At 40.1% G+C, this 72,089-nt stretch overlaps 2 protein-coding genes across 2 annotated transcripts; both read left to right on the forward strand.

The window, feature by feature from the left end:
• Positions 1-18,576: 18,576 nt before the first annotated feature.
• Positions 18,577-18,984, forward strand: LOC138875807 (uncharacterized). The gene has a single exon (XM_070154677.1). The coding sequence runs from the start codon at positions 18,577-18,579 to the stop codon at positions 18,982-18,984; it is 408 nt and encodes a 135-aa protein (XP_070010778.1).
• Positions 18,985-37,355: 18,371 nt separating this feature from the next.
• Positions 37,356-37,952, forward strand: LOC104215178 (uncharacterized). The gene has a single exon (XM_009764930.2). It carries the CDS (start codon positions 37,356-37,358, stop codon positions 37,950-37,952), a length of 597 nt encoding a protein of 198 aa, XP_009763232.2.
• The last annotated feature ends 34,137 nt before the right edge of the window (positions 37,953-72,089 follow it).

The following is a 72,089-nucleotide window of genomic DNA, read 5'->3' on the forward strand; positions in this document are numbered from 1 at the left end:
AATGAAGACAAAGACTGGGGCTGGATGAGCCGCTTCATCAGAGTAAGGACTTCGGACGTCATTCCTCGGGACAATATGTCATTACCTGAGAGATGGAATTTTAACTGTAAGTTGAGTTTCTTAACAAATACCTCTTCATATTCTGCTTGTGTGTTCCATATTATTTTTATCTTTTCCTGTTATTGCTTGGACACCACATGTTGTCCTAAACCTCGAGGACTGGGTTCGAAAGTTGGCTGTGACCTCCTCGTATGATGAGCGCAAATGGTATGATTTATCGAGGGGCAAATGGGAGGCCAAGCATCAGGGAAAGTGCTTTTCCCAAGTTTCAGATTTTTTCATTTATTGGTGGCTTCAACTCATTCATATTTACTTGTGCAGGCATTAGAGACGTCTTCCAAATGAGGACAACCCCGCCCGGGGAGTAGACTGCATCCCCGATCCCGAAATTGGGGAAGGACAACAAAAGAAAGAGGGCTTGAAAGCCTGAAGATTTTCAGGACGAGGGGACCCCTACTCGAAAGCCGAGGAGGAAACTTGTAAACGTGGATTTGGATTACGCCACTCAATATTTAGGAGATGAATAGAATGAGGGTGAAGAAAAAGTGTTGGTGCCCCGAACTAGAAAACCAATCAAGGCCACCAAGCCTTCCGAACCTGAGACAACCTCTTATGGTGGAGGAACTCTGAAAAAGGACTTGGGCAAAGCCCTCGGGTCCCTGGAGATTGAGATCATTCCCCCTCCTTCAATAAGTATGCTTGAGGGGATAAATGCGGAGAAGGTTGCAGCTAATCAGAGTGCCCCGAGTGAGGAGCTCGGGGCCATGACAATGGGTCATTCACCTCCTGTACCAGCTTACTCCGAGGAGATAATAAAGGATGCTCTATGCGAAAACTCGGCCGGAGCAAGGTCCCCGAAGAAGACCCTTTTCGGGACTATTTTACCAGGGCTGACAATGTTGTTGACCTTAACGATGCATCCACCCTCTTTGAAGAGTCTTAAAGTCTCCTCTCTCGGGTAAATACTAACTTTCATTGTTGTAATTTTTTCTTTTCTTCCCTTCCTTTGACTGACATATCTTCATTTCACGTATAGGCCATCGTCAAGTTTAGAGCTGAGCTGAGCTAATGTGAGGCCGAGCTTAGGAAGGTTTCGGGTGAAGAGAAGGCCCTAAGGCTCCTCTGTAGCCAAAAGGAGGAGGAACTTAAGGACCTTCGGGCTGAATTGGCAAAATCTCGAAGAAATGAGACCGGGCTGGATGAGCAGGTAACTATGATTTTAATAGAGTATGGTCTCCTTGGACTTACTTCGGAGGCTAACACTTTGATGTCTCAACTGCAGCAGAAGTTGGAGATGATTGGGTAGGTTTGGGGCGAGGTTGATCAAGTTAAGGCTGACTGCCATTGATGGAAAGAAAACATTGATCAGCTCGCTGCCGATAAGGAAGTTTTTACAACCCAACTATCCTTGCTGAAACTCAACTCCATGGCATTAAAGTGAATGGTCTGGCCCAGGACAAGAATATTGAGGATTTAGAGGCAGAGCTTGCTAAGGCCCCTATCGATGCTGCACAGGCCAAGGCAGAAGTTGAGAAGACGAAGGCTACGGCAGATAAGATCATCACCGTATACTTAAGGAATGCCGAGGTTGTTCAAGTAGAGCTAAGGGAGGCCTTCGATCGGGAAAACAGAGTAATGATTTGGCCAACTGTTAAGTCTGGAGGGAGACTCTCGAAGAAATCCAAGCCCGAGGATATGACCTTACTAAAGAAATAGTCGAAGCAAAGGCGCGGGAAACCGATGCCAGGTTCCTTGTTTCTTCTAATGATAAGGATGATGTGAGTGGCTCCGGGGACGGGGAAGGTGAAGTAGGTGTCCCCGAGGAAGAGGTGGTTCTCGAAGACAAAACTACGAGGGTGCAGTTCCTGAGGATGTGACCCCGAAATAGATTAGGTTCTATTTTTCTTTTTTTGTGTAAGGGCCCCTCATGGGCGTTGTAAATATATATAAATCATCTCCTGTGAATATAAGGAACCTTTTTGCTTTGTCTCCAATTTGTGTTGAATTTCGTTTTGTCTTCACCTGTGAGAAATTTTATTGTATAACTCTAATCATTAGTCCAAATACTGGACTCAGAACATAATAAACCTGATGACGTCCAAATCCACTACTAAAAAGTAAATGAACACGGTCTCATGCAATATAATATACCCAACTATAGGTCGGGGTCGAATCCCACAGAGAACAATATGTAAGCGATTAGGAATGTAAGAGAATTATCACTTGTTATACAATGCCAAATACTTAGAATTTGTTTGAGAAAATATTTATATCTAAATGCAGAAATTTAAACTATCCTAGAAAGCAAGTAAAATTATCAATGGCTACAAGGATGGATGCATCGGGAATTATACTCAAGTAATGATCCAATGTATTTCACGATTTTACAAATATGAGCGAGTTTATGTTAATTAGCCACGGGTAATAATTCTATATTAGCTTCTTCCAAAGACTAACAAGACTTCTTCATTGAATTATCCCTAAAACAATTAAAAGATTAAGCACACCTAGATATGGCTACAAGTAGTTCAATCCTATCCCTAGGTAGAATCTATAAAATGAGGGTTAAAGCCTCAAGTCCTTATTAATTAATCTTTCCAACCCCAAATAATCTTTTCCAAAATTAATTCGGAGTTAATGGGTGAGTCCTACGGTTAGCTAATCCATTTGGAAACATTAAAGAACAAGAATAATAAAAGTAACAATAACTCAATTCATAAAGGAATAAAAATCATTCAATACATAAGCACAACAAGGTATTTAATCCACACTTTAAATATGAATATCTCATAAACAAGATTTAAGTGTTGGATAAAATACTACACACTTAGATATACAATACAAAACAAGGCAATGAAGACATAAACATAAATGGGTAAGAAATTTTCAACCACAAGCATCAAATCTTCAAGACCAAAGTGTGTGTGCAAAATCCTAGCTTCCACCTTGTTCTCTATATTCTTTAGAACTCAAAATATGCCAAAATGATCTTTTGGCAAATGAGCTGGTTTGGGTATTAAATGGTTTGGAGACAAAAAATGTGAAACTCCAAAAGTGCCCAGAACTGAAGCACGATTTTCTCAATTGCGAACAAAAGTTCGCAATTGCGGACTATGGTTATACTGTTTGACTTTGCATTTGCGATAAGAACTTTGCATTTGCGAAGGTTGACTGCCTACTTGACTTCCGCATTTGCGAGGTATTCTTCACATTTGCGAAGACTGCCTGATTGCCTTTTCTTCGCAATTGCGAGAAACTTCTCGCAATTTCTATCACTGATAAGTTCGCAATTCCCAGGTATATGTCGCATTTGCGACAACTGAGGCCCCTTCCCAGATTTTCTTCTTTTTAGCTTCTTTTTAACTCGTTTCACTTGGTTTTTTCAAGATTACTTCTAAATCACATAAAACCTATAATATAGAAGTAAATGGCATTAAACACATGATTTTATCACTCAAACATAGCAAATATATAGGCTTAAAGACAAGGTAAGTTGGTAAAATACCAACTTATCAAACCCCCAAACATAAACTATTGCTTGTCCTCAATCAATGAAAGCGACAAAATCTCCTCCCAAGTGTTTAACTCAACATTGCATCCTTATCATGCCGCCAAAAAGGTCTACTATAAGCACAAACGCATGACTTCGATTGGTACCAACAATTAATCCAAAGCATATGAATTGCCGAACACTTTTCATGAACTTCATTACATTTCAAGTGCTCAATCACTTATGCAAATCAAAGTAGCAAATCAAGTCATGACACCAAAGCTTCAAAAATTGTCTCTCTATCACAATTATCTTTCTTTGGTCATTCCTTCCAATTGAAAATGAGATTAAATTCACAACTGAAATCTCATGTTCCCTCACAAATAAGAGAGAATCCCCACACTCATAAATCTTAATTCAAAACAAAAATGGGATATCAAATGGAAAGAATTAACTCTCTCTCTCTCTCTCTCACACACACACACACACAAAGATGTTCAAATGCATACAAGTAGAACCATAGGCTTACCTTTCATGTATTTCTTCACTAATGTAGACAACTTGATTCAACATCAATTAGGAATTAAAGGGTTGTAGTTTAGGCTTTTGGTTAAGGCAGGGCACAATTTTGGTTAGAGTGACTCAAAACCTCCCTAAGCACTACAAAATTTACAATCAAAGTCCACTTCCTTCAAAAACATTCTCCATCCTTTCTTCACTTTTCATTCCATACCTAGTCTTGCCTTTATTCACAACTTCTTATTATTTTATTTTAATTTTTTTTTCTTCCTTCCTTTTCAAAATCAAGGAAGGTTTCACTTTTTATCATTCATTTTTTTTCTACCTTCCAACTTTTAAACAACTTCAAAGTAGGTAGGGTCCCAAAAGATAGATCAATAAATAATAAAGGATTAAAGCTTGTAACATGGTTGCCAAAGAACAAGGTTAAAGGCTCAAAATAAGTTGACTAGGGAAAAAATTAAAGGGTAGGAAATTTAAGACACAATGGCGGTCCAAGGAAGGCCTAAGATCATTTTTCAAACTAAGTTATTCTATGATTTCGCCTTGAAGCACATTCCGGGCAAGTTCTAGACTACGAGTAATGCAAAAGAACTCACAATAAATCTCACCACACATGGCACATGAACACTCAAGTGGAATACAAATCCAAAATCCAATTGAAATCAATGACTCAAAGAGGTTACCTATAGCATAGGGAGCTATTTAGTGAATCAAAGAGCCAAAATTTGAGTCTAAAAGTCATGACATATTTACTTCAATTATTTTTCTTTTTGAACAACCAAAAGTTTATAAGCCAAATTTTAAATCATGTTGGTACCAAGCAAGCCACAACTTGGTCAATGGGTACAAACCTCAACTCAAACCATTTATTCTTCCTAAATTAACATAAGCTATATAAACTACAAGACTAATTCCCTTAAGAAAGTTGCCTATCAATTCATCAGGCAAAGTCAACAAAAATTTACTAATAATTACCCGGTTCAAGAAGAAATTTGGCATCCTTGGAAAAAGAACCATGGTACAAAGAAGACCAAGGATATCACCACTAACATAAAACATACTATATATATATATATATATAAAATTTAAGAAGCTAATAACCAAAATTGAAAAGCAAATAAACATCAAGTAACTAAAACATAATATATATATATAAAAACAAGAAGTTAAGAAGGTAATAAACATAATAATATCACACATCACATGAAAATACAATAACAAAAAAATGAAAACAAACACAGTACCAATCTGCCATACTCACAGTTATCCACAATTATACAAGAACAACAATTATACAAGGAGTCACCCCCAACTAAAGATGTTGCAATGTCCCCAATGCAACTAAACATGATAGAGTAAAATAGTGAAAAGTGCTCCCTGAATACTGCATCAGGTGCTCTCCTCGCTATTTGACTCAGAGGCATCCTCCTCTACTTCTTCCTCGGACCAAGCAACAGAAGCATCATCATCATCTACCGGCCTGGTTGATGGCATTGGGTCTTGAGACTTTAAGACTTTCCATAGCCCCTTCACACTCTTCCATATGCGAGTAAAGAATTTGTCTCTTTTCTTCATTTGGGTGTGTGCATTTGCTAGAGTGCCATGGGAACTTCTCAACTCACCATGCGCCTTGGCCAGCTCAGTGTATGCCTTCTCCAGCATCTTAAGGTGATCCCCCTGCTTCCTCTGATCATCAAGGTATGTTTGAAAATCTTTCTTTGAAATGTAAGAGGGTCCCTCAGATGTCTCCCCAGGTCCCTGTGGAATTCCTGCTACTAGCTCACGAATTACCCACATCTCTTCACTAAGCACAGCAAATGGTCCTCCTGCAGAAGATGATGGCTGACTACTTTGATCAACCTGAAAAGAAGAAACCATCTTTCTCTTTTTGCTATTCACAGTGCCACCCTCTCCTCTTTTCTTCAATGGATTTAGAGGCTTTCCCGGCTCTATCCAATTGTCTCCCGGAGCTTCTTCCACCACAGCAAGTTGGCATAGCTCAGTGATAAGCGATGGGAATATCAAGGATGGACTGTTTTGGATTCGATACTCCCTCAGTTCATTGATGAAGATTTCACCAACATTTACCTGAATACCATCAATGATGTAGGCTATCATTTAAGCTCTTGTAACCGGTACATTCTATATTGATAGACTTTAAATAATCTTGCCCTATGTTTTGATGATCTAACAAACTTCCTGTCAAGAACCAGATAGGGAACCTGAACTACTTGGAGTGATGCAAGCTTTAATGGATTCCAGATAAAGGTGAACTGCTATAGCTTCAGGAGCTAGGAACCCACACAAGGACCTGATGCTCTTATGGTTTCCTCACAGCAGTACAAAGTTAATTGGACACAGCTAGAAATGAAGTGACTGACGGTACTGTTTCTGCCGCACTTCACTACACTATCTGCCACCTCATTCTCTAACCAAACAAAGTACTCACATCATTTCAAGTGATATGATCAAGATGTACCAAATGAGCTTTATACAAAAACATCACTGGAAGGGTTCTGTTTCTCATTCAAGCCTCTTGCAATAACAGAGAAACCAATCCTCACAAGCTTGAAGAACAAGGTTGAACACTACTACGGACCAGTTCCTAAAAGATAGACTGTTGTTGTCCTAGTTGAGTTGTAACCTTGTTATTGTACTTACTGTATCTCCTAAACTGCTTACCTACAAGCATTTTGATTAGGAATCCTCTTGTAAATTCGTAAACTCTTTGAGTTTATGTTGTGACTAGTTTTAGTTATAAGGAAAATTCTTTGTAATCGTAGAGGTACAAAGTGGCTTGCGGTGATAGCATCACAAGTTAGAAAAAGCCTTTATAACTAGGATAGTCACAAAGTGGCTTATGGTAAAGGTACCGCAAGTTAGTTGAGTAAATCCTTTGCTATAAGAATAATTGTAAAGTAGGTTGTAATAGGTAGATTATAAGTTAGTGAAGTTAAAAGCCTACAGGTGTAGGTCGTAGGTGTTTGATCCCCATGTGTGGGATTTTTCCACGTAAAAATCCTCTGCCTCCTTTACATACTATTTTATTAAGTGCTCTCAGTAGAACCTTGTACAGGACCAGGTACTCTATGATTTGGTGGACCCATACAAACTAACAATTGGTATCAGAGCGGGTTCCTCCTATCAGGCTAACACCTAGGAAGGATCCTCATGGCGGCTCCAGTAAGTTTTGAAGAAGGTCAATCCATATACCGACCCCCCAAGTTTGATGGAAAATGCTATTGGTGGTGGAAAGCTTGAATGCACGATTTCATCATGGCTGAGGATTGTGAGCTATGGGATATCATTTGCGATGGTACTTATGTTCCAATCAAGGTACTAGATGAATTTCCATTTGCAATGAAAAAAACTAGCAAAGAATACACTGAAGCAGACAAGAAAGCTGCGGAGAAGAATTTGCGTGTCAAGAAAATTCTGGTATGTGGAATGGGACCTAAAGAGTACGCTATAATCTCTACCTACGACACTGCAAAGGAAATATGGGAGGCCTTGCAAACAGCTCATGAGGGAACTACAGAAGTAAAACAGTTTAAAGATAAACCAAATACTGGCGATAGTTCCATGATGGTAGTTGAAGGCGATGAGACTGGATATGACTCAACTTTTTCTTTGATGGTTTAATAAGATGACGATGAAAACAATGACAACAAAGAGGTAAACTTCAGGGATGTCTAGAGAAATCTAAAATCCTATTCTCCAAAAAACTCATGTGTTTAGCTGATGTTTTAATCACTGTCTTTTGTAGTCTTGCGGAGGAAAGGGATTCCTTGATCTTACAACTAGAAGAATCTGAACATACTAGAGAAGACTTGGTGGCTGCAGTTACTGACCATAAGAAAACCATTGAAATCCTTAGAAAAGAAAAGAGTGGTTTGTTGGCAGAAATTGCAGACCAAAGGGTAACAATAGTAAAAGCATGGACCAAGTCAAAACCTGAAAGTTATGAAAGAGGAAAAGAGATAGCAAGTGAGGAATACCTTAGGCTTGAAGATGAGGTGAAAGCTATGAGATGTAGGATGTGTGCTGAAATTGAGAAAAATGAGCTCCTCCAAACCAATATAGAAAGAATAATGAATGATCTTGAAAGGTCTTTAAAGTGGACCTGGTTATCAGAAGCTACCACTGCCTTACTTACTAATGATAGTGAAAAAAGGCAAGGATCAGGGTTCCAAAGGGAGAAAACTCCTCACAACCCTCAAAGTATGTGTGTCACTATCTCTAATAACTGGCCTCGTACCCAATATGGGAACACTGGGTGCTTCAAGGAAGGTGTTCAGGCCAAGAATCAATTAGTTCAGAAAGACAAAATGGCTGCTGAAATCGTGACCACAAAAGAGGGACCAGGTTCCAGTCACAAAAAATGCACATTACCTGCATGGACTAAGAGAGATCTTATTCATCCTTTTGCTTACTACAAGGGACCCAAACTTGTTTGGGTTCCTAAAACTAACTCCTAATCTCTTGTGCAGGGAATAGTGAAAGGAATCGGTCAACAATGGTTCATGGATAGTGGATGTTCGAAACACATGACTGGTAACACCACAGACTTTCTTTCACTAAAAGCCCTGCAAGGAGGGAGTGTATCCTTTGGCAATGGCAAAAAGGGGTACATTCTTTGAGTTGGAAAAGTTGGGAAGTCACTCACTCATTCTATTGAAAATGTGTACTGTGTCAATGGGATTAAGTACAGTCTCCTTAGCATTTCTCAAATCTGTGATAAAGGAAACAAGGTGGAATTCTTGTCCAAAATATGTACAGTCACTGACCTTGTGACCAGTGAAATAGTATTAGTGGCCAAAAGATAAAAAAACATCTATGTTGTTGATTTCGAATCTTTGCAGAGTGGTGATTTGAGTTGTCTGAAATTGGTTGACGATGATGCTGAACTATGGAACAGAAGACTAGGCCATGAAGGCTTTTCCCTTTTGAACAAACTAATTCAGAAGAACCTGGTCCATGGTCTACCTATGTCACAATTCAAGATTCAAAAAGTGTGTGAAGCCTGTGCTAGAGGAAAGCATGTGAAGTCCTCCTTTAAATCTAAAAGAGATATGAGCACCTCAAAGGCACTTGAGCTCCTGCGTATGGATTTGTGTGGACCTTTGAGGGTGCAAAGTAGAGGAGGAAAAAGATACATTTTCGTAATTGTGGATGACTATTCCAGATTCACATGGACTCTGTTTCAGAGAACAAATGATGAAACTGTTGAAGTATTTGTAGCCTTCATGAAGAAAATCCAGGTGAAGATGGAGTCTATAGTTGTATGCATTAGATCAGATCATGGGACAGAATTTGACATTGTCAAATTTGATGAATTCTGTAATGAAAATGGCATCAATCACAACTTCTCAGCTCCCAGAACTCCCCAGTAAAATGGAGTAGTAGAAAGGAAGAACATAACTTTGGAAGAAATGGCAAGAACAATGCTGATTGACAGTGGAATTGCAAAGAATTTTTGGGCTAAAGTTGTCAACAATGCCTGCTACTTAGTGAACAGGTGCATGATCAAATCACTTCTGAATAAGACCCCGTATGAATTGTTGAATGGGATAAAACCCAAGCCGACTCATCTAAGAACATTTGGATGGAAATGCTATGTTGTCAACAATGGAAAGGATCAGCTTGGTAAATTCGAGTCAAAGAGTGACGAAGGAATATTTCTTGGGTACTCCTCTCAAATCAAGGCTTACAAGATATATAAAAAACGGACTCAATGTGTTGAGGAGAGTGTCCATGTTATCTTTGATGAATCTTATCCATCAGTTGAGAAGAGTGCTGAAGAAGATCAAGATGGAGAACCCTTACTCGTTCCTGGTGAAGTCATTAACATGACAAACGGAAAGGTAGATATGATGAGTCAAGTAAAGGAGACAAATGAAAAGAATTCTGCCTCATCATCAACAGAACCAATAACCTCAATTACAACCACGGAAGCTGAAGAAAGGGTGGTTGATGCAGTTCAGAGAACTCCACTAGCACCTGAAAAAAGGATTGAGGAAAATCAGCCAAACATACCTTCCTCCTCTTAGAATGAACCTCAGGCATCCAACTGGAGACACCAAAGCTCTCACCCTATAGAAAACATCATCACTCATCTTAAAAGATGCAGATTGGATTGGAGCCATGCAAGACGAGCTGCATCAGTTTGAGAGAAACAATGTGTGGCACCTGTTACCTAGACCCCCAGATCGAACCATTATAGGAACCAGGTGGGTATTCAGAAATAAGTTCACTGAACATGGAATTACCACAAGGAACAAGGCTAGGCTAGTGGTCCAAGGATACAATCAAGAGGAAGGGATTGACTACGATGAAACGTTTTCTCCAGTAGCTCGCATGGAAGCTATTAGAATTCTACTCATTTTTGCATCTCATATCGAATTTACCCTATTCCAGATGGATGTCAAGAGTGCATTTTTGAATGGACTCCATAAGGAAGAAGTCTATGTGAAGCAACCCCCAGGATTTGAATGTCATGAGCACCCTGAATATGTGTTCAAACTGGACAAAGCTCTGTATGGGCTAAAGCAGGCTCCTTGAGATTGGTATGAAAGACTATCAAAGTTCCTCTTAGGAAATGGTTTTAAAAGAGAAAAAATTGACAACACCCTTTTCTTAAAGAAACGAGGAAAGAACTCGCTCATTGTTCAAATTTATGTTGATGATATCATTTTTGGATAAACAACTGACTCTCTGTGTGAAGAATTTGCAAAACTTATGAGAAGTGAATTTGAAATAAGCATGATGGGAGAATTAAACTTCTTCTCGGGTCTTCAAGTAAAACAGTCCCCAAAGGGTACTTCTATTTATTAGCAAAAATACATCAGGGAGCTCTTGAAGAGGTTTGACATGGAAGCATCAAAGGTGATAGACACTCTCATTGCACCTGCCACTCGACTGGAAATGGATGAAACTGGATCTCCAATTAATCAAACAATGTATAGAGGCATCATTAACTCTCTCCTCTATCTCACTGCCAGTCAACCTTATATTGTTTTTAGCGTGGGGCTGTGTGCGAGGTATCAATCCAGTCCCAAGGAATCTCACTTGAAGGCTGCCAAAAAAATACTAAGATTTCTCAAAGGAACGCAGGACCTGGTGCTGTATTACACTTCAGGTAACAGTTTTAATCTGATTGGGTATGTTGATGCATACTATTCAAGTTATCTTGTGGACAGAAAAAAGCACTTCTGGAATGGCCCACTTCTTAGGTTCATGTCTTAACTCTTGGGTACAACGAAGCAGAATTCAGTGGCTCTTTCAACAGCTGAAGCTGAATAAGTAGCTACAGCATCCTGCTGTGCTCGACTTCTATGGATCAAGCAGCAACTGGAGGACTTTGGGGTACTCACTGAGAGTGTGCCCCTTCTATGTGACAACACTAGTGCACTCAACATGGCCATGAATCCAGTTCAACATAAAAGGAAAAACATATTGATGTGAGGCATCATTTTATGATAGACAATGTGGAGAAAGGGTTGATATGTATGAAATTCTGCAGCATAGAAGATCAAATTGCAGACATTTTTACCAAGTCACTAAGTAGGGAACAGTTTGAAAGAAACAGAGTAAAGCTGGGACTATTGAAGCCAAATTAAGAACCTGATTCCTCTTTGGCTGGCTCTTACCCCTAAGAAATAACTGGCTCAAAGTGTTTTCTGGCCATGCCTAACTCACTTCAATATTGTTGCAGGTAAACACGCATCATGAGCATAGAGGCGATAGATGCAGTGCAAGAATGATAAAAGAGGATTGATTCTTTTCAAAACAAAAAAAAAAGGAGAAAACAAAAGAAAACTCAAGAACCAGGTTCTTGTACTAAAGGTTAGTAGTTCTGTGCATCATTTTAATACACGTCTTAAAAAGGGTACAAAATACAACTGCCATGTCATCAACTTTTTAGATCCTGCTATCACGTCACTTCAATTCAAAACGTTCCATCTCCCTCTGAAACATTGCAATTCTTCATGCCCAACCGCTATTTCAGAACCAGTGCCTATTCATTTCTCCATTCATTATTATCCTCTCCTTTTAAAAAAAATCCTCTCTTCTGCTCTTCTTAACCATAAGTCCTACTCTAGAATCACCCAAAAAAGGAAGGATTGTCACACCGCTCCTTTCAATGGCTAAGAAAACTTCCGATCTCTCTGCCACTTACCCATCTATGGAACCTTTCGTTTTCACTGAGCCTTCGTCACCCTCTATCACTCCTGCTACTACAGTCACACCTTCCCCAGTTTCACAATCTCTTCCCAACTCATAAACCCTTGAACTATTGCTCTATTCTCCCTATCGTCTGTTGTTCCCACTGGTAAAAACCTAAGTGGAGAACAAGGTCAAAAGACTGAGTTCACAAAGGGTTCTGCCATCGCTGCCACCGATTCCATGGTTGTGGAAGCACCAGTTGAGGAAGAGAATAGTGTCGTAACTGTGTTTGTAGTATCCGCTGATAGGATATTACATGAAATTATTTCCCAGAAAAATGAGTCACACGGTGTGGAGGAAGAAGGGGCCATTATGGCTGTTGAAGGGGATGCAGTAGCAGATACTACTGGGGCATCACATGAGGAATCTGATCCCTCTCGATGTTGTTCCCCTGGAAATTCAAGCACCTAAAATGCGATCTAGTGATGAAGAAAACCTGGACAACATGGCCCTTGATGCGTTCATAAGTAAGCGAAGGGTTGTCTCCACCCCTGAGTCTGAAATAAAATGCCCTACTACCAGGCTTCAACTCAAAGTGGCCTACGACTCTGCTCTCCAAAAGAGTAAGAAGGGTAGTAAGAGGAAAAGGAGAAAGTTGGTGAAGGATGGTGTACCTGTAAGTGATGAGGCTATCCCTGTAGTCAAGGTGGAAGAGGGAACCCCTGAGGAACCTGGTTCCCTTGTTCGGCGGTCCTTGAAAAAGGCAAAACCTGTTTCAATAGAGAAAGGGTCAACATCTAAGTCTAAGATGAAGGAGGTATTGAGTGAATTTTCCCTGTCTGATGAGGATGTACTAGTCAAGTCCAAAGGAAAAGGCAAAGTCAGTGGAGAGAAGTTTGGGAAATGCAAGTTCGAATCTGTGAAGAAAATGAGAAGTGAAGTCAGCCTTGGCTCTAAGTGTCTGAGGCATCAAAAGGTCCTGCTGGGTCCTACGTTTGACCCAGCAATCTCTGAGATGGCCGGAATGTGCCAAATTCTGGAAATGGTCGAGTTTCAACAATAGGTGCATCTATTTCACATTGATGCACCTAAAGTGTTTGAGGAGGAGGTACAAAGTTTCTTCGCTAATCTCTTTCCAGTTGATACTGACCATGTTTGTGCTTTGGTCAATGGGGTAGACATCATCTTTGATGTGACATTACTTGGAGAGATTTTGAAAGTTCCTACAGTTGGGGTGTCGAGTGTACGAGATGTTTGTCAGTATAACTTCAGAAATGCAGTGGTGAAAGACAATACTAATCTGAAAGGGGACCAGATCCACAAGAAATCACTACTCCCTATCTACCAGCTGCTGTTTGAGTTGGTTAACAATGTCTTGTTGCCTCGAGTAGAAAGGAGGTCCGTGACTTCCAAAGTCTGACCTATTCCTAATGGAGCAACTGGATGGTTTCAATCCTCTAAGTTTGCCTGCCATAATGATTGAACAGATGAAGAAGGTAGCCACTTTCAAGGATGGTAATCAGGGGCTTCCCTATGGATTCTTGCTTACTCCAGTGTTCAAATTCTTTAAGGTTCCACTGGGAATAAGTAAAGTGGGGACTCGAAAGCAGACATTCTCATAGACAACCTTGGAAGAGTGCGAGTGTGTGGAAAAGTATGGGGGGTAGGAAGTACATCAACTTTTTCTCAACTCATCAATGCCCAGAACAGTGCAGCTAAGGAAATTTGTTGGTTGAAGGCTAGGAATGTTGTACTGGAAGGTTAGCAAGCCCGAGGGGTTCCCTTGTCGAATGAAGAAGTGGTTTGTTTGACATAGGAAAATGCTGATCTCAGGGTTCAAGTTGAGAACCTGAAGGCTAAACTGCTCAATGAGTAACAGTCGGGAAATGTCCGAATAGACCTCGTTCTCAGATACTTGCTGTAGCTACCAAGCATTTTCCTCCTAGTGCCCCTAAGTACCCTTCAGTGACTAGTTTTCTGGATATGTTTCTTATGTTTTGTTTCTTTGTTGATGGTTTGGCGGATGTTTTTTTTTTGTTTCCTTTTTTTGATGATTGAGATGAACTACTACTGCTCCTGTTAATAAGTCCAATGTTGCCTCTTCCTTTTTCAAAAGGGAGAGTCATATTAAATCTTTATTAATATAAATCCTCTTTTTATTATGTCAGTACTCTCTTTTTGTGTTCTATTCTCTATCATAGTTGTGTGCACATATGTGACATGAGTTAGCTTAGTTGGAATTCTTTGTGCTGATGTTCTATTTAATGATGCCAAAAGGGGGAAACTAAGGACTCAGGGAGAACACATGGGAGAACTGGTTCTTATGAGGGAACGCTCTATTACTCTGACCATGTAAGATATGGCATAGTCTTAGGAGGAACTCTGTGTTCCCTGGGACTTTGAAACTTTTTACTTCCCAAATTCCTACTTATAAATGTTAAGTTTGTCATCATCAAAAGGGGGAAATTAATAGAATTTAATAAACTTGCCCTATGTTTTGATGATCTAACAAACTTTCTGTCAAGAACCAAATAGGGAACCTGACCTACTTGGAGTGATGCAAGCTTTAACGGATTAAAGCTAAAGGTGAACTGCTACGGCTTCAGGAGCTAGGAACCCACACAAGGACCTGATGCTCTTATGGTTTCCTTATAGCAGTGCAAAGTCAAGTGGACGTAGTTGGAAATGAAGTGACTGACGGCACTGTTTCTTCCGCACTGCACTACACTATCCGCCCACTCATTCTCTAACCAAACAAAGTACTCACATCATTTCAAGTGATGTGATCAAGATGTACCAAATGAGCTTTATACAAAAACATCACTGGAAGGGTTCTATTTTTTATTCAAGCCTCTTGCAAAAACAGAGAATCCAATCCTCACAAGCTTGAAGAACAAGGTTGAACACTACTACGGACCAGTTCCTAAAAGATAGACTGTTGCTGTCCTAATTGAGTTGTAACCTTGTTATTGTACTTACTGTATCTCCTAAACTGCTTACCTAGAAGCATTTTGATTAGAAATCCTCTTGTAAATTCATAAACTCCTTGAGTTTATGTTGTGACTAGTTTTAGTCATAAGGAAAAATCTTTGTAATCGTAGAGTTACAAAGAGGCTTGTGGTGATAGCATCACAAGTTAGAAAAAGCCTTTGTAACTAGGATAGTCACAATGTGGCTTGTGGTAAAGGTACCCCAAGTTAGTTGAGTAAATCCTTTGCAATAGGAATTATTGTAAAGTGGCTTGTAATAGGTAGATTATAAGTTAGTGAAGTTAAAAGCCTATAGGTATAGGTCATGGTTTTTTGATCCCCTTGTATGGGATTTTTCCACGTAAAAATCCTCTGCCTCATTTACATACTGTTTTATTAAGTGCTCACTAGAACCTTGTAGAGGACCAGGTACTCTATGATTTGGTGGACCTATACAAACTAACACATATGTTCGGCATAGGGGAGATACGACTGCATATGATGGCCAACCATATCTTTGCTTTGGCAGTGAACTCTTTGGATGTGATCCCTCTTTTCTTAGCTGCCCATGGAACAACTGCACCCGGGCATAACTTGGACACTATCCACTCACCTGAGGCACAGTCTTTTACATGGAATGGGGTCATGTCGTGGTCCGATAGGTGATACACTTGATTCTCAGCTTCAGCTCCAAAGTGCACCATTTAGCCGTGAATTCTCACCTTGGGCTTCCTTAGCATGATAGCTGGGGGATTTGCATAAAATTCCCTCACCCATTGCTTATTGTCTCGGCAAGGTTGAGGGGCAAAACAGTTCCATCCCATGGTTATCAGCCTTTGATAGAACTCGAGAAGACGTTCCTAGACATTGTCTAGCAGTATACCTCTATCCAGGAGCACCTTTTTCGAGATCAGGTCAGCAAAGTATCGTTCTTAGCATTCCAATTACAAGAACAGATGTTAGTGATAGTTCTTCTCAGCTTCCAAGGGGTTGTCATTTGCGGATCCTTCAGAGTTAGAGCACATTTTCAATTATTGTACCTGTTAACAAATGATAGGAGTGAAAACATGGTATGGCCATCAAGAATAGTGCAAAATGAATCAAATATGCCAAAGGAATGCTCGGACAGTCGAAACTTAGCCTTAGAAAAAATTTCAGGATTTTGAAATTTTCAGGTGACTGCTCTCTGATGTTGCAAATTCCAAGAAATCTTCGCAACTGCGAAGTTATCAGAAGCTACAATTGCAAAAAGTTTCTCGCAAATGCGAAAAAACATACTTTTGATAAGTTCGCAATTGTGATTAAAATTTTGCAATTGCGAAGGTTGCTGGATTTGGGATTTTTCACAATTGCGACCACCTCTTAGTAAATGTGAAGTCGCAAATGCGAAGAGGCCACCACAATTGCGATATCGTCATCACTAGCCTCACCTTTTTCAGAGAACAATTATAAGCCCTAAAATTTTGGAATCCAAGCCATTCTTATTGAACCCAATAATCTATTAAACACAAATCATGCACTAGACTTCATAGACAACCATGAATCAACAAAAATATTGATGTTTCGGCCAAGAATCTCATTCGGGCCTTTCATCGATCACATAATAAGCACAAAAAATACACTTCTATTTGACAAGCCTTGGGTACTCAGACTTCCCCAAATTTTTATCAAAGAGCAAAACACACACTCTCAACCAACTTTACCCAGAAATCAACTTATGATTTGAACAATTTTTAAACAATTTCGGGCAAAGGAAATGTGACCCATTTGAAAACCTATGGTTTAAGAAGAAGAAGAAGAAGAAGAAGCCTTCATACCCGGTTTCCTGCAATTTGGAGTGAGAGATAATGGATTTTTACAGTGGTGAGAGTGAGGGAGACAAAGGGTTGAGAGTCTTAGAACTTTTTCTTCACCTTTGTTCAAAATGAATGAAGGACCCATCTTCGCAATTGTGTAGGTTAATGAACCCTGTAGTGTTCGCAATTGCGAAAAAAGTCTAGGAAATGTGATGGACCGGGTTCGCAAATGCGAATCACTTTTTGCAAATGCGAAGCTTGCCCCTGCAATTTTCATCAGCTACAATTTTTCATGCTCACTGTCGCCCCGAACTACTCAAATCAACTCCAAAAATTATGAAACTTGGCAGATTGGTTAGAAACAATATAATAAGCTATTTAAAGAAAAGAAAATTTCAAAAATGACTAAAAGAACTTTGAAAAATGATGGGTTGCCTCCCACCAAGCGCCGCATTTAATGGCGTGGCACGACGCAAAACAACTTTACCACTTTTCTCGCAACTTGGACGATATGAATTGGTCACCTAACTTGGAATCAAGCTTGTGACCACGAGCGGTAGGGGTGGTAAGTTGATGATCAAGCCAAACCTCAATTTCTTCATTTTGTATTTCTTGGCTTTCATATGAGGAATGTCATTTTGCCTTCTTGCTCCCTCAAATTGTAAAATGTATGGCTTTGTCTTTCCTCCTCGCAATCCCTCATTGACTCATATAGTTCAATTCCCATTTCACCACATAATTCCAATGTTGAAAAATGCTTGGAATGTGACATCAACCCTCCAAATTGCAATTCTTCCTGGATTTTGATATCCTCTTTTTCCCTCAAACTAGAGTCAATATCAACCATATTTTCCATTACACCGGTTGACTCTAATACCATATTTTTCTTGGCATTAATAACACTCTTGGATTCAGTTGGCGAAAGATCAATTCTTGATTCATCAAGGTTGAGCTCACTTTCTCCCTGGAAATCAGACTCTTCTTGACTTCCTTCCAGGTAGAGTGACAAAGTGGCTTTTGGTGAGAGCATCAGAAGTTAGTAAAAGTCTTTGTAACTAGTAAGTCACAATTTTGCTTCTAGTAAGAGTACCACAAGTTAGTTGAGTAAATTCTTTGTAGTGGAGTCATTACAAAGTGGTTTGTAATAGGTTTTTACAAGTTAGTGAAGTTGAAAGCCTACAGCTGTAGGTCATGGTTTTTTGATCCCCTTGTGCGAGATTTTTCCACATAAAAATCCTCTACCTTATTTACATACTTTTTATTAGCATTCTCAGTAGAATCTCGTAGAGAACCAGGTACTCTACTGTTTGGTGGACTTACACAATCTAACAATTGGTATCTGAGCGGGTTCCTGCTATCAGGCTAACACCTAGGAAGGATCTTCATGGATGTTCCACCAAATTTTGAAGAAGTTCAATTTACATACCGACCACTTAGGCTCCATGGACAATATTATGGGTGGTGGAAAACAAGAATGCATAATTTTATCATGGTTGAGTATTCTGAGTAATGGGATATCATATGCGATGGTCCTTATGTTCCAACCAAGGTACTGGAAGTACTTCCATTTTCAATGGCAAAAACCTATAAAGAGTACACTGAAGCAGACAAGAAGCCTGTGGAGAAGAATTTTCGTGCTAAGAAAATTCTAGAATGTGGAATAGGACCTGAAGAGTACAATAGAATCTCCACCTACGATACTGCCAAAGAGATATGGGAAGCTTTGAAAATAGCTCATGAGGGAACCACACAAGTAAAACAATATAAGATTGTTATGCTCACTATCGAGTATGAACTCTTCAAAATGAGTGATGATGAATCCATTCAATATATGCACACAAGATTCGCTTCCATCATAAATAAGTTACACTCACTTGGTGAAACTATTCCTAGAAACAAGCTAGTAAGGAAAATTCTCAGCATTCTGCCAAGATACTGGGAAAGCAAAGTGAATGTTATTACTGAATCAAAGGACATATAGGAGCTGACCATAGAAGAGTTGATCGGAAATTTGAGGACCTACGAGTTGAAGAGGAAGATAGACAGTGAAAGAAGAGAACCAAAGAAGGAAAAGAACATGGTACTTAAAGCTGATAACAATCATTCAAGTGAGGAAGACAGTGACATGGCTCACTTAGCCAAAAGATTTCAGAAGATGGTCAGAAGAAATGGAGAAATGCTAAAAAGGAACAGCTCTAACAGACCAAAGAACTATGATCTTTGTTACAAGTGTGGAAAGCCTGGACAATTCATGAAAGACTGTCCTCTTTTGAAGCAAGAATTCTCCAAGAACTACCATGAGAAAATAGCTAAGACGAACCCGGTTCCTTTCAAGGACTTCAATAGAAAAAGATCCGCTAACAATATGTTGAGACAGGCTCTTGCAGCATGGGGGGATTCCTCTAGTAAGTCTGAAGATGAACCTGATACTGGTGATAGTTCCATGATAGCAGTTGAAGGCGAGGAGATTGAATATGACTCAACTTTTGCTTTGATGGCTCAATTAGATAATGATGAAGATGATGGCAACAAAGAGGGAACAGTGAACGGAAGCGGTCAACAATGGTTCATGGATAGTGGGTGTTCAAAGTACATGACTGGGAACACCATGGACTTTCTTTCACTAAAAGCCCTGCAAGGAAGGAGTGTATCCTTTGGCAATGGAAAAAAGGGGTACATTCTTGGAGTTGGAAAAGTCGGGAAGTCACTCACTCATTCTATTGAAAATGTGTACAATGCCAATGGCCTTAAGTACAATCTCTTGAGTGTCTTTCAAATCTATGATAAAGGAAACAAGGTGGAATTCTTGTCCAGAATATGTACAGTCATTGATCTTGTGACTGGTAAAGTAGTACTTGTGGCCAAAAGATACAAGAACATCTTTGTTGCTGATTTTGAGTCCTTACAAAGTGGTGATCTGAGTTGTCTGAAAGCTGGTGATGATGATGCTGAACTATGGCAAAGAATACTGGGCCACGCAAGTTTTTCTCTTCTGAACAAACTAATTTAGAAGGACCTAGTCCATGATCTACCTATGTCAAAATTCAAGATGCAAAAGGTCTGTGATGCCTATGCTAGAGGAAAACATATGAAGTCCTCCTTTAAGTCTAAAAGAGATGTGAGCATCTCAAAGCCATATGGATCTATGTGGACCTATGAGAGTGCAAAGCAAAGGAGGAAAAAGATACATTTTTGTGATAGTGGATGACTACTCCAGATTCACATGGACTCTGTTACTCAGAACCAAAGATGAAACTGTTGAGGTGCTCATGGCTTTTGTGAAGAAAATCTAGGTGAAGATGGAGTCCAGAGTCGCATACATTAGATCATATCATGGGACAGAATTTGACAATGCCAAATTTGATGAATTCTGCAATGAAAATGGCATCACTCACAACTTCTCAGCTCCCAGAACTCCCCAGCAAAATGGAGTAATAGAAAGGAAGAACAAAACTCTAGATGAAATGGCAAGAACAATGCTAATCGACAGTGGAATTGCGAAGAACTTCTGGGCTGAAGCTGTCAACACTGCCTGCTACTTAGTGAACAGGTGCATGATCAGATCACTTCTGAACAAAACCCCCTATGAACTATTGAATGAAAGGAAACCCAAGTTGACTCACCTAAGAACATTCGGGTACAAATGCTATCTTCTCAACAATGGAAAGGATCAACTTGGAAAATTTGATGCCAAGAGTGATGAAGGAATATTTTTGGGCTACTCTTCTCAAAGCAAGGCTTATAAGATATATAATAAGTGAACTCAATGTGTTGAGGAAAGTGTTCATGTTATTTTTGTGATTGTACTTATCCATCCTGTGAGAAGAGTGTTTAGGAAGATCAAGATGGAGAACCCCTACCGGTCCCTGGTGAAGTCATTTACATGAAAACTGAAAGGCAGATATGATGAGCTAAGTAAAGGAGACGAATGAAGACAATACTGCCTTATCTTCAATAGAACCAAGCACTTCAATTACAACCACTGAAGTTAAAGAAATAGTGGTTGATGTAGTTCAGGAAACTCCACTAGCACTTGAGAGAAGAACAGAGGAAAACCAGCCAAACATACCCTCTTCCTCTCAGAATGAACCTCAGACATCTAACTGGAGACACCAAAGCTCTCATCTGATGAACAACGTTATTACCCCTCTAGACTACGGAGTACAAACCAGGTCAAGAGCCAGAAATTCACTTGCCTTCTCAGCTTTTCTCTTCCAAATAGAACCCAAGAATATCAAGGAAGCCTTGAAAGATGTAGATTGGATTACAACCAAGCAAGATGAGCTATATCAGTTTGAGAGAAACAATGTGTGCCACATGGTACCTAGACCCTCATATCGAACCATTATAGGAACCAGGTGGGTATTCAGAAACAAACTCGATGAACAAGGAATTACCACAAGGAATAAGGCTAGGCTAGTGGTCCAAGGCTACAATCAGGAAGAGGTGATTGACTATGATAAAACGTTTGCTCCAGTGGCTCCCATGGAAACTAATAGAATTCTTATCGCTTTTACATCTCATACGGAATTCACCTTGTTCCAAAAGGATGTCAAGAGTGCATTTTTGAATGGACTCCTTAAGGAAGAAGTCTATGTGAAGCAACCTCTAGGGTTTGAATATCATGAGCACTCTAAATATGTTTTTAAACTCGACAAAGCTTTGTACGGACTAAAGCAGGCTCCTCGAGCTTGATATGAAAGGCTGTCAAAGTTCCTCTTGGAAAATGGCTTTAAAAGAGGGAAAATTGACAACACTTTTTTCTTAAAGAAACAGGGAAGGAATCTGCTCATTGTTCAGGTCTATGTTGATGATATTAGTTTTGGAGCAACAATTGATTCTCTGTGTGAAGAATTTGCCAAACTCATGGAAAGTGAATTTTAAATGAGCCTGATGGGGGAACTGAACTTCTTCTTGGGTCTTCAAGTAAAACAATCCCCAAAGGGTATATCCAATTGTCAGCAAAAATACATCAGGAAGATTTTGAAGAGGTTTGACATGGAAGCATTAAAGGTGATAGACGCTCCCATTACTACTGCCATTCGACTGGACATGGATGAAACTGGATCTCTTGTGAATCAAACCATGTATAGAGGCATTATTGGGTCTCTCCTCTATATCACTGCCAACAGATGTGATATTATTTTAGTGTGGGTTTATGTGTAAGGTTTCAATAAAATCCCAAGGAATCTCACTTGAAGGCTGCCAAAAGAATACTGAGATATCTCAAAGGAACACAGGACCTGGTTCTATATTATCCCTCAAGTGACAGTTTTAATCTCATTGGTTAAGGTGATGCAGACTATGCAGGTTACCTTGTGGATAGGAAAAACACTTCTAGAATGGCTCACTTCTAGGGTTCATGTCTTATCTCTTGATGCACAAGGAAGCAAAATTCAGTGGCTCTTTCAACAGATGAAGCAGAATATGTAGCCACAGCATCTTGTTGTGCTCTACTTTTATTTATCAAGCAACAACTAGAGGACTTTGGGGCACTCACTAAGACTGTTCCCCTTTTATGTGACAACACTATTACACTCAACATGGCCAAGAATCTAGTTTAACACAAAAGGACGAAATATATTGATGTGAGGCATCACTTTCTAAGGGTCAATGTGGAGAAAGGGCTGATATGTATGAAGTTCTGTAGCACTGAAGACCAAATTGCAGATATTTCACCAAGGCATTAAGTAAGGAACAATTTGAAAGAAACAGAGTGAAGTTGGGGCTTTTAAAGCCCAATTTATAACCTGATTCCTCTTTATCTGGCTATGAAAATCACCTTCAAGAAATAACTAGCTAAAAGTGTTTTCTGGCCACGTCTAACTAACCTAAATACTGTTGCAGGTAAACACACATGATGAGTATAGAAGCTGTAGATGCATTGCATGAATGATAAAAGAGGATTTTTTCCTTCAAATAAAAGGTCAAGAACCTTGTTTTTGTACCAAAGGTTGGTAGTTGTGTGCATCCTTTAATACACGTCCTAAAAAGGGTACAAAACACAACTGCCATATCATTCGACTTTTTGAGATATTGCTGTCACATCTCTTCACTTCAAATCATTCCATCTCCCTCTAAAACGTTGCACTTCTCCATGCCCAACTATCGTTTCAGAACCAGTGCATATTGCTCTCTCTTCATAATTATCCAATTCGCATAAAAACCCTTTTCTGTTTTCCCTAACCATAAGTCCTCTATTAGAATTTCTCAAAAACATCTTCACATCCGTGTTCCAATGCCTGAGATAAACTCCGACCTCCCTGCCTCAGTCGTACCTACTACTGATAAACCTATGGAGATTTCTGTTCCTACTGAGCCTTTCTTACCCGCTCTTACCCTTCCCGCTAAAATCACATCTCACCCAGATTCCCCGTCTCTCTTTATTTTAGAAATCCCTAAAATTGTTGCTCTGTCCTCTCCATCTTCTGAGTTTCTCACTAGTCAAATGTTACAACCCATATCCACATGTGTTAGTTCATGCTATATATTAGTTAACATAAATCCAAGAATGAATTATCTTTGAGATGATAAGAAGTCAATCCTATTGGTCTTAAGTGATACAAGAGTGTATAAGGGTGATTAACCAGTATTAGAAGTTAAACGAATCAAGGATGTTGTAACTCGTATTTTCAGGTAATCTAGCGGTGCTTAATACACTCAAGAGGTCATTTATTAAGGTATTTTAATCATATAATATCCGTATCATAAGTCTTGAAGTCAAACGAGTTATGAAACAAAAGTCGACAAAAGTTGTCGCAACTTAGGTTCATAATTTTACTTAAACATTAGGTCAAATGTTTCTAATCTTTTCTCATAATTTACAAGGAATTACGGGGTGATCTACCAACCAAATTAAAGATCTATGAGTCTAGTTTCCAACGCATTAAACCGTTCATCGATACGATCTCGGAGTAGAGAGATATTCGCATTTTCGCGAGACTGCGCCAAGCACCTCTCTATGGGGCCCACTAAGTCGGTTTAAGATATTTGGACCTATATAGGATGCCTCCAACCCGTTTTAAGTCATTTCTTTTCACTATTTTCAGACCTTAGAACCCTAGGAACATCCTCTCAAGGTTCTCTCAAGATTCAAGACCCAAAAAAGGGCAAACAACACAAATCAAGTGTCGGGAATTCCGTGGCGCTAGTAAGTCTCTTGTTCTTCTTGTTGTTGCTCATTTTTGTGTCGTTTCAGCTCGTGTGGGAGGTTGTTTTAAAGGGTTTATGTTCTGTAAATACTCCCTCATGTTCTTAATATCAATCCTAGGTGATTTCAAGCCTTCTAAAGTGATTCTAGTGCCGAAAAACACTAATTGATCGCTAGTTTCATTTTTTTGTTGTTGTGGCAGCATTGGAGGGATATTTCTTGGAAATTTAAGGTCAAATTGGAGTTGTTCTTTCTGTATAAAGGTAAGGAACCTCTTACTCTATATGTATTTAAGATTATCCAAGTTGCGGCTAAGCCATTGAAGCTAGAACTTGTGAGATATATATCGAAAGGCTTGGTAGTAATGTTATTGTTTTGTGGACTGTTTTGCGTTGTTGTTGGGCTGCGTATTTTACTACTATCTTATGGAGTTTTGGAGGAGGAAGGGTGTGGAGAAACACCATATATATATAGGGTTATGGGCTGATAGTTATTCGTAACATTTCCAGGTTGTTTGACACGACTACGGTGGTCGTCGTATGTATGGAGTGATTAGGCTATGTGTGGACTATTTTGGGAGGCTCAATATGTTTATTATTGATGTTGTTTGGGCTGTTTGGTGACTGTTTTGAATGGTGTGAGGTCATATATATAGGGGAGGTGCTGTCCGTTTCATCGTAAAATAGGTTGTGGTCGATACATAATAGTTATGACGCTTAAATGATAACGATAATATCGTTTCTCTTATTGTAGACGAAGGAGTTTTGACAATTGCATAGCTTGAGATTGGGGTAGTATATACAAGGTATGTGAGGCTATCCCTTTCCTTCTTTTGCACGACTCCGATTGTACATAATGTAATGAACGAGCTTCCAAGATACTCTACTCTTAGAAGCTAGCAGTACTTACATTGTTTTCCCTCTTATGGAACGATTGATGTTAATGTTACTTCTCTTATTCTTATGTTATCAATGTTGTTCGTACTTCCTAAATCTTATAAGGTTCATAGTGAAGAGTTAGTCCTAATAACGTGTATAGAGGATACCGACCTTACGTCACTCCGAAAGGTTTAGAATGTGATTCCATGAGTCGAGCATGCATTATATATATGTATCTATTTTACTCTACCGAGCCACGCTATAGTTGGCCGGGTACGGCACCTATTGTGCAACCACTGATCAGTTGGGTTTTACCGAGCTCCACGTGGCCGGGTACGATTCTACCGAGCCTATTATGGCCGGGTACGATATGATGATGATGATGCCCACAGAGGCGAATGCTTTAAAGGTTTATGTATTTATACATATGTATCATGCATTTCATGTAAGTAGCCCTCAGAGGTACTAAGATGTTACAGGTTGTATATTCTCTATCCTTGCTTACATTACTGATCGTATTTATGGTTCCTTGCCTTACATACTCAGTACTTTATTCGTACTGACGTCCTTTTATTTGTGGACGTTGCATGTCGTGCTGCAGGTCCTGATAGACAGGCAGGTGCAGCTCCCCCACCACAGTAGACTGTCCAGTTCAGCGGTGATTGGCGAGATCCCTTCTCCGGACTTGCCTTGGTCTTGGTATGCAATTTTTGTTATAGACATTATGGGTATGTCGGGGCCCTGTTCCGGCTATGTTGCAACACTTATGTTCTTTTAGAGGCTCATAGACAAGTGTCGGCTCATGTATAGTTTGGTATGCCTTGTCGGCTAGTTTTTGTTGTATAGTCTTTCATAGTAGCGTGGTAGCTCATACCTTATATGTAGTTTCTTGATTGTCTGGTCATCCCCTGCTATGTATGTTCATGTCGTCATATTTTATTGCTGGTTGTCCATGATCTAGGTCTACCATTTATATTGATCTCTTTAGCCTTAAAAGATAATAATGAAGGTTAGATGAAATGTACGTTGGTGCTCGGCAAGTGTGGTCGGGTGCTAGTCATGGCCCTCCAGTTTGGGTCGTGACAAACTTGGTATCAGAGCAAGTCTGTCCTAGGGGTTGTCTATGAGCCGTGTCTAGTAGAGTCTTGATTATGGATGTGTAGCGCGCCACATTTAGATCGTGCGTACAGTTGAGTCGTAAGTGTTTGTCTCTAATATTCACCTTGTTTTTTTCAGTGATGCCTTCGACTAGGAAGCAAACGATTAGTAGACGGCTTGATACAGCAGCGGGAGAGGGTACCAGTCAGGTGCCCCAAGTCAGAGCAGGACAAAGTGAGGCTCAAAGTGAGATGCCCTCTCATACCTCATCTACTCCATCTCCTCCAGAGGATATTAGAAGGCACCCAGCGCCTCCAGTTCCTCCGTCTGGCACTCCAGACCAGGATATGCGGAGTGCTTTGCAGTTATTGACTAGCTTGGTAGCTGCTCAGGCTCAGAGGCAGAATACAGGTGCTGCTGAGAAACCAGTTAGTACAAGAGTTCGTGATTTTATTAATTTAGACCCTCCAGTGTTTACCGGATCAGACCCCAAGGAGGACCCACAGACTTTTATTGACCAGGTTCATCGTACACTTCGGGTTATGCATGTTAGTGATACAGAGGCAGTAGAGTTGGCTTCTTATCGGCTACGGGATTTAGCGGTTCTCTGGTATGATAGTTGGGAGAGATCCAGGGGTCCGAACCCTCCTCCAGCTGTGTGGAAGGAATTTTCTGAGGCCTTTCTTCGTCACTACTTGCCAGTTGAGATACGACGAGCTAGAGCTGATAAGTTCTTGAACCTTAGACAAGGTAATATGAGTGTGCGAGAGTACAGTATGCAGTTTGATTCTTTGGCAAGGTATGCTCCCCATATGGTGGCCGAGATGAGTGATAGGGTGCATATGTTCGTGAATGGGTTGGGACCACATCTAATAAATGAGTGTACGACAGCCTCCTTGGTGGAGGGCATGGATATTTCCCGTATTCAAGCTTATGCCCAGACCCTAGAGGATCGTAAGCGCCAGCAGAGGGCAGTTAGGGAGCAGGATAGAGGCCAGCATAAGAGGGCGAGATTTGCAGGGTATTCTGATGACTTCAGAGGCCGCATCAGGCCACAGTTTTCGAGGAGTTCGGCGCCACCTGTAGCTAGTGCTCCTCCACAGTTTCAGAGGCCTCGATATGATCGATCCTATTCTGGTCCAAGTCAGAGTTCGCGGGCATCTGGCTCGCAACATCACAGGGATACTAGTCAGATGAGACCCCCAACACCACATTGTGATCAGTGCGGCAAGGCCCACTTTGGACTGTGTCGTCGAGGTTCTGATGCATGCTATTCGTGCGGGCAGCCTGGCCATATGATGCGGGATTGTCCTAATAGAGGAGGTGATGGTATGGCTCAGCCGACTGGATCTGTGTCTGGTTCTTCCTCATCAGTTCGACCTCCAGCACGGGGTTTTCAGCAGTCGACAGGTCGTGGTAGGGGTAGAGGTGCAGTGCCGAGTTCGAGTGGTGCTCAAAATCGAACCTATGCTCTAGTAGGTCGACAGGATCTCGAGTCGTCTCCAGATGTTGTTACAGGTATTATATCTGTATTTTCTTATGATGTATATGCGCTGATTGATCCGGGATCTACATTATCATATGTTACACCCTTTGTGGCTAATAAGTTTGGCATTGAACCTGAATTGATAAGTAAACCCCTCGCGGTATCTACTCCGATAGGAGATTCTGTGATTGCTAGAAGGGTATATAGAGGTTGCACTGTGATGATTTGTAGTCGTCAAACCTCGGCAAATTTATTTGAGTTAGAAATGGTTGATTTTGATGTGATAATGGGAATGGACTGGTTGGCCTCATGCTATGCAAATGTTGACTGTCGTACGAAGATGGTTAGGTTCCAATTTCCGGGTGAACCCGTCATTGAATGGAAAGGGAACATTGCTACACCGAAAGGTAGGTTTATTTCCTATCTTAAGGCAAGGAAAATGATCTCAAAAGGTTACATTTATCATCTCGTTCGCGTTAGGGATGTGGAGGCGAAACCGCCTACTTTACAATCAATCCCTGTGGTCAACGAATTCCCAGATGTTTTCCCAGATGAACTCCCAGGCCTTCCTCCTGAAAGGGAGATTGAGTTTAGCATTGATGTGTTGCCTGACACTCAACCGATCTCTATTCCTCCATACAGAATGGCCCCGGCAGAGTTGCGAGAGTTGAAGGTGCAGTTGAAGGACTTGCTGGATAAGGGCTTTATTAGGCCTAGCACTTCACCTTGGGGTGCACCAGTCCTATTCGTGCGGAAGAAAGACGGGTCGTTACGGATGTGTATCGACTATCGACAGTTGAATAAGTCTACTATAAAGAACAAGTATCCACTTCCAAGAATTGATGACCTGTTTGACCAACTCCAGGGTGCCAAGTATTTCTCTAAGATTGATTTACGTTCAGGGTATCATCAGGTGAGGGTTAGGGAGAAGGATATTCCAAAGACGGCCTTCCGGACAAGATATGGGCACTTTGAGTTCTTGGTGATGTCGTTCGGGCTAACAAATGCCCCAGCAGCTTTTATGGATCTCATGAATACTATATTCAGGCCCTATCTTGATGTGTTCGTGATTGTATTCATTGATGACATTCTAGTGTATTCTCGTTCGGAGGCGGAACATGCGGGCCACTTGCGGATAGTATTACAGACGCTTCAGGATCGTAAGTTATATGCTAAGCTCTCCAAATGTGAATTCTGGCTGAACTCAGTAGCATTCCTTGGCCATGTGATATCTGATGAGGGTATTAGTGTCGACACTCAGAAGATCGATGCAGTAAAGAATTGGCCGAGACCTACAACACCATCAGAAGTCCGCAGCTTCCTAGGGCTAGCAGGATATTATAGGCGGTTTGTAGAAGGATTTTCCTCTATATCATCACCATTGACTAAGTTAACACAAAAAGCTACCAAATTCCAGTGGTCTGACACTTGTGAACGTAGTTTTCAGGAGTTGAAGAATCGATTGACATCTGCACCAGTGCTCACTCTTCCTGAAGGAACAGAAGGTTATGTGGTATATTGTGATGCCTCAGGTATAGGTTTGGGGTGCGTATTGATGCAGCGTGGGAATGTGATTGCTTATGCATCAAGACAATTGAAGAAGCATGAAAAGAATTATCCAACCCATGATTTGGAATTGGCTGCAGTAATATATGCTTTGAAGATATGGCGGCACTACTTATACGGCATCCATGTTGACATCTACACAGATCACAAGAGTTTACAATACATCTTCAAGCAGAAAGAGTTGAATTTGAGGCAGCGTAGGTGGCTTGAATTATTGAAAGACTACGACGTCGAGATATTGTATCATCCCGGTAAAGCCAATGTTGTGGCAGACGCTCTCAGCCGTAAATCAATGGGAAGCTTAGTACATATTGAGGCAGGTAGATGGGGGTTGATTAAAGAGCTTCATCAGCTAGCCAATATGAGAATCAGATTGTTAGACTCTGATGACGGAGGTGTTACTGTACAGAATACATCAGAATCATCTTTGGTAGCCGAGGTAAAAGCACGACAATATGAAGATCCTATCTTAGTACGATTAAGAGAAAGCATTCAACAGTGTAAAAGTATGGCTTTTGGGATCGGAAAAGATGGGGCACTGAGATACCAGAGCCGATTGTGTGTGCCTAATGTGGCAGGGTTGCGAGAGAAGATTATGAATGAGATTCATCAATCCCGATATTCCATCCATCCCGGCTCGACAAAGATGTATCATGATGTCAAGGAGCAGTATTGGTGGGATAATATGAAGAAGTCTATTGCAGAATTTGTAGCCCAGTGTCCCAATTGTCAACAAGTAAAGATAGAACATCAGAAACCCGGTGGATTGCTTCAAAATATAGAGATTCCGACCTGGAAGTGGGAGGTGATTAATATGGACTTCATTATTGGATTACCTCGCTCTTATCATAAGTTTGACTCCATCTGGGTGATAATTGATCGACTTACAAAATGTGCCCATTTTCTGCCAGTGAAGACAACTTACACGGCTGAAGATTATGCGAAGTTGTATATCAAGGAGATTGTTAGGCTTCATGGTGTGCCCATATCTATTATATCAGACCGAGGAGCTCAATTTACGGCTAACTTTTGGAGGTCTTTCCAGAAGGGTTTAGGCACACAAGTAAATCTCAGCACTGCATTTCATCCGCAGACTGACGGACAGGCTGAACGTACCATTCAGACACTGGAAGATATGCTACGAGCATGTGTTCTAGATTTTAAGGGGAATTGGGATGATCATCTTCCACTCATAGAATTCGCCTATAACAATAGCTACCATTCCAGTATTAAAATGGCCCCATACGAGGCACTATACGGGAGGAGATGTAGATCACCAGTTGGATGGTTCGAAGTCGGTGAAACAGAATTATATGGGCCAGATTTGATTCACCAAGCTATTGAGAAGGTGAAAGTGATACAGGAGCGATTGAGGATGGCACAAAGCAGGCAAAAATCTTATTCTGATGTCCGACGTCGTGATCTAGAGTTTGAGGTTGGTGATTGGGTTTTCCTGAGGATCTCACCAATGAAGGGTATTATGCGTTTTGGGAAGAAAGGTAAGCTGAGTCCAAGGTATATCGGGCCGTATAAAATTCTTCGACGGATTGGACAGGTTGCTTATGAGTTAGAATTGCCATCCGAATTGGAATTTGTCCACCCGGTATTCCATGTATCTATGTTGAGAAAATGTATTGGAGACCCTTCTCGAGTCATCCCTATCAAAGATGTACAAGTTACAGAGGACCTATCATATGAAGAAGTGCCAGTGGCGATATTAGATCGGCAAGTCCGCAAGCTGAGAACAAAAGATGTAGCTTCCGTCAAAGTATTGTGGAGGAACAAAAATATGGAAGAAATGACATGGGAAGCAAGAAGAGGAGATGAAGTCTAAATACCCTTACTTATTCCAGAATGAAGATAACAAGGATGCTGGTGGAAGACAGGATACATTGGAAGAAGAAACGGCTCTATGAGGTAAGCAATAATTTGAGAATACTCCTCCTTAATACAAAATGGTGATATGTAGATAATGTAAATACGCATAATGCTTTGTGTAGACTTGTGAAACCATATGTTGGGCTTAATTACTTGCAAGTTTTGCTAGTGACCATTTTATAGGGGAAAATTGATCGGAAATTTCCATTGGAATCCACGATGATTTAAACTCCCCATAAACCCTTACATTCGAGGACGAATGTTCCTAAGGGGGGGAGGGTGTTACAACCCATATCCACATGTGTTAGTTCATGCCATATATTAGTTAACATAAATCCAAGAAGGAATTATCTTTGAGATGATAAGAAGTCAATCCTATTGGTCTTAAGTGATACAAGAGTGTATAAGGGTGATTAACCAGTATTAGAAGTTAAACGAATCAAGGATGTTGTAACTCGTATTTTCAGGTAATCTAGCGGTGATTAATACACTCAAGAGGTCATTTATTAAGGTATTTTAATCATATAATATCCGTATCATAAGTCTTGAAGTCAAACGAGTTATGAAACAAAAGTCGACAAAAGTTGTCGCAACTTAGGTTCATAATTTTACTTAAACATTAGGTCAAATGTTTCTAATCTTTTATCATAATTTACAAGGAATTACGGGGTGATCTACCAACAAAATTAAAGATCTATGAGTCTAGTTTCCAACGCATTAAACCGTTCATCGATACGATCTCGGAGTAGAGAGATATTCGCATTTTCGCGAGACTGCGCCAAGCACCTCTCTATGGGGCCCACTAAGTCGGTTTAAGATATTTGGACCTATATAGGATGCCTCCAACCCATTTTAAGTCATTTCTTTTCACTATTTTCAGACCTTAGAACCCTAGGAACATCCTCTCAAGGTTCTCTCAAGATTCAAGACCCAAAAAAAGGGCAAACAACACAAATCAAGTGTCGGGAATTCCGTGGCGCTAGTAAGTCTCTTGTTCTTCTTGTTGTTGCTCATTTTTGTGTCGTTTCAGCTCGTGTGGGAGGTTGTTTTAAAGGGTTTATGTTCTGTAAATACTCCCTCATGTTCTTAATATCAATCCTAGGTGATTTCAAGCCTTCTAAAGTGATTCTAGTGCCGAAAAACACTAATTGATCGCTAGTTTCGTTTTTTTTGTTGTGTGGCAGCATTGGAGGGATATTTCATGGAAATTTAAGGTCAAATTGGAGTTGTTCTTTCTGTATAAAGGTAAGGAACCTCTTACTCTATATGTATTTAAGATTATCCAAGTTGCGGCTAAGCCATTGAAGCTAGAACTTGTGAGATATATATCGAAAGGCTTGGTAGTAATGTTATTGTTTTGTGGACTGTTTTGCGTTGTTGTTGGGCTGCGTATTTTACTACTATCTTATGGAGTTTTGGAGGAGGAAGGGTGTGGAGAAACACCATATATATGTAGGGTTATGGGCTGATAGTTATTCGTAACATTTCCAGGTTGTTTGACACGACTACGGTGGTCGTCGTATGTATGGAGTGATTAGGCTATGTGTGGACTATTTTGGGAGGCTCAATATGTTTATTATTGATGTTGTTTGGGATGTTTGGTGACTGTTTTGAATGGTGTGAGGTCATATATATAGGGGAGGTGCTGTCCGTTTCATCGTAAAATAGGTTGTGGTCGATACATAATAGTTATGACGCTTAAATGATAACGATAGTATCGTTTCTCTTATTGTAGACTAAGGAGTTTTGACAATTGCATAGCTTGAGATTGGGGCAGTATATACAAGGTATGTGAGGCTATCCCTTTCCTTCTTTTGCACGACTCCGATTGTACATAATGTAATGAACGAGCTTCCAAGATACTCTACTCTTAGAAGCTAGCAGTACTTACATTGTTTTCCCTCTTATGGAACGATTGATGTTAATGTTACTTCTCTTATTCTTATGTTATCAATGTTGTTCGTACTTCCTAAATCTTATAAGGTTCATAGTGAAGAGTTAGTCCTAATAACGTGTATAGAGGATACCGACCTTACGTCACTCCGAAAGGTTTAGAATGTGATTCCATGAGTCGAGCATGCATTATATATATGTATCTATTTTACTCTACCGAGCCACGCTATAGTTGGCCGGGTACGGCACCTATTGTGCAACCACTGATCAGTTGGGTTTTACCGAGCTCCACGTGGCCGGGTACGATTCTACCGAGCCTATTATGGCCGGGTACGATATGATGATGATGATGCCCACAGAGGCGAATGCTTTAAAGGTTTATGTATTTATACATATGTATCATGCATTTCATGTAAGTAGCCCTCAGAGGTACTAAGATGTTACAGGTTGTATATTCTCTATCCTTGCTTACATTACTGATCGTATTTATGGTTCCTTGCCTTACATACTCAGTACTTTATTCGTACTGACGTCCTTTTATTTGTGGACGCTGCATGTCGTGCTGCAGGTCCTGATAGACAGGCAGGTGCAGCTCCCCCACCACAGTAGACTGTCCAGTTCAGCGGTGATTGGCGAGATCCCTTCTCCGGACTTGCCTTGGTCTTGGTATGCAATTTTTGTTATAGACATTATGGGTATGTCGGGGCCCTGTTCCGGCTATGTTGCAACACTTATGTTCTTTTAGAGGCTCATAGACAAGTGTCGGCTCATGTATAGTTTGGTATGCCTTGTCGGCTAGTTTTTGTTGTATAGTCTTTCATAGTAGCGTGGTAGCTCATACCTTATATGTAGTTTCTTGATTGTCTGGTCATCCCCTGCTATGTATGTTCATGCCGTCATATTTTATTGCTGGTTGTCCATGATCTAGGTCTACCATTTATATTGATCTCTTTAGCCTTAAAAGATAATAATGAAGGTTAGATGAAATGTACGTTGGTGCTCGGCAAGTGTGGTCGGGTGCTAGTCATGGCCCTCCAGTTTGGGTCGTGACATCAAAGACCAAGAGGGGAACAAGGTCAAACCCTGATGTCACAGAGAGTTCCACCATCATTGTTACTGATTCCGAGGTGGCATTTGTACCAATTGAGGAAGAGAATGATGTAACTACTTTTGTGGTGTCTACTGATGGTGTACTGCATGAGATCACCTCTCAGAAAAAAGAGGTACAATGTGTGGGGGACGAAGGGGCCATTGTAACTATTGAAGGGGATGCACTAGCAAATACTACTGAGCCATCACATGAGGAACGTGATCCCTCTCTGGAGGACCCAGGTCAGGGCTCTCATTCCTAGGATAGTTCTATTCCTACATTCGTTGTTGCACCCTTGGAAATATAAGTACCTGAAATGAGATCTAGTGATGAGGAGGACCTAGATAATATGGCTCTTGATGCATTCATAGTTAAGCAGAGGGTTGTGTCTACTCCTGAGTCTAAAACCAAACGACCTACTACCAGGATTCAAGCTAAGGTGGCCTACGATTCTACCCTTCAAAAGAGCAAGAAAAGTAGTAAGAAAAAAGGAGAAATTTGGTGAAAGACAGTGTACCTGTAAGTGATGAGGCGGTCCCTGTAGTAGAGGTGAAAGAGGAAACCCCAGATGAACCTGGTTCACTTGTTAGACGGTCTTCGAAAAAGAAGAAGCATGTTTCAATAGAGAAGGGGTTAACCTCTAGGTCCAAGTTTAAGGAGGTGGTGAGTGATTTCTCGTTGTCTGATGAGGATGTGTTAGTCAAATCCAATGGAAATGGAAAATTCAGTGGTGAGAAGTCCGGCAAACACTAGTCTGAAATTTTTGAAGAACCTGGTTCTGTGAATAGAATGAGAAGTGAAGTCAGCTTTGGCTCTGTTGGGTCGTACGTTTGACCCAGCAATCTCTAAGATTGCTGGTATGTGCCAAATTCTGGAAATGGTCGAGTTTCAATGATGGACGCATTTATTCTAAATAGATGCACCTAAGGTATATGAGGATGAGGTACAAAGCTTCTTTGCTAACCTCTTTCCTGTTGAGACTGACCACATTTGTGCTCTGGTCAATGGAGTGGACATCGTGTTCGATTTAAAGTTGCTTGGAGAGATTCTTAAAGTTCCTACAGCTGGTGTTTCCAGTGTAAATATGTGTCAGAATAACTTCAGAAATGTCGTGGTAAAAGACAATACAAACCAGAAGGGGGACCAGATCCATAAGAAAGTGCTACTCCCTGTCTATCATCTATTGTTCGAATTGGTTAACAAAGTTCTTTTGCCTCAAGCTGAGAGGAGGTAAGTGACTTCTAAGTTTGACCTGTTCCTGATGGAGTAACTGGATAGTTTTACTCCTGTGAGTCTGCCTGCTATTATGATCGAACACATGCAAAAGATTGCCATCTTCAAAGATAGTAATCATGGCTTTCCCTACGGGTTCCTATTTACTCGAGTGTTTCAATTCTTTGAAGTACCACTGGGGCAAGCAAGGTGGGGACAAAGAAGCAGACTTTCTCACAGACAACTTTGGAAGAATGCGAGTGCATAGAAAAGAATGGGGGGGGGGGGGGGTAGGAAGTACATCAACCGTCTCACAGCTGATTAATAGTCAAAATAGTGCAATTGAGGAAATTCGTTGGTTGAAGGCTAGGAATGCTATCCTGGAAGGTCGGCAAGCCCAAGTGGTTCCGATGTCAAATGATGAGGTAGCTCGTTTGGCAAAGGAGAATGCTGATCTCAGGGCGCAAGTAGAGAACCTGAAAGCAGAACTGCTCAACGAGCAAAAGTCGACCAATGCCCGAATAGACCTTGTTCTCCAAACACTTGCTGCAACCTCCAAGCCTTCTACTCCTTGTGCCCCCTAACTATCCCTTTAATGACCAGATTCTGGAAATGTTCTTTAGTTTTTTTGTTTTTTTTGTTGTGTTGGCAGATGTTTCGTTTTCGTTTTTTATGTGGTTGGGATGAAACACTACTGCTCTTGTTTGAATAGTCCAATATTGCCTTTTACTTCTTAAGCAAAAGCATATTAAAATTTTATCAATATAAATTTTTTCCTCTTTTATTATATCAGTTCTTTACTTCTGTGTTTCTATTCTCTATTATGTTTGTGTGCACATATGTGGCATGAGTTAGCTTGGCTATACTTCTTTGTGGTGTTCTTCTGATTGTGTCTTTTTAATGATGCCAAAAGGGGAGAAAATAATATGACCATAAAGTCAGGGGGAACATATGGGAAGATAACATGTGAAAAAGGGCATACAGCCAGGGGGAACTTGTGTTATCCTATTACTTAATCTGGTTCTTTGAGCTCTCTAAATCCTCGTTTTCAATATTAAGTTTGTCATCATCAAAAAGGGGGGAAATTGATAGGTTTTAAATGTTTCTGCCTTATGTTTTGATGATCTAACAAACTTATTTTTAAGAAACAGATAAGGAACTTGACCTACTTGGACTATACTGCAAGCTTAACGAATTCCAGCCAAATATGAACTGCTATAACTTCAAGAGCTAGGAACCCAAACAAGAACCTGATACCCTTGTGGTTTCCTCATAGTAGTACAAAGTCAATTGGACATAGTTGGAAACGAAGTGACTGCCTGCACTGTTTCTGCCGCACTGCACTATTTCCAGCACCCACTCATTCTCTAACAAACTAAAGTGCTCACATCATTTCAAGTGATATGATCAAGGTGTAGCAAAAATGAGTTTATAAAAAACATCGCTTGAATGTTTCAGTTTCTTATTCAAGCTTCTGGCCAAAAATAGAGAAATCAATCCTCACGAGCTTAAAGAACAAAGTTGAATGCAACTACGGACCAGTTCCAAAAAGTTAGCTTGTTGTTGTCCTAGTTGAGTTGTAACATTGTGATTGTACTTATTGTATCTCCTGAATTGCTTAGCTAGAAGCGATGATTAGGGATCCTATTGTAAATCCGTAAAATCCTTGAGTTTATGTTGTGACTAGGTTTAGTCATAAGCAAAAGCCTTTGTAACTGTAGAGTGACAAAGTGGCTTTTGGTGAGAGCATCAGAAGTTAGTATAAGTCTTTGTAACTAGGAAGTCACAAAGTTGCTTCTGGTAAGAGTACCACAAGTTAGTTGAGTAAATTCTTTGTAATGGAGTCATTACAAAGTGGCTTGTTGGTTTTTACAAGTTAGTGAAGTTGAAATCCTACAGGTGTAGGTCGTGATTTTTGGATCCCCTTGTGTGAGATTTTTCCACATAAAAATCCTCTACCTTATTTACATACTTTTTATTAGCATTCTCAGTAGAATCTCGTAGAGAACCAGGTACTCTACTGTTTAGTGGACTTACACATTCTAACAATTGGCATCTGAGCGGGTTCCTCCTTTCAGGCTAACACCTAGGAAGGATCTTCATGGATGTTCCACCAAATTTTGAAGAAGTTCAATTTACATACCGACCACCTAGGCTCAATGGACAATACTATGGGTGGTGGAAAACAAGAATGCATAATTTTATCATGGTTGAGGATTCTGAGTTATGGGATATCATATGTGATGGTCCTTATGTTCCAACCAAGGTACTGGAAGTACTTCCATTTTCAATGGCAAAAACCAGTAAAGAGTACACTGAAGCAGACAAGAAGCCTGTGGAGAAGAATTTTCGTGCCAAGAAAATTCTAGAATGTGGAATAGGACGTGAAGAGTACAATAGAATCTCCACCTATGACACTGCCAAGGAGGTATGGGAAGCTTTGCAAAAAGCTCATGAGGGAACCACACAAGTAAAACAGTTTAAGATTGATATGCTCACTACCGAGTATGAAATCTTCAAAATGAGGGATGATGAATCCATTCAAGATATGCACACAAGATTCGCCTCCATCATAAATAAGTTACACTCACTTGGTGAAACTATTCCTAGAAACAAGCTAGTAAGGAAAATTCTCAGCATTCTGCCTAGATACTGGGAAAGCAAAGTGAATGTTATTACTGAATCAAAGGACTTATAGGAGCTGACCATAGAAGAGCTGATCGAAAATTTGAGGACCTACGAGTTGAAGAGGAAGATAGACAGTGAAAGAAGAGAACAAAAGAAGGAAAACAACATGGTACTTAAAGCTGATAACAATAATTCAAGTGAGAAGACAGTGACATGGCTTACTTAGCCAAAAGATTTCAGAAGATGGTCAGAAAAAATGGAGAAATGCTAAAAAGGGACAGCTCTAACAGACCAAAGAACTATGATCTTTGTTACAAGTGTGGAAAGCCTGGACACTTCATGAAAGACTGTCCTCTTTTGAAGCAAGAATTCTCCAAGAACTACCATGAGAAAACAGCTAAGACGAACCCGGTTCCTTTCAAGTACTTCAATAGAAAAAGATCCGCTAACAATATGTTGAGACAGGCTCTTGCAGCATGGGGGGATTCCTCTAGTAAGTCTGAAGATGAACCTGATACTGGTGATAGCTCCATGATGGCAGTTGAAGGCGAGGAGATTGAATATGACTCAACTTTTGCTTTGATGGCTCAATTAGATGATGATGAAGATGATGGCAACAAAGAGGGAACAGTGAAAGGAAGCGGTCAACAATGGTTCATGGATAGTGGGTGTTCAAAGTACATGACTGGGAACACCATGGACTTTCTTTCACTAAAAGCCCTGCAAGGAGGGAGTGTATCCTTTGGCAATGGAAAAAAGGGGTACATTCTTGGAGTTGGAATAGTCGGGAAGTCACTCACTCATTCTATTGAAAATGTGTACAATGCCAATAGCCTTAAGTACAATCTTTTGAGTGTCTTTCAAATCTATGATAAAGGAAACAAGGTGGAATTCTTGTCCAGAATATGTACAGTCATTGATCTTGTGACTGCTAAAGTAGTACTTGTGGCCAAAAGATACAAGAACATCTATGTTGCTGATTTTGAGTCATTACAAAGTGGTGATCTGAGTTGTCTGAAAGCTGGTGATGATGATGCTGAACTATGGCAAAGAATACTAGGCCACGCAAGTTTTTCTCTTTTGAACAAACTAATTTAGAAGGACCTAGTCCATGATCTACCTATGTCAAAATTCAAGATGCAAAAGGTCTGTGATGCATGTGCTAGAGGAAAACATATGAAGTCCTCCTTTAAGTCTAAAAGAGATGTGAGCACCTCAAAGCCACTACAACTTCAGCATATGGATCTATGTGGACCTGTGAGAGTGCAAAGCAGAGGAGGAAAAAGATACATCTTTGTGATAGTGGATGACTACTCCATATTCACATGGATTCACATGGAAAATCCAGGTGAAGATGGAGTCCAGAGTCGCATATGTCACACCTCCTTTTTTTCACCTACACCCCGCGAAGGGTGTAAAGGAGTTTTTCCTTTTAAAGGACAATCGTAACGGGATTTAATTATTACTTATTCAGAGTCGCCACTTGAGATTAATGGTGTCCCAAGTCACCGGTTGAATCCCGAACCGAGGAAATTTATGACTCTGTAAACAGTCCGCGAACCAGAAATCCAGGTAAGGAATTCTGTTAACCCGGGAGAAGGTGTTAGGCATTCCCGGGTTCCGTGGTTCTAGCACGGTCGCTTAACTGTTGCATTTGATTTTATCCGATTTTAATACATGCTAGCTTATGTGCCTTTATTTAATTTTACACCGCTTTTATTATAATTATATTTTTTTTAAGAATTGCGACGTCATGAAAACGCGTTTCGAACCACGTCGCAATCAATGCACCCGTAGTTATCAACACATTTCGACTTTGTCGAGATTTGGATTTGAATCGCATCAATGCGCACCCGAATTTTAAGAAGGTTATTTAATTAAATCGTGCCTAAAGATACTAACGTAGTGTTATTTTTGGGAAAAGCCATGAAGTTTGCTAAACGACCATCCCAAATTCTAATTATTTCGATAATTATTTACTAAGGGCCCCACATTCATTTATTTTTGCGCGGTGAAGCTCGTCTCAATTTGTGAAACTTTTTTCTATCATCGTTTATTTTTAAGAATTACAATGTCGTGAAAACGCGTTTCGAACCCCGTCGCAATCAATGCACCCGTGATTGTCAACACATTTCGACTTCATCGAGATTTGGATTTGGGTCGCATCAATGCGTACCCGAGTTTAAGAAGGTTATTCAAGTAAATCGAGCTTAAAGATTCTAATGTAATATGATTTTAAGGAAGACCATGGAATTTACTAAATGGCCATCCCAATTTCTAATCATTTTAATAGCCCATTGTTGACAGTCCGCGCATGTGATTTATTCAGGCGAGGCTAGTAGCAATCCCGAAATAGCTACGATTTCCTATTTATTTGTGTGTCTCTACAAGACTAGTTAATTTGGAAATAGATTACAATGAAATAGACTAAGAACCAAATTTAAAAGAGAATTGGGCCTGTCTCATGGCCTTGATGCGGTCTGAACGGCCCAACGAAGAGGGGTATATTTCCATTGCAACAATCAATATAATATCCCTGAGTCACTACACTGAACATGCATACCTTCCTTTTAACAAAAGCCATGAAACTCCAAAAATCCCTAACCGATCTATCCTACCAATTGCCTATTAAGACCTGTTGTACCAAAATTGAACTAAGTCAATTATGAATGAGTTTGTCTCATGGTTTCCAACTGATTTCAACACCAATCTACTTACCATAATTACGATTTGCCTTCCACACGATTTTAGAATCTTAAAAACAAAAGCAAGCCTTCTACTACACTATAACGACGAAAATACCAATAATTAAGCTAAATGTAATCAAACTTACTCATGAATTCTCATGTCATATACATAAGTCTAATTTCTACTGATGACTATTGAATTTACACAAACTTTCAGATCAGACCAGGCCCATGCTCAAAGCTATTTCAAATGCACAATTCAACAGTTCAAAATTACGCATCATTCAACATGTAATCGACCCCTACTGAACAAGTTTAATTGTACACATATCTACCAATTACATAACAGGAGACTACACTATAAAAAATACAGGCTGCTTTTAGATGAATAACAGGCCCTGGAACATTTTGTTTCAACTTCAACGAGCATACATCAGTGAGATTCAGGGAAATGTACCTGGAAATTGGAATGTAAATAGAGAAAAGGATAGGAATCAGCTATTTTCAACAGCAACAGCAACCAACCCAGCAGTGTTACACCACAGGAACACAGGCAGATTGCTTTGAAACCAAAATATAAGCAAATTCCCACAGATCAGTTTAACACACTCCTAACATACCTCTGACCCTCACAGCTGAAACCAAAACTAGTAATGAAACTGTGAAGCTGTTTCAGATTTCTCCATATTTTGATGTTTTTGCTTTCTGAATAGTTTTTGGAAAATAAAATGCTGATTGAAATCAAAAGCAATAATGAATGCTCCAATTAAGACTTAGAGTTCAAGGCAGAAAGATGGAGAGCAGACCCCCTTTCCCAAGGCATTTTATGCCCTTTTATAGGCAACCCCAAAGAGAATAGACTAGAATCTGATTTACCAATCAGTCCCTCTCTATTTTCAAATTAGTCCCTCTAGTTTTTACCTTGCTAAACAAGTAACTGCACTATAATTATCAAAATCTACACTTGCACCCCATTCTAGAAGGCCCTAAGGTATTCCTCTACCCATACAATACCTATACTGCCATTCCCTATACCCTGATATTACTATTCCTATCAAAACTACCCTTTTCCATATCCAGATTACCCCTGAAAGCCTTTCAAAATCACTGAACCTACCCTCATCCTTAACAGTTATACCCAATATCCTAAACCATTCTGAAACTAACTGAAATTAATCAACTAGCATTCAGAAACTAGCTAATCAGGCTGACTGAACCAATTCTGTTCAATTATACCACTCAGACAAGCTAAACGAAAATAAACTGAGCTTAAGCTACCACGACTAATATTAAATGAACTTAAAACTAATTCTCAAACCATGAACTTATAATCATTCAACCAAATATCAAGCTCAGAATCAACAGTAATTAACAAAACTTAAACTAACACATTCAAACCATGAAATTAACAGAACAAATAACGAACAACAACTGTAAATAATACTTCAATCATGCGAGTAAAAGAAGCAATAAAAAAAATACTCACAAAGGCATAAGGGATTCCGGCCAGTCAAAAATACCTGAATCCGTTCAGATTTTTGACGTGTAACATCCCTAACCGTGTGTTCTTACAAGAGAACACATGGTTAAGGATACTACGATTCAAAATCAAAAGGAATTTGTTTTAGGGTTTTGGGTCGTAAATTCTTAGATCTAAGATTTGGGCTGTTTCATGGTGATTTGAAAGAAAACAACCACGGATTAGTGTTGAGGAAGGGCTGGGGGTTGTGGGGTATGATTTTGGACTGATTTGGACGAACCTGTCACTTGGCCGGAAAACTTCAAACCAAGATTCGAAGAGTTCCGGCCTTATTAGAGGTAAACCAACGGGTGAAGTGGAAAGGGGAGGGTGAGGGGGGCCTGTGGTGTTAATCTCAGGGTGAACGACATAGTTTGTGTTCACCGCCGGCAAGGATTTTAGGGGCGCCGCGGATTAGGGTTTCGGGAGAAGGGGTGGGGTGAAGAAGACGATGCAGATGGGGGTAGGGGGGAAGGGTTCGGACACTTAAATACTAAGAACCTCGTCAGTTCCGGACCGTTGGATTGGTGAGATCCAACGGTCCTGATCCAAGGACCCCGAAACGACGTCGTTTCATTTAAAAGGGGGGCAGACCGGGTAGGGACTTGGGCTGGACTGAATCGGGATGCTTGGGGCGTTTGGGCCAACGGATTGAATGCAAAAGTGGCCCAAATTTGGCCGTTAATAACCACTCCCTCTATATTCTTTTTAATAATAATTTTTCCATTTTTCATTTTGCAATCTTGTATTTTTTGTATTTATTTTTCTGATTTTTACAAAGATGAGAAATTAAACTAACAATTAAGCTAAAACCAATTAATGCCTAAAATTAACTTAATAACTATTTGCGACCGTTTCACAATTAAAATTATAAAATGCAAAAGTGAACTATTTTTGTCATTTTCTTCATATCCTATTCTAAAACAAATTAATTCCTAATTAATACTAAAGTATAAAATTAAATCCTAAGTGCGAATGCATATTTTATGTATTTTTGTATGAGTTAACGTGCACAAATAAAAATGCAATAATTATCAGAAAATGACACCAAAATGCACAATAATTAAGAAAAATCATTTTGCTTGAATTTTGGGAATAATTCATATATAGGGCAAATACGAGCAATTTTTGCCCGTTCAAATATTCCGTTGTGAAGCATTTTTGAAAAGTTTGACTGCATCCTGCTTCAGAGGTTGCCTACATATCCTGGGCTGAACAGGAATCAGGTCAGTGTAGTTCGGGAGTGTCTGGTAGCTGGGACTACCAGGAACAGTGATTGCACTGCGCTTGTTGCTGTTACTGCTGGTGTTGCTGTTTGCTGACCTCCCTTATTACGTCGTGTCAAAGATAAAAGAAGCTAAACTAACTATGCTCTATGAATTATAACAATCCTATCTAAATCCTTCAAACTTGCTCTTGTACTTCCTTGTTGCCTTGTTGTCTTGTTCTTTCTTGTTGTCTCATTGTCTTGTGATTTCTCGATAAAAATCCATATTGCCATTCCCTTAGGCGGACCCCCAACTTCCGAAACTTGAACTGTATGTATTCCTCTGTTATACAGGTGGGTTCCTGACATGCTGGACTTAAAACCAAAACCACTCCTCTATTATCCAGGCGGGCTCCTGATTTCGACTGCTTAAAATATTCAACACCTCCATTTTCCAGTCGGGCTCCTGATTGCTTGAACTTATAATTGAAACTGCTCCTCTATTATCCAGGTGGGCTCCTGATTGCTAAAATTAAATTGTATGTCTCTGTTTTTTAGGCGGACTCCTGATTGCTAGAATTAAATTGTATGTATCTGTTTTCCAGGCGGACTCCTGATTACCAAAATTGAATTGTATGTCTCTATTTTCCAGGTGGACTCCTGATTGCTAAAATTAAATTGCATGTCTCTGTTTTTCAGGCGGACTCCTGATTGCTAAAATTAAATTGCATGTCTCTGTTTTCCAGGCGGACTCCTGATTACCAAAATTTAATTGTATGTCTCTATTCTCCAGGCGGACTCCTGATTGCTAAAATTAAATTGTATGTCTGTGTTTTCCAGGCGGACTCCTGATTACCAAAATTAAATTGTATGTCTCTATTCTTCAGGCGGACTCCTGATTTTTGGGTATATGACCTACATCCTATTATCCAGGAGGGTCCTGACAATTTACACTTGTTCTAATCGTGCCAACTTTGCAATCAAATTCGATTCCCCTTATGCATTTCAAGATTATCTTGTATTTAATCAAACCGCACTTTGCAATTAAACCTGGTTACTACTTGTCTTCCTTCTTGGAGAATTCCTTTTCAACGACTAACTTTCTGCCCTTGTTACAATCAAAGAAAATTTCGTCAGTTTAAAATGGCAGTTAGTTGATGGCATTCTTGCTGAAAAACCCTTCCCCTGCATTGCTTTGTGTTGACTGGTTTCCACATACTGTCCCTGAACCACTTGACTTTCTGACCAACTTTAAAATTTCCCGACATCCGGCGACCCAAGTATTTTACACCCCTACTGTTGTTTTACTTTTCTAACCTTTTGTTTGAGCTTTTGTCTTTCCTACGACATTCCCCAATCAGTTCCCCGACGAAACTTCCGTTAATTCCCTGTATTCCACTTTACATCATGTTGTTTTTGACCTGCTTTGACCACGTTGTGCTTTACAATTCCAGAAACAGGTAGTGGGATTTGAAGTCCCTTCTGCTTGCTTTGACCAAAATTGGTACTAGAGTATCTCAGCTAGATAAAACCCTCAACAGAAAATTAAATGCGACGATTTTTGAGTTAAGGATAAGAAGAATCCAAAACCAGATGCCTGTTTTAAGAAGAGAAGTAAAAGAAACTTATCTGAGCGAGACAGCTGGTACCCATGGTCATGACATGCATTTTGGAATAATCGGCCCACTCTGTCCAAATAACCAGCTTTTAATTGCCCATCTTTGTTGCCCAGAACTTCCATCATTTGTTTGAATTACCCAGCCCTTACCCTTGTTTTCGTGCGGTACCTCGAAACATTCTTCCACCCACAAACCTTTTGCCTTTTAACCTTCTTTCAACTACATTTCGCCTCAAGGTGCCCACGCGGGTTTTCACCAATAAGACTTTCTCATTTACTTTTATCTCGGCTCCCATCGCCTTATGGTGCCCGTGAAGGTTTTCACCAATAAGACTCTCACATTTTACTTTCATTTTTCTTGCTTGAACCAGAGTGTCGCCACTGATACGAATTACCGTCACCTGCTCGACCTGACATTTCTTAGAAATTGATCAAAAGGTCTTTCTTTGGACCGTAATGTAGGCTTTTGGATTGGGTTAGACAGAAAGGTATAAAAGGCTCAAAACAATTCGAATGGGTTCAAATTACAACTTTCGGAATCCAACTCTCATAACAATCACAACTTCTGCCCCAGTTTCTTGCTTGGGGATTTTAGGATTTCTATCTGATATGACTGAACCTCGGAGTAAGGCTGCCTACGTACCCTTTCGGGATCAAGTCAAACGTAGTTCACTCTATTTAACTTTTGTTGTTGTGATTTTCTTTCTTTCCTTTTCTTTCGCTTTTCTTTCTTTTCCCTTTATTCTTTTCTTTTCTTCTTTTCTTTCCCTTTTCTTTCTTCTTTTCCCTTTTCCTCTTTTCTTTTCCTTTTCTTTCTTTTCTTTTCTTTTCTTCTTTTCTTTCTCTTTTCTTCTTTTCTTTTTCTTTTCTTTCTTTTCTTTTCCTTTTTCTCTCTTTTCCTTTTCTTCTTCTCTCTTTTCCTTTTGTTTTTCTCTTCTTTACTTTATGTTTGGCATATGTGTTCTTTGATAGTGCCGCTGATTCCGAAAGAGGGGTATGAAAAATAAGTAAGGCTCGAAGGGGATAACAAGGGATAAGAGTGTTTGGATAGCAGGACAAAATGCCTTCATCATTTCAATCTTTAAGATATGCCAAATACAAACAGATACATTCAGAGAATAAAGAAATCATACATAATATCTCTTGACCGCATCGGAATTGATGGCCATTTCTATACATTTTCCTTCCACATCTATCAAATACAATGCTCCGTTAGACAACACTCTGGTTACTACAAATGGTCCCTGCCAGTTTGGGGCAAATTTTCCTTTTGCCTCAGCCCAATGAGGCAAGATCCGCCTCAGTACTAATTGCCCGACTTCAAATTTCCTTGGACGTACTTTCTTGTTGTATGCTCTTGCCATTCTCCGTTGGTACAGTTGGACATGACACACTGATGCCAATCTTTTCTCATCGATCAAACTCAACTGCTCAAGACGGCTTTTCACCCATTCATCATCATCGATCTCAGCTTCTGCAATGATTCGCAGAGATGGGATTTCTACTTCTACGGGTATTACTGCCTCGGTACCGTATACCAATGAGTAAGGAGTCGCCCCTACCGAGGTACGCACGGTGGTGCGATATCCTAACAATGCAAAAGGAAATTTCTCGTGCCATTGTGTAGATCCTTCAACCATCTTCCGGAGTATTTTCTTTATGTTCTTATTGGCCGCTTCAACCGCATCATTTGCCTTGGGAGGGTACGGAGTAGAGTGCATGTGAGCAATCTTAAACTGCTCGCATGTCTCTTTCATCAGATGACTATTAAGATTAGCCCCATTATCTGTGATTATTACCTTTGGGATCCCAAACCGACAGATGATATTTGAATGCACGAAGTCAACTACAGCCTTCTTAGTCACAGACTTGAATGTCTTAGCTTCCACCCATTTGGTAAAATAATCTATAGCTACCAAGATAAACATGTGCCCATTTGATGCTGCTGGATCAATTGGCCCAATAACATCCATGCCCTACGCGACAAAAGGCCATGGTGCAGACATCGTATGTAATTCTGATAGTGTAGAATGAGTCAAATCTCCATGGACTTGGCATTGATGACACTTACGCACAAAACTGATACAATCTCGTTCCATCGTGAGCCAATAATAACCTGCTCGGAGAATCTTCTTTGCTAGAACATACCCACTCATATGAGGTCCACAAACTCCGGAATGCACCTCAGTCATGATCGTTGTGGCCTGCCGTGCATCTATACATCTCAAAAAACCGAGATCTGGAGTTCTTTTGTACAACACTCCTCCACTAAGGAAAAACCCGCTTGCCAATCGCCGAATCGTTCTTTTCTGATCACCGGTGGCCTGTATCGGATATACTCCTGTTCTAATGTACTCTTTGATATCATGGAACCATGGCTCTCCATCGATTTCCTCTTCTATCACATTACAGTAAGCATGCTGATCACGGACCTGAATCTGCAATGGATCAACATAAGCCTTATCTGGATGGTGCAACATTGACGCCAAAGTCGCCAAAGCGTCAGCAACCTCATTATGAATCCTTGGGATGTGCCTAAATTCTATGGCCTAAAAACATTGGCAAAGCTCATGCAGACACTGCCGATACGGTATAAGCTTCAAGTCCCGTGTTTCCCATTCCTCTTGAATCTGGTGTACCAGTAGGTCCGAGTCACCCATGACCAAGACTTCCCGTACACCCGTATCCACAGCTAATCTCAATACCAATATACACGCCTCATATTCTGCCATGTTGTTTGTACAGTAGAAACGAAGCCGAGCTGTAACAGGGTAATGCTGACCTGTTTCCGAAATAAGTACCGCTCCTATTCCCACGCCTTTCATATTTGCAGCCCCATCAAAGAAAAGTTTCCATCCCGACTTCTCAGCTTGTTCCAATTCGTCGATGTGCATCACCTCTTCATCAGGTAAATAGGTTTTCAAAGGCTCATAATCTTCATCGACGGGGTTCTCAGCCAAATGATCGGCTAATGCCTGTGCTTTCATGGCAGTCCGTGTTACATAGATAATGTCGAACTCTATGAGCAAGATCTGCCACTTTGCAAGCCTTCCTGTGGGCATGGGTTTCTGAAAAATATATTTCAATGGGTCCAAGCGAGATATAAGGTAAGTGGTGTAGGATGACAAGTAATGTTTCAACTTCTGTGCCACCCAAGTTAGGGCGCAACATGTCCTTTCTAGATGAGTATACTTAATCTCGTAAGATGTGAACTTCTTGCTGAGATAGTAGATAGCCTGCTCCTTTATGCCCGTAACATCATGCTGCCCCAGTACACAGCCAAATGAACTGTCCATAACAGTCAGATATAAAATCAAAGGCCTCCCTGGTTCTGGCGGAACTAACACAGGTGGGTTTGACAAATACCCCTTTATCTTATCAAAAGCCTCTTGACATTCATCAGTCCAATTAACTGCGGCATCTTTCTTCAACAACTTGAAAATTGGTTCACATGTCGCCGTGAGCTGAGCAATGAACCTGCTGATATAGTTCAATCTCCCCAACAAACTCATCACCTCGGTTTTGTTTCTTGGAGGTGGCAACTCTTGGATAGCTTTGATCTTTGACGGGTCTAATTCAATACCCCGCCGGCTGACTATAAACCCCAACAACTTCCCGGATGGCACCCCGAAAGCACACTTTGCAGGATTGAGCTTAAGATTGTACCTGCGAAGCCTTTGAAAGAACTTTCTCAAATCTCTGACATGGTTGGATTGCTGTCTAGACTTTACGATCACATCATCCACGTATACCTCGATTTCCTTATGTATCATATCATGGAAGATGGTTGTCATGGCCCTCATATAAGTTGCCCCAGCATTTTTCAAACCAAACGGCATGACCCGATAACAATATGTTCCCCACGGCGTGATGAATGCCATATTTTCTACATCCTCCTTGTCCATTAGAATCTGATGATAACCCGCATAACAATCCACAAAAGAGCCAATGTCATGTTTGGTGCAGTTGTTGATCAGTATGTGGATGTTGGGCAATGGGAAGTTATCTTTTGGACTTTCCTTGTTAAGGTCTCGATAATCGATGCACACCCTGGTCTTGCCATCCTTTTTTGGCACAGGCACTACATTAGCTAACCAAGTGGGGTACCGCGTAACCTGAATGACTTTTGCCTCAAACTGCTTGGTAATCTCTTCTTTGATCTTCACACTTATGTCTGTTTTAAACTTTCTCAACTTCTGCTTGATAGGAGGGAGTGCTGGATCAGTGGGTAATTTATGAACCACCAAATCGGTGCTTAGACCTAGCATGTCATCATATGACCATACAAAAACATCTTTGTACTCATGCAATACTTTAATTATCTGCTCCTTGAGTTGTGGCTCCAAATAAACACTTATTTTAGTTTCCCGCACATTGTCTTGGTCCCCTAAATTAATTGCTTCTGTGTCATTTAGGTTAGGTTTGGGTTTTTCTTCAAAATGACTTAATTCTTTACTAATTTCTTCATAAGATTCATCATTGTTACAATCCACCCCATCATCACACTCGATCTCCTGTATTATCACTTCTGAGCTAGATTGGCTTTTAAAACTGGGCCAAAAATTCCCCATGCATGTCATATCATTGATATCAGCATAAAAAGAACTGTACATAAATAAAAGAAAAGAAAATGGAAGGAGAATTAGGGACGAAGAAAATTGCATTTCATTAAATGTAAAGGCAACAAGGTTTTAACTTATCCAAACGGACGGAACATAGCAACTGTATTTCAAACCCTGGAATAATCCAGGAGACAAAAAGAAAATAGAACCCACTACCACGACTCCCTCCGAACTGGAAGAGGAGTAGCTTCCCAATTGTTGATGTTAGCATGTGGTCCGATGTACTGTATGTCTGCTCCGCTTGACCCTTCTCCGGCCTCAACCATGTTTACTTCAGCAAATACTCTCTCGAACACTTTATCCAAATTCCCCTCTGCCCCAATTAACGAACCTGACATCCTCGCCAATGACTGTTTCTTGATACCCGGCCTGACGAAGGACCTAGACAATCGAGGAATTGGTTTAGGAAGCACCCCAAGCTTTCTTCTTCAATTTACGGGACCTTCTGACATCTGCCGTTGTTGTCTTGAAACCTAACCCGAAGGTGTCCAGATTTTTGGGCAAAGACACAAGTTGAGTAATGCCCTAAAGTTCGACCCCCAAACCATTCCCGGGCACGAACCCGTTATTCAGCATTTCTGACACTACTATGACGGTCGCAGCTGGCATCCTGGGACATGGCATGATTTTACCCTCGGACACCCTGCACACCGGAACCGTGTCAAAGACCTGATAAACCCATGGCCCCCTATCATCTTCAGTCTCTATAAAGGGTACAAGGGCATCATTTATGGCGCATGTGGGATCTTTCCCATGTAACACAATTTCTTGTCTGTCCCACTCGAATTTGACCATTTGGTGCAGCGTGGAGGGCACGGCTTTGGCCGCATGAATCCATGGTCGACCCAGCAAAAGATTATAGGACACTGCAACATCCAACACCTAAAATTCCACTCGACTGGGCCAATAGTCAATTCGAGTACAATATCCCCTACTGTGTTTGTTCCCCCTCCGTCGAACCCTCGAACAGAAATGCTATTTTTGCGGATTCTATCCTCATCGATCTTTAACTTGCTCAATGTGGATAACGTGCAAATATTAGCGCTCGATCCGTTATCGATTAGCACCCGAGTAACCATTGAACCTTCACATTTGACCGTCAAATAGAGAGCCTTGTTGTGTTATGTGCCTTCCATAGGCAATTCATCATCAGAAAATGCCACCCTGTTCACTTCAAAGATCTTGTTGGCAATTGTCTCTAAATGGTTCACTGAAATTTTTTCAGGCACATGAGCCTCATTCAATATCTTCACTAAATCTCGCCAGTGCTCATCAGAGTGAATTAATAACGACAACAACGAGATTTGGGCCGGTGTTTTTCTCAGTTGTTCAACAATGGAATAATCTTGTACTTTCATCTTTTTCAGAAACTCTTCTGCCTCTTCTTCCGTTACAGCTTTTTGACTGGCATTGGATTGTCTTTAGCGCCCTTAGCCTTTCTCAACTCTTCGGGAGTGAAACAACATCCCGACCGGGTTAGTCCTTGTGCTTCACAACTTTCTTCCTCAATTTCCTTTCCTTTGTATGTCACCACTACCTTGTCATATTTCCACGGTACGGCTTTGCTATCAACCATGGGTAACTGGACTACCGGTTTTATGACAACCGGTTCTACATAAGCTCCCTTCACCACCACCACGGGCGCAGATACTGACCCTGGTACCACTATCTTGACTGGCTCCTACTTTTTTTTGGCCACAAACGGGCCCTTCCCCATTACTAACACTGGCTTGTCTTTTATTTCTTTTAACTGAGCCACTGGCCTTGCACTCACTATCTTTTCTTTGGCTTCCGTAGAACGAATCATCATAACCACCTGCGAAGGTTTCTTAGGCTCCGCCCCCTTATGTATCAGTTCGATCATGTTGGACTCATAATGCGCTGGTAAGGGATTTTGATTGATGTTCGGGGCCTTTGGAGTCTGTACCTCAATACGGCGATTATCAATGAGCTCTTGTATCACATTTTTCAACTTCCAACATTTTTCCGTATCGTGCCCCGACATCCCTGAGCAGTACTCGCAGCTAACAGAATGGTCCAGCTTTCGGGGAAGGGGGTTTGGTGTTTTGGATTCAATTGGGGTCAACATTCCCAACTGTTTCAATCTATGGAAGAGAGCAGTGTAAGATTCTCCCAACGGAGTAAATGTTTTTTTGTTTGGGGCCTTCTCACTTCTAAAAGCTTGGTTTGGGCGGAAGCTGGTTCTTGGTCTATTTGCCCTGGGCGGTGGATAGGTGTTTTGTGGGGGTGGATGTGTGTTTTGGGGGTTTGGTGCACCCCATTGCGAGTGCACTGGGGGCTGAGTGTAGGTCTGGGCGTGGTGAATAGAAAAGTGTGGTTCTGGTGGTGGATAATAGTAGTGCGGTGGGCCATATGGGGTATATTGGTAGTTTGGGTGGTGGGGTCTGGGTTGGTTGTAATAGAGTGGGGGGTTATTGGGCCTGGACCAAGCATTAGCTTCAACTGTAGCAACTTCTTCTTTCTTATTTTTCCCAAGCACACCACCAGTACCACTTTGGATGGCCTGGGTCGTTGCTTTCAACGCCGAGTAGCTCAATATCTTGTTAGATTTCAATCCTTCTTCAATCATGGCTCCCATCTTTACCACTTCATTAAATAACTTTCCGACAGATGTTACTAGATGAGAAAAATAGGTAGGTTCCAATGTTTGCAAGAAGTAATCTACCATCTCACTCTCCCTCATGGGAGGATCAACCCTTGCAGCTTGTTCCCTCCATCGGAAACCAAACTCTCTAAAACTTTCCCCAGGTTTCTTTTCCAGTTTCAACAATGACAAACGATCGGGTACTATCTCCAGGTTATATTGAAAATGGCCAATGAATGCTTGTGCCAAATCATCCCATGTATACCATCGACCGAGGTCTTGCCTCGTATACCATTCTAGCACTGACCCGCTCAGGCTTTGACCGAAATATGCTATCAACAATTCATCCTTTCCCGCAGCACCTCTCATTTTGCTACAGAAACCATGAAGATGGGCTATTGGGTCACCTTGCCCCTCATATAAGTCAAACTTCGGCATTTTAAACCCCGCAGGCAACTGGACATCAGGAAAAGGGCACAAATCTTTGTATGCGACGCTAACTTGGTTACCAAAACCATGCATATTCCTAAAGGATTGCTCAGGATTTTGACTTTACGAATCACTTCCTCTTGTTCTGCATTCTTAACTGGTTTCTCAACTTCTCCCGGGATTTCAAAATGGGGAGAATAATTATATGGCTCAGGCGCTTTGAAAGTGGGTTCGGGAGGGTAGTATTGGGTGTCGTGAGCTTGGAATAGCGGCTCACTGGATGATCTATGTAGTGGAGTTGGGGGAGGTGCCACAAAGACGGGAACCATGGGTGGTGGAGGGTTCTACTTAGAGGATGGAGCTCGGGGAGCGTATGAAGTGGTACCATAACCCTGGGCCTGATACGGGAAAGCTGAAGATGCGTGGGGAGTGGTAGGCTCCTGAACTTGAGCCAGGGGTGGGATGTAAGATGGTTTGGCGGGATATAATGGTGTCGGATGTCCCTGCGACCATGCCCGATGCATTTCCACCATTTGTGCTTTTAGTTTCCTCATCTCTTCTTTCATAGCACCCACATCTGTTACCTCAACCTCATTCGAAGGGTCTACAATGTTGATCTCTGAATCTTGCCCTGTCATTTTTACTTGATCTTTTGACCGTGTGTTGTACGGGTGAGTTGCCAGAATTGCCAATCAACTGACCACCTGCCTGGACTCACACATTTAGACGACCACTTTGTTAGTGATTAGGTCTCATCAGATTTTAATAACCGCACGTTGGCATGAATGCACTTATACAGTTATTCATTTCTATTATGCATTTGCTTGATTGCATGCGTCATCCCGACATTTCGTTCCTTGTTCCCCTTTACTATCTTTTCACCTTATCCCTCTCTTGTGTTTTTCTTTTCTCTCTCTGTTTTTCCGCTCTTTTCTTTCTTTCTCTTTTTCTCAGTTTTCCTTCTATTCTCCTTTTCATTTTTGTTTGTTTTCTTTACGGTTATGGTCGAATCCTATGAACATTGCCTACGTATCATGACCCCGCACGAATCAGACCAAGCGTAGTTCGTGCAGATAAATGTAAAAATAAGGGTGGAAATAAAATGCTCAACTTTCATTAATAAAACAGACTCTTACAAACCCGACATCTTTTGTTTTGGAAATAAACTAACAAACGCAACCTGAAAACAAACCAAAAACTCTAAGCCTGCAAACATATTCAATCCAGAAAGATAGCGGACGTACAAAAGACTGATTCGAAATGGTAGACACTCACAGACACGGACTATGCATATTCTAGTGCTTCAAACTTAGGTATCCGCGGGGCGTTGTTCGGCCTCGCCGCGGGTCTAGGATCCAAATCTCGTTCAAGCTGCTCTAACTCATTCATGGTACATAGATCATCACTGCTGATATAAAAGTAGTACGGGTCATGTCTTCACAAACCCGGCATCTCCTGACAATAGCATGAGCAATGGCTCTAATCCTGTCTTTTGTTTGCTTCTTTTCTATGAGCAAGCGTCTTATCTGATCGCTGCACGTCTTTAAAGCTCGGGAGTCTTGCAAGTGCTGGTCTTGCAGCTGTTGCACTTCTGCCTCCATTTGGGCTAACAAGTTGTAACAATGTCCGCTCTCAGTTTCGAAGTCTCTAGCCTGCCTAACCGCTCTACCTTCAAGGGCAACTACTTTTCTCTTTAAATTGGCAACAATTTTCTCATGGTCCCTCTTCAACTGATTCAAGTATTGGCGACGCTCTTCGGTTCTTGTCGCCCATTGTGCTTTGAGTTCTGCCATGACATTTTCAGCTTTTCCTAGCTCATCCCGCCATTCTCTGACTTCGCTTTCCAATCTTTTTACCAATTGTTCATCGGATCGGCTCCTCGGTTGCTTATCGATGGTTATCTTCAACTGTCGGACTTGGGCTTTAAGAGCGTCATTTTCTCTGGCTAGTCTATTCTTTTCACCTTGATCCTCGGCAACCTGTACACTGCTCTCGAATTTCAGACTCTCGACTTGTTGCTTTAATTTACCAATCTCAACCCGATAGCTTTCTTCCTTTGCTAACCAATCCCACTGCTCTTGGGACGACTTGGCGAAATCTTCGAGATGAGGTCTTTTAGCCGGTCTTCCATATGCCACGTCACCTCTGAACCATTCGTGATACCCTGGAGCAATTTCCCCTCTGACCCTATCAGACACACAAGTGTTTGCCATCAGATATTGACACTCACTCCAAATTTGACGAACCTCTTCCTCGGGGAATCGACCGTCAGGACTAATTTCGATCACTTGGGTACTTAAATCTTCATCTCTCGGTATTACTTGATATCTACCGAGTTGCCTCAGAACCCGATATGGTGCATAAGGTTGTATGCTTTTGAGTCCCATCAACAAAAAATGTGGTCGGGATGCTGGCATATATATGACTTCTTCGATAGGCAACCATCCAAGCACCCACTGTATCTGGCTAGCCTTGAGGTTCCGAAATAATAATGCCCAAGTCGTGACTCCTTCAGGTAGACTAGCCCCTTTTATTCTCGTACAAAATTCTCCTATACAAGTTTTCTCAGCCGAACCATAACTCCATAACTGAGAGCGCGGGCACAAATGCTCAATCATCCACATTTGTAACAATACGTTACATCCCTCAAAAAATTTTCCCCCAGCTTTGCACGCAGTGAGAGCTCGGAAAATATCAGCCACGACCATAGGTGCTAAAGAGCTTTTCCCCATGGTTTGCAAAGTGCTGACGACGCCCGCTACTTTCAAGTCAATATTACCATCTTTCCTCGGGAATATTACGAGGCCCAAAAAAGCTATCATAAATGTCACTCGTCTGTGTTCCTCACATTTTTGTCGGCTATTTCTGCTGCAAAGCTTAAAGTCTGGATTATTGAACTCGCCCACATGGCCATATCTATCATACATGAAGCGGAAACTGCAGAAACCCTTTGCAAAATCTGGGTGATGAACTGTTCGGGGTATTTTCAAGGAATCCAGGAATCGGTGTACGGTAATGGCCCTAAGAGCAATTAAGTATTTGAATCTCAATGGAGCTTGATCACTTCCAATGTACCCCGCTATTTCTTCCAATGTTGGGGTGAGTTCAAAGTCTGAAAAATGAAATACATTATGTGCTGAATCCCAATGGGCGACCAGTGCCCTGATAATATCCCCCCGAGGCTGGATGTTTAATAAATCCGGAAGGTCTTTCAAATATTTTCTCACTTCATCTTTCCCTTCTTTGCCCAAATCATTCCACCACAATTGCAGCTCAAAAGGGATTTTGGTCATTATTGAAAAGGGCTCATTCACCATTGTGCTCATCCTGCACATTTATTAAAGCGTTTTAAGAAACAGAAAAACTTTCGTGGACAAAGATTTTAAGGCTATTTACGCAGAATCAGCCTTCCGGCGTCCCGTTTGGGAACATTTTGCTAATTTTGACAAAAACGACATCACATGGTTTATTTATGACAAAATTTAAAATTTTGATATATATTTTTTGGTTATTTTTGCAAAGTGGAGGTTGGACCCGATGAGGGTTGCCTACGTATCTCATGCCCTGTGAGAATCAAACCATGCGTAGTTCGGGCAAATTAACCGAACTATTTTAAAACATGACTCTTTTCCATTTTTATTTTTGGCATTTCATAAGCGAATAAAAACTATTTTTAGAAACAAGACTCTCTTTTTCTTTTTCTTTTCAACAAATAATAAAACAACCTATTTTTCCAAACTAAAAATAATAGACTTTTTTTTTCTTTTTTTTTTCATTTTCCACAGATAATAAAATAACCTATTTTCCAAACTAAAATAAAAGTTTTTTTTTCCTTTCCTTTTTCAACAAATAATGAAACAACTTATGTTTTTCAAACTAGAACAAAAACTTTTCTTATCCTTTTCTTTATCAACAACCAACTTTCCAAAAATAAAAGACTCTTTTTCTATTTTCTTTGCTTTTTTTTAGTAAAACAAAATAAAACATTTTCCTTTTCTTTTCAAAATTTCGGCAGAGTTTCGCCTGTAATTGGTCATTGATTTTTTATTTCTAAGATAATCAAATAACTCCCTAACTGATATTTCTCTTCTTCTTTTTTCCTTTTTCTCTTTTTTTTCTCAATTTTCCAACATTTCCGAGATTCAAAAGTCGGTCAACATGCAGGTTCGCAACAAATATATGTACAGAGCAAGTATGATGCATCAGGATGGTCTTTTCATTTTAAGGTTGCTAGTCCTAGACGGACCCAACCCCTGTGTTGAGTCCCCTAACTCAAATGCAACGTGATGCAAATAAGCGTTCCTACTAGGGATCCGGCATGAAGTCATGTTATTCTATGTTCAAAACCTGGGTCAGTGTTCAAGACTGTGTACCCGAGCGGACAACTCGAGTCGAGGAGGGGGCAACTTACCGGGAACCAAAAGGCCACCCGGCTTCGTAACTTGTCCGACCTCTTTCTTATTTCAAGGTATGACACTAACAAAATAGCAGTAAGCACATCCCCGGAGGTGAAGAGAGAAGGGTGTCGGCACAGTTTATATACAGTTCAGATAATATCAAAGCGGTAACATTAGGCACACTCAGCAAAACATGTAAGAAATTTAGATATAATTAAATACAACAATTTTTCTAAGCTCGAATTCTAAACCCTGAACCAGAGATTCTGGGTTCGATCCCCAGCAGAGTCGCCAGAGCTGTCACACCTCCTTTTTTGCACCAACACCCCGCGAAGGGTGTAAAGGAGTTTTTCCATTTAAAGGACAATCGGAACGGGATTTAATTATTACTTATTCAGAGTCGTCACTTGAGATTAATGGTGTCCCAAGTCACCGGTTGAATCCCGAACCGAGGAAATTTATGACTCCGTTAACATTCCGCGAACCAGAAATCCAGGTAAGTAATTCTGTTAACCCGGGAGAAGGTGTTAGGCATTCCCGGGTTCCGTGGTTCTAGCACGGTCGCTTAACTATTGCATTTGATTTTATCCGATTTTAATACATGCTAGCTTATGTGCCTTTATTTAATTTTACACCGCTTTTATTATAATTATATTTTTTTTAAGAATTGCGACGTCATGAAAATGTGTTTCGAACCACGTCGAAATCAATGCACCCGTAGTTATCAACACATTTCGACTTCGTCGAGATTTGGATTTGAGTCGCATCAATGCGCACCCACATTTTAAGAAGGTTATTTAATTAAATCGTGCCTAAAGATACTAACGTAGTATTATTTTTGGGAAAAGCCATGAAGTTCGCTAAACGACCATCCCTAATTCTAATTATTTCGATAATTATTTACTAAGGGCCCCACATTCATTTATTTTTGCGCGGTGAGGCTCGTCTCAATTTGTGAAACTTTTTTCTATCATCATTTATTTTTAAGAATTACAATGTCGTGAAAATGCGTTTCGAACCCCGTCGCAATCAATGCGCCCGTGATTGTCAACACATTTCGACTTCATCGAGATTTGGATTTGGGTCGCATCAATGCGCACCCGAGTTTAAGAAGGTTATTCAATTAAATCAAGCTTAAAGATTCTAATGTAATATGATTTTAAGGAAGACCATGGAATTTACTAAATGGCCATCCCAATTTCTAATCATTTTATAGCCCATTGTTGACAGTCCGCGCATGTGATTTATTCAGGCGAGGCTAGTAGCAATCCCGAAATAACTACGATTTTCTATTTATTTGTGTGTCTCTACAAGACTAGTTAATTTGAAAATAGATTACACTGAAATAGACTAAGAACCAAATTTAAAAGAGAATTGGGCCTGTCTCATGGCCTTGATGCGGTTTGAATGACCCAACGAAGAGGGGTATATTTCCATTGCAACAATCAATATAATGTCCCTGAGTCACTACACTGAACATGCATACCTTCCTTTTAACAAAAGCCATGAAACTCCAAAAATCCCTAACCGATCTATACTACCAATTGCCTATTAAGACCTGCTGTTTTTAGTGAACTAAGTCAATTATGAATGAGTTTGTCTCATGGTTTCCAACTGATTTCAACACCAATCTACTTACCATAATTACGATTTGCCTTCCACACGATTTCAGAATCTTAAAAACAAAAGCAAGCCTTCTACTACACTATAACGACGAAAATACCAATAATTAAGCTAAATGTAATCAAACTTACTAATGAATTCTCATGTCATGTACATAAGTCTAATTGCTACTGATGACTATTGAATTCACACAAACTTTTAGATCAGACCAGGCCCATGCTCAAAGCTATTTCAAATGCCCAATTCAACAGTTCAAAATTACGCATCATTCAACATGTAATCGACCCCTACTGAACAAGTTTAATTGTACACATATCTACCAATTACATAACAGGAGACTACACTATCAAAAATACAGGCTGCTTTCAGTTGAATAACAGGCCCTGGAACATTTTGTTTCAGCTTCAACAAGCATACATCAGTGAGATTCAGGGAAATGTACCTGGAAATTGGAATGTAAATAGAGAAAGGGAGAGGAATCAGCTATTTTCAACAGCAACAAAAACCAACCCAGCAGTGTTACACCACAGGAACACAGGCAGATTGCTTTGAAACCAAAATATAAGCAAATTCCCACAGATCAATTTAACACACTCCTAACATACCCCTGACCCTCACAGCTGAAACCAAAACTAGTAATGAAACTGTGAAGTTGTTTCAGATTTCTCCATATTTTGATGTTTTTGCTTTCTGAATAGTTTTTGGAAAATTAAATGCTGATTGAAATCAAAAGCAATAATGAATGCTCCAATTGAGACTTAGAGTTCAAGGCAGAAAGATGGAGAGCAGACCCCCTTTCCCAAGGCATTTTATGCCCTTTTATAGGCAACCCCAAAGAGAATAGACTAGAATCTGATTTACCAATCAGTCCCACTCTATTTTCAAATTAGTCCCTCTAGTTTTACCTTGCTAAATAAGTAACTGCACTATAATTATCAAAATCTACACTTGTACCCCATTCTAGAAGGCCCTAAGGTATTCCTCTACCCATACAATACCTATATTGCCTTCCCTATACCCTGGTATTGCTATTCCTATCAAAACTACCCTTTTCCATACCCAGATTACCCTTGAAAGCCTTTCAAAATCACTGAAACTACCCTCATCCTTAACAGCTATACCCAATATCCTAAACCATTCTGAAACTAACTGAAATTAATCAACTAGCATTCAGAAACTAGCTAATCAGACTGACTGAACCAATTCTGTTCAATTATACCACTCAGACAAGCTAAACGAAAATAAACTGAGCTTAAGCTACCACGACTAATATTAAATGAACTTAAAACTAATTCTCAAACCATGAACTTATAATCATTCAACCAAATATCAAGCTGAGAATCAACAGTAATTAACAAAACTTAAACAAACAGAACAAATAACGAACAACAACTGTAAATAATACTTCAATCATGCGAGTAAAAGAAGCAGTAAAAAAATACTCACAAAGGCATAAGGGATTCCGGCCAGTCATAAATACCTGAATCCGTTCAGATTTTTGACGCGTAACATCCCTAACCGCGTGTTCTTACAAGAGAACACATGGTTAAGGATACTACGGTTTGAAATCAAAAGGATTTGGTTTTAGGGTTTTGGGTCGTAAATTCTTAGATCTAAGATTTGGGTCGTTTCATGGTGATTTGAAAGAAAACAACCACGGATTAGTGTTGAGGAAGGGCTGGGGGTTGTGGGGTATGATTTTGGACTGATTTGGACGAACCTGTCACTTGGCCGGAAAACTTCAAACCAAGATTCGAAGAGTTCCGGCCTTATTCGAGGTAAACCAACGGGTGCAGCGGAAAGAGGAGGGTGAGGGGGGCCTGTGGTGTTAATCTCAGGGTGAACGACATAGTTTGTGTTCACCGCCGGCAAGGATTTTAGGGGCGGCGCGGATTAGGGGTTGGAGAGAAGGGGTGGGGTGAAGAAGACGATGCAAATGGGGGTAGGGGGAAGGGTTAAGACACTTAAATACTAAGAACCTCATCAGTTCCGGACCGTTGGATTGATGAGATCCAACGGTCTTGATCCAAGGACCCCGAAACGACGTCGTTTCATTTAAAAGGGGGGCAGACTGGGTAGGGACTTGGGCTGGACTGAATCGGGATGCTTGGGGCGTTTGGGCCAACGGATTGAATGCAAAAGTGGCCCAAATTTGGCCGTTAATAACCACTCCCTCTATATTCTTTTTAATAATAATTTTTCCATTTTTCATTTTGCAATCTTGTATTTTTTGTATTTATTTTTCTGATTTTTACAAAGATGTGAAATTAAACTAACAATTAAGCTAAAACCAATTAATGCCTAAAATTAACTTAATAACTATTTGCGACCGTTTCACAATTAAAATAATAAAATGCCAAAGTGAACTATTTTTGTCATTTTCTTCATATCCTATTCTAAAACAAATTAATTCCTAATTAATACTAAAGTATAAAATTAAATCCTAAGTGCGAATGCATATTTTATGTATTTTTGTATGAGTTAACGTGCACAAATAAAAATGCAATAATTATCACAAAATGACACCAAAATGCACAATAATGAAGAAAAATCATTTTGCTTGAATTTTGGGAATAATTCATATATAGGGCAAAAATTACGTGCTCACAGCATAAATTAGATCATATCATGGGACAGAATTTTACAATGCCAAATTTGATGAATTCTGCAATGAAAATGGCATCACTCACAACTTCGCAGCTCCCAGAACTCCCCAGCAAAATGGAGTAGTAGAAAGGAAGAACAGAACTCTGGATGAAATGGCAAGAACAATGCTGATCGACAGTGGAATTGCAAAGAACTTCTGGGCTGATGCTGTCAACATTGCCTGCTACTTAGTGAACAGGTGCATGATCAGATCACTTCTAAACAAAACCCCCTATGAACTATTAAATGGAAGGAAACCCAAGTTGACTCACCTAAGAACATTTGGGTGCAATTGCTATGTTCTCAACAATGGAAAGGATCAGCTTGGAAAATTCAATGCCAAGAGTGATGAAGGAATATTTCTGGGCTACTCTTCTCAAAGCAAGGCTTACAAGATTTATAATAAGCGAACTCAATGTGTTGAGGAAAGTGTTCATGTTATTTTTGTGATTGTACTTATTGTATCTCCTAAATTGCTTAGCTAGAAGCGTTGATTAGGAATCCTCTTGTAAATTTGTAAAATCCTTGAGTTTATGTTGTGACTAGGTTTAGTCATAAGCAAAAGCATTTGTAACTGTAGAGTGACAAAGTGGCTTGTGGTGAGAGCATCAAAAGTTAGTAAAAGTCTTTGTAACTAGGGAGCCACAAAGCAGCTTATGGTAAGAGTACCACAAGTTAGTTGTGTAAATTCTTTGTAATGGAGTCATTATAAAGTGTCTTGTAATAGGTTTTTATAGGTTAGTGAAGTTGAAAGCCTACAGGTGTTGGTCATGGTTTTTTAATCCCCTTGTGTGGGATTTTTCCACGTAAAAATCCTCTGACTTATTTACGTACAGTTTTATTAGCATTCTCAGCAGAATCTCATAGAGGACCAGGTATTGGACTCACACAATCAAACATATGTGCCTCGAGGAACTCCATCACCTTGCTGCTAATGAATTATTTTCCATTGTCACATACAATCTCGGCAGGTATCCCGAACCGGCATATAATGTGGTCCCAGATGAGGTCAATAACTTCTTTTTCTCTGACCTTCTCGAAGTCTTGTGCTTCCACCCACTTAGAAAAATAATTAGCCATAAAAAAAAATAAACTTAGATTTACCTGGAGCCATTGGTAGAGGGCCGACTATATCCATTCCCCATTTCATGAAAGGCCACGGGGATAGGACCGAATGGAGTTGTTCTCCGGTCTAATGGATTATCGGTGAAAATCGTTGACACTTATCACATTTTTTGTCGAATTCCTTAGTATCATTTTCCATGATATCCCAGTAATACCCTGCTCTAATAATTTTGTGAACCAAAGAATCGGCGCCGGAGTGATTTCCACAAGTACCTTCGTGGACCACTCATAAAACATAGTTTGTGTTCCTTGGCCCTAAACATATCGCCAATGGTCCATCAAACGTTCACCTGTATAATGTTCCACCTTCATCTAATGTAAACCTAGCAGCCTTGGTTCGTAGGGCCTTCCATTTTTTATGGTCCGATGGTAGTTTACCATTCTTCAAATAATCGATGTACTTATTCCTCTAGTCCCAAGTCAAACTTATTGAATTTATCTTAACATGACCCTCTTATACCACAGACCTCGATAACTGGATGACAGTACCCCAGACGATATCATCTTCTTCGACTGAGGATCCCAGATTAGCAAGTGCATCTAACTTGATGTTTTGTTCTTGAGGCACATGATGCAAGGTCCATTCCTTGAAGCGATGCAATGTTACCTATAATTTGTCTAAGTATCTCTGCATTCTATCATCTCGAAAATCGAAACTCTTGTTTACTTGGTTTACCACCAATAAGGAGTTGCATTTGGCCTCGATGACCTCTGCCTCCAACCTCTTAGCTAGTTCAAGATCTACAATCATGGCCTCGTACTCGGCCTCATTGTTAGTCAATCTTGAAGTTTTGATAGATTGTCTAATAGTACCACCTGTCGGTGGCTTCAAAACAATGCCGAGTCCGGACCCTTTCACATTCGAGGCACCATCCCTAATGTTAGTTTATATGAGTCCACCAAACTATAGAGTACCTGGTCCTCTATGAGATGATGCTTAGAATGCAGTAAAGACTGAACGTAAAGAAGGCAAGAGATTTTCTACATGAAAAAATCCCACACAAGGGGATAAAAAAACCACGACCTACTCTTGTAGGCTTTTAACTCTACTAACTTGCAATCTCCCTATTACAAGCCACTTTGTAAAAACCCTATTGCAAAGACTTCAAACTAACTTGTGATGCAACCACCACAAGCCACTCTATAACTATCCTAGTTACAAAGGCTTTAAACTTATGAATATCCCTAGTTACAACATAAACTCAAAAGTTTACGAATTTTGGTTTGTTCCTAAGACAACGCTTCTAAGAAAGCAAACTAGGAATTACAATGATGAACAAAATAACAAGATTACAACCCAACTACGGATGTACATAAACTCATTTAGAAGCTGATCCTTAGTGGAGTTGACTTCTTGTTCTTGACACACCATTAACTTCAATACCGGATGTATACTTTTTGTTTCTTGAGGGAATATCATTGAATGCACAAAGAATGGTGTGCCTTGCACCAGGTTGTTTTATCACAAAAAATAGCACAATGGATAGTGTTATCAACTCTTGATGCACGCTTCTTCCCAATGAGAAGTGACTGTTGTCATGTCTGTACAACCACTTCTGGGCAGTTGCATTCCAGCAGGATAGTGGACTTTGTACTTCTATCAGGACACATCAACGGACCAAGTCCTAGTTGTGTTCCTCTTCTGTGACAGTTGCTAGATGGTCACTTTCTTCTGCTATGTTCCAGCTATGTACTTGACTTGTACTTCTGTTAGAGAACCCTAAGGGAGCAGGTCCCTGCTGTGTTTCTCTTTATATTGATTGCGTACAATCACTGACTTTTGCTTGTGTCAGAAAAACCTAAGGTACCAGGTTACCAGGTCCCTGTTAGTTTCCTCCCTGTGGTCATTCATCAATTTGCTGATTTTCAGACTTCGACCAGTTCACCTGAAATGTATATCCAGGTTCTCTATAAACATAAGAAGCATAAAGCCAAGACATTGAAAACCCATCAATTTCCCCCTTTTTGATGATGACAAACTTATGTATGGACATTATTTATTTAGAGCAGAAATAACCAGATGCAATACGAGAATTACATGAAGTTCCCCCTTAATCTCAGATCTCCCTCCTTTGTGATTTTCCCTCACTTATACACAAAGCATATTACCCCCACCCACAAATTACCCCTTACCCACAACACTTTCCCCCTTTTGGCATCATTAAAAAGAATAGGTAATAAGCATAAAGAAGCCCAACACAACTAGCTTATGCGACATATGTTCACACAACATGACAGAAAAAAGAAGCCAGAGGAAATCAATAATGTACAGGCAAAGAAAGGAGAGCTGTTTTATTAATGTTTACATTGGACTGAGCAAGTCAGGAGCAGTAATGGTTAAGTTTAACATGCCATCACACAAAAAGCAAACAAAAGTAAAACAGCAGCAACAAGATTTTGGAGCAAGAAATAGCTGGACACTAAGAGGATCCTAAGGGAAGGAAGAGACAACAATGATTTTGAGAACTAAGTTCAGTAGAGCATTTGCAGACAGTTGTTCTTCAAGTAATTGAGCCCGAAGTCTATCATTTTCCTTTGTTAGTCGTGCAACTTCCTCATTAACAGAATGAGGTCCTTTAGCTGCTTGACTGAGCTGAGTTTCCAGTATGGCATTTCGAGCCCTCGGCCTTCTTACTTCCTCAAAAGTTACATTTTGAGCGTTGATCAGCTGAGAAATGGTCGAGATGCTTCCACCAACTCTTTCTATACATTCACATTCTTCTACAGTGGTCTTAGAGAATGTCTTCTTGCGTGTGCTCACTCTGGGATTTTCCAAGGGGTCCTTATAGAATCTGAACACTTGAGTGAGGAGAAAGCCATAAGGTAACCCATGATTTCCACCCTTAACATTTGCCACCTTCTGCATATGATCTATCATGATTTCTAGCAAATTGATTGGGACAAACTCATCAAGCGCTTCCATTAGGACCATATCCGATTTTGTAGCAATAGAGATCCTCTCAGAGTGGGGTAAGAGTACTTTATTGACCAGTTCAAAGAGAAGACGATACTCAGGAAGCAATACCTTATTATGCACCTATTCTCCCTGTTGAATAGCTTGCTCTTTCATGATAGCTCTCCGAAAGTTTACTCCACAGACACCCTTAACTGAGGACATACCTTTACACGGAATTCTGAGAACCTTTCCCAACATTGAAGCGTCGAGGACAACGTCTACTCCATTTACAAGCGCACAGATGTGATCCCCCTCAACAGTGAAAAGAGATGCATAGAAAGTCTGTATTGCATCTTCGAACACCAAAGGCATGCTCCCTTCAAATAAGTGTTCCCATTTTTGAAATTCTACAATCTCCAAGATTTGTCTTATGCCTGCCATCTCCGAAATTGCTGGATCAAATGTACGACCCCACAACACTTTCTGAGTTCATAATCTTTGCTACCAAAGACCACCATCACAAGTCATGGACCTTATTGAACCAAGTTCTTTAAAAATTTCCCTTTTTCATTTTTAGGCCCTTCGGCAGACTTTCATTTCCAGCTTGCTATCCCCATAATATTGTCCTCAGACACGGCTAGCTCAATTTGACTTTGTTTATATTTGCTGATGTTCTTCACGGAAGACCCTTTCTGTTCCTCAACAGTTTCATCGGAGGCCTTTTCCATAGACTTTTGAACTATCATAGATTGTTGTACTAAAGAACCAGGTTCCTTAGAAGCATCTTTGTCTATCCGGTTTACTGACACACTCTTGATGAAATCCCTTGGATTCATTTTCCTCTTTTTCCTTGTCTTGACACTCCTCTTACTTTTTTGCAATGAGGATTCAGAACTCTCTTACTGCAGTGACATGATAGTGGGTGATTTGGAGGAAGACTCTAAGAGCTTAGAGTGAACAGGAGATGCAGAAGTGAGTTTGCATGGAAGAGAATCAGGTTCATCAGAAGGCTTTTCTGAGAATATCTCATGAGCCAAGGACTCGAGGAGTGTTGTGGTTCTTACATATCCTAGGAATGGAATTTCTTCCCCTGGTACTCAGACGAGAGATATGCTCCTTCATTCATCAGACTCTCAGCAGCTATAGCCATGATGTTATGAGTTGTTTCCTTTTCTGGTGACTCCTTGAGAGTCACTAAGTCCAACATGGAGGAGTTCAGATACTGGCCAGGGGCTTCTGACACTTGAGGAGTAAAACCTCCTGTGTGTTCTTTGAGGAGATCATAGGATTAACTAGACATAGGGTTATCAAAATGATGGTAAAAAGGGTTTTATCATAAAAGGAAAAATTGTAGGAGTAGAGGAGGAGCCAGGAGTCGGTAAGGTGGTAGAAGGCATGAAATAGTGATGCTCTGGGGATGATTTCAGGGATAATAACAAAGTGGGAGTGGTGTTAATGGTGGGAGAATGAGACGATTGTTCGATTGCAATTAGATGAGTACTTGGTAGATGAGTAGATAGAGAAAGAGAGATTTGAGGAGAAGATCATAGCTATACAAAGGAGATGAAGGTTCATGACTTGTCGTGAGAGAGAAAGAAAGTTTATTGGAAGAAGGGCTAATGATGAGTGGAGAGCAAAATAGATTCTGAATAGTTCTAAAAATAGCGGTAGGTTAGTGGGGAAGTGTTACCGTGTAGAGGGGATGAAAGGATTTGAAAGACAAGACATTACACGCAGACGTTGAAAAGTCGGATGATGTAGCCGTTGATTTAATTTTGTTAAAAAAAATTTGTTTTTTTTTTGTTTTGAGAGGGCATGCATAGTTAAGCACATTACTACTAACCTGAGGTACAGGAACTTGATGCCAGAACAATTTTTGAAAAAGGTTTTAGCAGCTCCTCTCTCGCAGTTATAACTGTACCTTTAGCTTCTATGATCGTCATGCGTGTTTACCTACAACGGTATTGATGTGTGTTAGGCTTGGTTAGAAAACACTTTAGCTACTTTTACATGTTGTTGTCTTACATAGACAATTGATGGAGGATCAGGTTCTTCATTAGACTTTTGTGACCCTATCTTCACCTTGATTGATCTAGAATATTCTCTACTCGAGGCTTTGATGCAGATATCTAGAATTTGGTTTCTGTTTTGCAATACTTTCCACAGATCAATCCCTTCTTCATATTGACCATCAAAAGATGATCCCACCCTTCAATGTGCTTGATCCTCTTGCTTTTAAAATTCTTCTTCAGTTGTTGATGAGGCCATTGAGTTTTGCTTCATTGTCTCCCAAAGATGAGGCATGAATCATGACAAGTGAACCGTTCCAAATGTGCTTTCCTTTTCCATAGAAAAACTTGCATAGTAAACATCATCATACCCAACAGGATTACAAATACTATCACCTGAGGGGTAACACAGGACCAGGTCCTGAGTTCCTCTAAGATATTTCAAACTTTTTGTGGGCAGCCTTCAAGTAGGATTCCTACAGACTTACACTTTGGATTCTATTCTGGAGTGGAGATACAGAAGAAAAGAAAATTACATGCTTATCTAACTCTAGAATAAAAGAGAGTGATTGACTTGTCACGTAGATGGAAGCCTTTGGTTTTCCAATTTGAGACAAAAGTTTGATTGAAGAAGGAGATGTGGAGGTTAAATTGATTTCCCCACACTTTGTGTTATGCTGCTTGTACAGTGCCATGAGTTGCATCTTCACTCTTCCTTCAGCTTCAGTGGTAGTAGGTGACATACCAGGTTCTTAGTGAGACATGGAGGATGATGTTGCGTTGTCTTTCGCCAGTCTCCTTCATCTTACTCATTTTATCATCCTCCCTATTTGAAGCCTTAGATATTTCTTAGAGACAGGGTTAGTTCATCATATTGATCATTGTCACACCTACTTTTTACCTACACCCCCGGGGTGTAAGGGAGTTTTTTCCAATTTAAGTGACAATCGAAACGGGATGATATTTATTAAAATTCAGAGTCACCACTTGGGATAATTTATGGTGTCCCAAGTCACCGGTTTAAAATCCCGAATCGAGGAAAAGAATGACTCTGTTTAACAGTTCGCGAACCAGAAATCCAGGTAAGGAATTCTGTTAACCCGAGAGAAGGTGTTAGGCATTCCCGAGTTCCGTGGTTCCAGCACGGTCGCTAAACTGTTATCAACGGTTAAATTATCTGATTTCAAAACCGTTATAAACCTGTGTATTTTTACTTTAAATCGCTTTTATTTAATTAATTAAAGGAATATTGCAACGTCATTTAAAATATGTTTCAAACCACGTCACATAAATACACCCGCAGTTCGCAACACATTTCAGCTAACGTTGAGATTTGGATTTGGGTCACATAAATGTGCACCCAAGTTTAGGAAGGTAAATTATTAAATAGCGCGCCTAAAGCAACTACGCATTAGCAACTATGTGAGGGCCATGGAAATTCAACTAGGTGGCACGCCTCGAATTCTAAAGATCAAAACAAGATTAATTAAATGAGGGCAATGCAATTGTCATTTTTGTTTTGCATGGCGCACCTCAATTCTAATTTTTTAAAAAAAATTAAATTATATTTAGAAGGGCCATGAGCTATTTATGTTGTCTACTATAGCACATCTCCAAAAAGTCAAGCTAATTAATAAAACTCAAGGAATTCAAAAAGCCTTTTATGCCAAGTTTGAACTTACGCTATAAGAACAAATAATTAAAAGTCCAATCATCTTTCAAACCTGGGCCCAAAAAGGAGCCCAATTGCTTATTGCGCATGCTACTAAATCAATGATTTTTGATGACTTAAACTAAATTACACATGCAGTCCAACATTAAAAATGTAGGCAGCTGTAGTGATGGGACTCAAGATAGAACCCCTGCGAAAACTCAAGACTACACATAGCCCTTTAGAATTAAATATTGATCCCATGAAGCACACATGATAGCAAGAACTGTTGTTGTCTATTTCCAAATGATTTCAAGGTTTTGGGCTGAAATTAAACCCAAATCTAACAAGGTAAGAGGAGATGTTAACGTGTGGATCCTGGATCGAGTCCCTGCGAGCTCATATTAATCCAACTATAGAAATTGGATCCCAAACTTATTATGCTAATTTAAGATGCTCTTCAATTAATACCAACAGTCCCGTCTTTGAATTTTTGATTACCTAAACGGGGAACAATAAAAAAATTGATTTGTAGGAAAAATAAAACAAACTGATATATAAATCAAATTATATTTATCATGAATACATGACTGAACCTCACACATCTACCAATTCTGCATTTAACAATATACCAAAATACTTTAAACATAATAGAATATACATCATTCACTTTCACCTCTAAATTTCAATTTTCATAATAGCTGTTCTAATACAAATTCACCTACAAACAAGAGCACCTATTTCAACCAAAATTAGAGCTAAAACTCAGGTGTTTCAAGAAGTATGTTGCTGCATTACCTTGACAGTTCCAAAATACCATATCCTTAGCCAACATGGTTTAATCACAACACTTAGCTAAGGGTCAATATTTTTTATCAAGTTCCTTGCCTCAACAGTCCAAAACCAACTATAACAACAAGAACTTTAGAAGCAAGTAAAATTATCGCAAAGGCTATACTAACTTCAACATAGGCAAGTAGACTAATAGCTCCCATGTGAGCATACAACATGTCAATTAAATAAAAAAAATGAAACTAAACTAATAGATTTGAATGTGCAGAAGCCTCATTTGGAACTTCGGATTTCATTTTATTTCAATATCGAAACCTCATGTGAGATAAATCTAGGAACATGTACCTGGAATATGAAATGTAGGAAAGCAAATGAATGTCAGTAACCAGGCAGCACATCAGTAGAAACTCAGCAACCAACAGAACCAATTTGAACAAAAAATTTATATGCAGCAAGCCCAAAAAAGTTTGATCGAACAGTGAACTTCAACATATCAAACCAGAATTTTACAAACCCATCTCAAACTAACAAAAAATGTACAAATGATCAATGAAACAGTAAAAATAGTACAGCCTTTTAATTTTTCAGATTATTTCTCTTCAATCTCCTCTATTTCTTTTCTCTCTGGATTTCTATCTCTCTTCTTTTCTCCTCACTCCTTTTTCAAAGTATTCAGCACTCAGTCCTTTATATGAACTCAGTGCCTATCCCTATCAAAATGTTCTACTTTTTTTCTTCCCTCCTAACTCTCTGTATTCTTCAGCCTTTTATAGGCATTCAATTAATGCCATCCCTATTACGAGTGTCCCTTCTCTTATTTTAATTATCCCCACTAACTTATTTTCTCTAAATTAATCAAATAGTGTCATTCCCATTATCAATTTCATATTTTTATTTCTTAATTGTCTCCACTAGCCTAGTGCCTTTAATTAATTCGGTAGTGCAATTTATACCCGACCACTATTGAGAAGCTTCCTAAGTTAGATAAATAATTGAATCAAACTTACAATAATCAATTCTTATCAACAACAAATTATCAGATTAATGTTAGTTAAATCGACTCAATGATTAACAAGATATGACTGATAATACCATTAAGGAAACAAATAACATATTCACAATCAACAAAACCCCATGGACGGAAGCTATTTTAAACCTACAGATTGGTCGAGTTTTAATTGAAATCGACCAGAAAAAAAAAAGAAAAAGAAATGAGGAAAGATGAACCACGGAATATTACTAATCGAGAATAAATAATAAACTCTGAAAACTTACCAGCCAGGCTCGAACTTAGAATTGGCACTCTAAATCAACCCAAAATAATACCAAACATTTGTTCTTGGTGAATAACAAACGAGCGTCATTATTTTGTAATGAAACAGGCTTGAATAAGGCCAGAAATCCATCCAAATGATCTTTCATGCACTGGTCAGCATTTAGGGTTCTAAGGCTCGAACTCAGATTTCGATATTTGAAGAGTTGTAGGCGGATTCGAAGGAAACTGAGTGGGTATTTGGGTTGAGGGGGGTCTGGGGGTTCCGGGGTGTAAATTTGGGGGTGCTTGGATAAGTTAGGCTCGGGGTCAGATCTTCGATCTGAGATTCGAAGGATTTTAGGAATGTTCGAGGGAAACTAGTCTGGGATTTGGAAAAAGGAGACAGAGGGGATTGTATGGTGTAATTTTGGGGTTGTTTGGTGGTTGTCCCCTACCGTGGACGATTTCTGGCGGGCGGAAAGCGGCGGAGTGAGGCGGTGATTTTGTTGTTCTCTAAAGATGGATGAGAGAGAGGAGGGGGGGTTCTGAGGGTAGGGTCTAATGGGTTAGGGGTATGCTAAAGGGGTAATTAGATTAGGGTCGTTGGATGATAAGAATCCAACGGCCATGATTGATCTTTTAATGAAACGGGGTCATTTGGTGTAGCAACTGGGGCGGACCGGGTTAGGGAAGATGGGTTGGGTCGGGTAACGGGTGAAGCTCGAGACCGTTCGATCAAAGGAGATCGACGGTCCTGATCAAAACTTATCCAAACGACGTCGTTTAGGTGGCAACGGGGCTGGACTGGGTTAGGATGGGTTTGGGCTGGACTGTGGTGGGTTTATTTGATTTGGGCCTCTTAAATTAAATTGAATTTGGCCCAAATTTGATTTCCTTCTCTTTAATTCTTTTTCTTTTCTTTTATATTTTTTTTCCGAAAAATTAAAACTAAAATCCTTAATTAAATTATAAAACTAAATCATCCTATCAAAAATACTAATTAATTCTAAATAATAATTATCCCAAATGTAATTTACCAAATCAAAAAAGAAAATCACGAAATTTCGACATTAAACACTAAAATTGCAAAATATGTTATTTATGAATTTTTCCATTTTTGTAAAAC

The sequence above is a fragment of the Nicotiana sylvestris genome, chromosome 8 (assembly GCF_000393655.2).
Source record: "Nicotiana sylvestris chromosome 8, ASM39365v2, whole genome shotgun sequence".
NCBI lineage: Eukaryota > Viridiplantae > Streptophyta > Magnoliopsida > Solanales > Solanaceae > Nicotiana > Nicotiana sylvestris.

What these genes read in the sequence shown, in the direction of transcription:
- LOC138875807 (XM_070154677.1), top strand. Translation starts at nt 18,577, where the DNA reads ATGGCAAAAACCTATAAAGAGTACACTGAAGCAGACAAGAAGCCTGTG.
- LOC104215178 (XM_009764930.2), top strand. Translation starts at nt 37,356, where the DNA reads ATGGATGTTCCACCAAATTTTGAAGAAGTTCAATTTACATACCGACCA.